The following is a 72,089-nucleotide window of genomic DNA, read 5'->3' as shown; positions in this document are numbered from 1 at the left end:
TCCAATCACCTCTTAAAGGCCCCACCATTCAAATACCATATTGGGGATTAAGTTCCAACATGAGCTTGTTGCACATTCAAACCATAGCAGAGGGGGAAGGAGAGAGAGGAAAGCTGTTGATATGATTTGCCCTTGTTCTGCTCTAAAACTAAATTGTGTGCTTTACTTTCACAAGATAATCAGAGCAGGCACTGTTCATAAAAATAAGGGGATCAAGACCTGGAATGTTATGTAACCTGTCAGAGTCTATACCACGCATTAAGGGGCAGAGTCAGGATTTGATTCCAAGCATTCTGACTTCAAGGCACGTGCTCTGTCTCCCACACCACGGAAAGCAGAGAGTGGTGGATTTGCTTTGTTACCAATTTCCCATGTAGCCATGTCAGACATCACTGTCAATTATATGTGTTTTTTGCCACTGAGACCAAGTAGGACCTCAAAATCTTTCTCAACACCGTGTTCCTGGAACATGCCACCTTCTTATCAGATCTAGCATTTAAAATCTGACCTGCTTGCAATTCTGTCCATGATTAACCTGTTCCAGAACTCAATGGAGTTTACTTCCAATGGCTATTCCATTTGAAAACCCTGGGACCCTGGCTATACTTACTGGGGGAAAGAAGAAAAAAAAAGAAACTACAGTGTCAAACAGTGCTTGATTCTCTAAACCTAGACTGTGAAAAGACAGGAGTTATGTGGGAAGGGGGTAAAATGTATTGGCAGGGGAAACTGCCAATGATAATAAGAAAATAAAAATGATAGCACTTGCTATTATTTACTGAGTGTTTACTACAAGCCTAAGACTGAAGTAGGTGCAATATATGGGTTACTTCAGTCGCCCCTTACAATTACTTTATGCGGTTTATCGATGAGGAAACTGAGACACAGAGAAGCTAAGTACCTTGCCCCAGGTCACACACCTGGAAAGAGTTAGAACCAGAATTCCAAGCCAGGTGCCAGAGCTGAACTCTTAAGCTATGAACCACACCACAGGCAGATTTTAAAGGAACTGGCACTTTTAGGTACCTCAGATACAGTTAAGGAACTCCCTCGTGGTCATTTCCCCTCCACCCCTAGTCATAAGAGGGCAGGGAGTTATGGGATGGGGGTGGAGATGCTAGTCCCGGCACCCCCATGGTTTATTCAGAAGTTAGTCACTCTTTTGTTTCAGCTCTGGCCACTCCCTGCCCTGCTGTCGTGTAACTGGGCTCAGTGGAGAGGAAGTTGGCACATGCAGGAAATGAGTGGGCAGTGGATCTCTGGGGACCCCAGGAACAGTGATTACAGGCTCTTGCCCTTCCTTCCTTCTGCCTCTACGGGGGTGTGGAGGGAAGAGTGAATGGCCATTGAGCATCCCCTCCGTAGGGGCTGTACGGGGCCATCTCCCCGTAGGTGAATTCTCCCATCAGCTCTGTGAAATGGTCCATCTACTATCCCCAGTTCTAATGTGAGCAAGCTGAGATTTGGGGACAGTGGGGATGCATGCTTGTTTCTGTTTGAGTCTATGTTGAATATCCACAAGGACAACCTGAGCCTGAGCATTCATGAGGAAAACTCTACAAGGAACCGATCAACAGAGAACACAAGGGCCAATTTGTTTCAGTGGAATAACTCTGGAGCTTTGAGCCAATTTTGGAGGTAACTTTCTTGGGCCTCTGTTTTTTCATGTTTCCTGTTGGCTTGTAGCAAGGATAAATGTGACTGCATGTACATAAACCTCAGCATAAAGTCTTTTCTTCCACTTCCCACCATAATCGAGCTACTGTGAAATTTTAAAAATATATATGTATTTATTTCTCCTAGAATCATAGTATTTTATAAAGATATATTCAGGGCAGAAACTTGATTGGCATGGATGCCAATTTAGGATGATGGTAGCTTTATAGAATAGCATGGGGACCTGAGAGTGCATTTTTACTTGTCATGGATGATTTCCTGTATTGCCTAAGAGGGGTCAGCATAACAAGTGGTCTTCTCCCAGTGAGAACACACATGCTTCCGGATGGGCAATTATAAAAAGGATCATCTGTTTCCAAGGGGCTCATGTAGACCCTTGATACCCTGAGTGTGCTCAGGGGCCCACGGTTGTCATCATCAGCTAGGACTTTGTTAGAAATGCAGACTCTCAAACCCCATCCAAGACCTACTGAGTCAGAATCTGCATGTTAACAAGATCTCCAGGTGATCTGTATGCCCATGATAGTTTGAGACACGCCTATGCAGATGACTCTTTCTTTTTCTGATCCCTTAGCCTTGAGTGTTTCCATTCGAAATTATGTTATAGGCTTATCAGTGAGCTACCTGCCTGTGCAACATTACAGAGATGAGGTACTGACCACACTGCTTGCCAAAGGTTTGCAGAGGCAGAGGAACTTCCAACTTCCGTTGCCGTGACTCTCAATCTATTTTTTATTTTCTGCACTAGAAACTGTTGATCAGATGTTTCTTGGGCAGAAGGGGCTGTCACCAAGATGGAAGGAAAATATCTTCACTTTAAGAATGTATAGTAATCAGTTATTACTATTATTGTATTGTTGTTATTATTATTAATGACAGAGCACTTTTTACCTTTGGTGAAGAGAAACCGGTTTGCACTCAGGTTTTGAGCATCATCTAGACTCTTCCACGGGCCATCAAAAGCTACCAAAATAAAGAAGAGAATTGGCTTTTGATGTGGGTGGGAGGCAGATAGACTGGGGAGAAAGACTAGAGGGCAGGGTACAAATGTCAGAAACCCAGCATAGGCAAGAGATAGGGAGGCGGGTGTTTGTCTGGGGAGATGCTGGGAGAGAGGGCTGAGATAAAGTCCTCTGGGAAGAGGGTGATTTGAGTGCCCCGCAGCTGTGCTGGGTTGGATTCCAGCCTTCTGATCTCTGGTCTTCATTATGAGCAGACACATGAGATTACCCATGCCCAGAGCCTTCACACAAAGGGGAGTATGAGTGCCTTCTCCAAGTGCCCTCTTGAGCTAGTGGGAACAATGCCAAATCCATGCCATGCATTCTCCCTTCAGTAGAGTCCTTCCATAGGACCTCAGCCTACAGCTCTATAGTGGGTAGAATTGTGTCCCTCAAAAAGACATGTTCAAGTCTTAACCTCCAGCACCTTATAAATATGACCTTATTAGGAAATTGGGTCTTTGGAGATGTAATCGAGTTCAGACGAAGTCATGCTGGTTTAGGGTGGATGACTAGTATCCTAGCAAGAAGAGGGAAATTTGGGCACAGAGACCCACAGAGAGAAGGCCATGTGACAATGGAGATAGAGACTGGAGTGATGTAGCTGTAAACCTCGGACTACTGAGGATTGCCGGCCATCATTAGAAGCCAGGAAGAGACAAGAAAGAGTCCTCCTCTATAGCTTTGAGAGAGACCATGGCTCTACCAACACCTTGACTTTGAACTTCTACCCTCTAAAACTGTGAGAAAACAGATTTCTGTTGGTTTATAGCATACTTTTGTGGTGGTTCATTATGCCAGCCGTAGGAAACTAATACAAGCTCCTAAGAACAAAGGCAACCCCTGAATACATAGCAAGGGGTGGCAAGGGACCCCATGTCTATATTTTAGGAGAGGGGTGGTGAATGGAGAACTATCCAGCACTTAGACAGGTACTCCCCTTCTGAGGCACCTATATGGCTGGTAGAAATATGTGACGCTGATCACAAAGCAGATATTTAATTTACCTAAATCTTGTGTTCAATCTCTCTGCCTCATCATTCTACATGTCTAATCTTGCATGTATCTCCCAAAGCTCATTGCAACTGATTACAAAAAAAAAAAGTCCCAGTCTCTAACTTTCTCTAAGGCTTTGGTCATCTGTAACTGGCTAGAGGAATGGCCTTTGGGGGCCCAAAGTCAGTTCTGGCTTTCTCAGCAATTTCCCCTGTTCATGATTTTGCAATTGCAGAGTGCTACAGCCTGCTGTGCATTTGCATAAGCCACTTCATCATTTTTTTTGGTTTTTTGGGTTCTGTAAGCCACCCAGCACCCACTGCACATGAGTCACACCCAGCAGCCCCCAGGGTTGAGGTGCCTCCCGCACGCAGGTCCTGCACCCTCCCAGCAGACCTACCTTCCCTCCCCTGAGCTGTGCTTCACTCACTGCTGGGCAAAACTCAGTCTTGCTGCAAATTCGGTGCCTGCCTGCATGTGTGTAATTGGGTTGGATTTACATTAAGAGGGTTCCCTGTGGTGAAAACCACACTGCTATTTCCAATCTGAAGCTGCATAAAACATTCAATTTTCTAAGTACCCGTCAGCTGTTAGCACTGTGAAAAACGTAGTCAGCCTGGATGGATGGGAGGCTTCCACTCAGTCCTGTAAATCCCCCGATTATTTGTGCTAACAGAGAGAATAATATTATATGGTTGTGGATAATGAAGTGTTATTCATTTAAGTATCCACTCATTCATTCAGCAAACACATCTGAGAATCTGGTGTGCACCAGGCACTGTTCTGAGCATCCAATCAGATCACATCTCTCCTCAGTTAGAAATCCTTCAAACTGGCTTGTTGAATAATATAAAAAAGGAATCAGCAAGTTTTTTCTGGAAAGGACCAGATAGTGTGTATTTTAGGCTTTGTGGGCCTAGGAGGTGTCTTTAGTTACTACTCAACTCTGTCACTGTAGCTTGAGGGCAGCCATAGACAATATGTGTACAAATAGGTGTGGCTGTGTTCTAATAAAACTTTATTTATAAAAACAGGCACAGGCCAGACTTGGCCCATGAGCCACAGTTTGCTGAACCCTAATCTAAACACCTGACTGTGTCCTGCTGGGCCTTATGGCCCACTCTTTGTCTTCCTCCTCGTGTTTGCCACATACAGCTCTCTCTGCCACTCACTGCACCCCAGGTTCAACAAGATCCTTTCAGCTCCAAGGACCACTCAGCTCTCATCTGCCTCGGGACCTTTGCACATTCTATTCTCTCTGTCTGAAGACATGCTCTTTTCTCAGCTTCTGCAAAGATGGTTCTTTATTCTTCCTACCATCCTTTGTGTTTTCTGTGATGCCCTCCCTGAACTGAGCCTCTTTTGAAAGTTTTTCCCACCCAACATGGCTTCCTTGAAAGAACATGTTACAGATATTAATTATCTTATTGATTATTTACATTTTGGTTTTGATTTTTGTCTCCTTTCCCCACTTGAATTTAAGCCCTGAGAAGGTAGATTTCTTGTCTGTCTTATTTTCTCCTTTCTCTTATTCCTTGGCATGGTGCTTAGTACATAGTAGTCTCTCAATTTTATTTGAGAAGCAAATATTTAAAATCACTCAATAAATCATTATTTAATCAGTAAGAGACAGTCTTGACCTCAGGGAGCTAGCATTCAAGTAGGGGAGTCAGGCAGACAAAAAATCACAATATGCAATGCGAGGGGGATTGTGACAGCTGTCTGTCTGAATGGTAGAGGGCTGAAGGAAGACAGTGACACAGTGCTGCCAGGGTAGCTGCACCGCGGGTAAAGAATAAAGCAAGGATCCAAAGGTTCAGACACACAGAACTGAGAGGTGAGAGTGTGGGGCGGGGCAGGTACACAATCAACTCCTCTCTGTGCAGACAGAAACAAGAAAAGAAGAAACAAGGTAACTGATACTTATAGAGAGTGAACTAGGTGTCCTCTACTCTTTCAGGTAATTTTGCATACTTTCCTCAAAATAGCCTTTAAACATAAGTAGTACTATTGTTTCTATTTTACAGATGTAGAAACTGAGGATCAGAGAGGGTAAGCGATCAGGCCAGGGTCACACACATAGTAAGTCAGGATTCATACCTAAGTTTTCTTTGGTCAACTTTATGCGACCTGAGATGTGGGGTAGGGACAAGATATTTATTAGCCTGCAGTGTTCTTTCCTTCAGGGAGATGTTTCCTTCTCCCCAAATCTTGCCCTAGATTTAATTGTCTTCCATTTTCATCTTTTTAACTGGTTGATGAAACCCTTTGGGAAGCTGTTTGCCTCTTCTAGAAGGCCCCTTTCTCCAGCCCAGAAAGGCTAGCTCCTGCTACGCTGGCCCAAAGGAAGGAAGGAAAAGAATCTTCACTGAGCATCTCATCAGCTGAATATACATGGTTCCACTGAATCCTTGCAACAGCCACATCAGGATGAAACCTCCTGCCCCATTTTACAGAGGAGTTAACTGGGGCTCCAAAGGGTTAACTGCCTGTGGTCACCCAGCTACCGAGAGGTGAACTTCCTGTCCCCTGCCCTGCGTCTCCCCCTAGCCCCGGGGCCTCAGTAAGCCAGCTCTGCTCAGCGCCCTGAAGGCAGGCCCCGTTTTTAGCTGAATGGGGGACACAGGGCTCAGAGAAGGTGACCAGGGAGCCAGTTTCAGCTGGCCTCTCTGGATGAGGACAGCCCCTCCCAAGCTGAGATTGTCAGAGGGGAAATGAGAGCCCACCTGTCTAAGCAGGGACATCGAATTGCCTGAGGAGAAGCTATTAGATATATGAGGAAATTCTTAGTCGATTCTACTGGAGGAAAAAAAAAAAAAGTGCTTACTGTTTTTTTTTTTCCCCTCCCCAACTGAGTGTTCATATAAACCTTATGGGCAATGGAGAGGAGAGGAGGCTGCCTTTGAAAGCCAGCCGGTTTCCTTCTCCCCAGGGGATGGGGAGTGATTTGATTCTGCCGGCTAACGTTGTTCAAGGCAGACTTCATCTCCCCCAGCACTCATCAGAGCTGCTAATAGGCCCTTCAGAGCTCATAAAGAGATGGCCAAATCTGGGGCTGGGGGGACTCCAGCTCATTTATCTTCCGCAGGCCCCATCAGATCTGATTTTGTATGCTGACGGCTTGATGCTCAAGTGTGGTCTGGCCCACTCCTCAGACACCTGCTCGGTGTGGCTGGGCCTGAGGACCCCTAGGAGGGTCTGAGGTCCTCTGACCTGCCAGGGTCACACTGTTCTGATGTGGCAGACAGACACTTGCCTTCCAGTCTTATTGATCTGTGGAAGAGAAAATAAAAGCATTTAGGCTTGGAAGGGAATGATGAAGCTGACTAATGGGACTGTCAGTTACTACTTTGGGCACGCCACAAACTGCAGGTACTGCGAGTGTATGAATGTATACATACACACGATCCCTTTGCCCCTTGTAATGCCTACGTCAATCATTTTGTAAGCTTATGTATGGGGGAGAATGTGAAACAAACCTGAAGTCACAGATGCACATAGATACAACCTCCTCACTCTGCAAATACGCTTACCAAATCCACATTTGCACCTTTGAAAGAACTAATAAAATTGTAGACAAATCATTTTTAGCTAAAAGTGGGGCTCACCTTTTTCATAAATATCTCTTATTCACCTAATTAGAAGAGACAGTTTGCACAATTAACTAGGAGGTTTCCATCAAATGTATTTATACCTATGCATGCCTCAATTAAATGAAACAGTGAAAGTGATGATAATAATAATCACTAGCAGCTGAGTGCTTACAGTGTGCCAGGTCACAGAGATCAAATTTACTCCTTGTAAAAACCTTACAAGGCAGATACCATTCATGGCACCATTTTACAGATAAGGAAACTGAGGTCACAGAATGCTCTGGTTAGCTGTGGCTGCATAACAACCAACCACACAACTTAATAGCATAAAACAATATCCATTTTAGTAAGCTCATGGATTTTGCAGATCAGAAACTTGGAAAGGGCACTGCAGAGCAGTCGTTTCCTTCTGTGATGTCTGAGGCCTTAGCTGCGATTTGATAAGTGGCTGGGGTAGACTGAACAGCTGGGATTTGGTTTGGAGAATTCACCTGTAAGATGGTTCCTTTGCTTTTGTGCCTGGCACCTGGGCTGGGCTGGTTGAAGAATAGGCTCAGCTGGAGCTGTAGACTGGAGCACCTGAGCATAGTGGCTTCAGGAGAGTCAACCTTCTCACATGGTGGCCCAGGACTCCAAGAGTAAGTGCTCCTACAGAACCGGGCAGAAGTCACATGGCCTTTTATGATCTAGCCTTAGAAGTCACATAATGCCACTTCTACCGAACTCTATGGGTACAACCAGTCACACTCAGATTTGAGGGCAAGGAATATAGTCTCCACTTCTCAGTGGGAGAAGAGGCAAAGATTTGAGATCATGTTTTAAAACTGCATCAGAGAGGTTCAGTAACTCTCTAAGATATCAGAGCTAGTGAGAAGAGCACAGGGATTTGGAGCTGGGTAATCTGACTCCAGAGTTCACTTTTAGTGACTGGATGATACTTCAAGAAACACATTGCTAAATGTGTAGTAGATGCTAAATTTATGTGAGTCAAATATGATATCAGTCTGTAGGGCAGACACAGAAATGGACAAGGATTATTCTTTACGGAGTGGCCAAGAAGGTGGTAAGAATCTGGGACCTGACTGTGAAAGGAAAGTGTCAGGAGTCTTTGCTGTCAGGAGTGTTTTCACTATCAGAATTAAAGCCAAGACACCTTCAGACCATAGAGGAACTAAAGAGTTTTCTCTTTATATAAGTTTTTGCCTTTACTCTGTGGAAAAGTTCTTGCCCTCATAGTTGAAAATACTTACAGTGGCCAGGAACCAGCCAATTGGCTTAACGAGGTTTGTGTCCGTCTTCACTAATGCTGGGGGTATCCATGAGAACTGAGGCTGGAGTTTGCCAAGAACTCATGTGATGCTACAGAGCCTTTGTCTGCAGGTGCTCACTGTGGAACCAGCCTTAGGGATTGTCAAGGGAATAAAGAGTGTCCATTTGGGATGGCTGGGCTGCACTCAGTTTCAGACTTTACAATCTGCCTACAAAATTGAAGGGTCTTTGGTGGTGATAGCCTCCTGCAATTCTTTTTATGGGAAATAAAGTTATAGAGAGTGACTGCTGAGGATGGAGAATGGGTAAAGGACAAAAGAGATGTATAGACAGATTTATGGGAATTGGTTGTGCACAATTAAGGTTCTTAATCCAAGTTTTGAACAAAGTTCTCTGGCTTTGCCTTGGATCGGCAGCTAGACCAATGGAGCAACAACTGACCAGACCTGTTCTGGCTGGCCAGGGTGGGGCAGGGAGGCTTTTCACTCCACCTGAAGAGAAAGATTTATTCGCTGGCCCTGCAGTTGGCATTCCTGGAGGCTGGAGGGTTGTGCCAGGGAGGAGCACCTTGGTGGTCTCCCCCTGCAGGGCCTGGGACCTAATGTAAGTAGGCTTCAGTTTTATGAGTAGGAACAGGAATGGGAGACACACAAGACCAGGCATTTGAGCCAGGCCCTGACGTGAATGGACAGGGAGAAGGTAAGGAGTGGAAGGCGGAATTTCCTGTTGGTTCCACTGGTGGTGTGAGGGTTTGTCAGGCTGGCTAGAGGAAGAGGACAAAGTGACACTCTGTCGCCCCCAACCCTGAGCCATTTGTGGTGAGTCCTAGTTCGCTATGAGATCACCATCATCTCTCATCTCCACCCCAACCCTTCTGTTGCTCATCTGAAACCACGTTGATTAAGCAAAGGCCCCCGAAGATCTCCCAGCTCTTCCTTCTAAACCTTAGTGTGCCATATTCAACTGGAAAATCTTCTTCCCTTCCCCTGCCTTCCTCACCCTGGTACAGATGAAGTTGCCGTGCTACAGAAGTTGCCGTGAATTAAACCTAGGCACACCAAGCCCTTGAGGACAAGGTGGTTAGGACTGCGGGTCACAGCCTGTCATGGGCAGCCTCTCATGGTACTCAGCATGCTCCCCTCAACTGTTTCCAGCTCACATCCTCACTGATGCCATTACCATCCCAGCATCTGTGACATCCTAACACACCCGGGCAGTGACTTCAGTTCTATGCATAAAGATGGGGCATGAAGACTTCTTATAAGGGCCGTTTTCTTTCTTTTTTCATTTATTCATTCATGCATTTACTCACTCACGCACTTACTCATTTATTCATCTATTACTCTATCTAACCTTACAATGTACTAGGTGGCAGATATTGTGTCAGGATCTGGGCGTATGACTATGAAGGAGAAAGTCAATGCCTGTGCCCCATGAAGCTTATCATCTGGTAGGAAAAATAGGCCAAAAAGTAGATAGCATAAAATGAATTATAAAAATAACCACTGTGACAATTGAATAGGACTTTAAAGTAGAAAAAATAAGTGTGTGGAGGATCAGAATCTACTAAGATAGGATGTCAGTGAAGGTCTATCTGTGGAGGAGATTTTCTAAAACTGAGACCTACCTAAGAGATAGCAGAGAGCTAACCAAAAGAACTGGGTAGAAGGACATTCCAGAAGACACACTAACATGGATGTGGGCCTTGAGGGGAGAAATATATGAGCAAGTTTGTAGCTAGATCCTAGTGAGAGAGGAAAAAGGTGGCATCAGAGGAGGTTGTGAAAGTACAAAGGACATAGGTCATGTAGGGCATTATGGGCCACACTGAGGAACTTGAATTACACTGGAGGCAATAAGGGAAACTATGGGAGAATTTTCAGTATGGGGTGACATAATTTTCACTAAAAAAAAGTCACTCGAATTGCTCTATGACAATTAGATTGCAGCAGGGAAAGGGTGGATGAAAGAGACCTACATGGAGTCTGTTCCGTTTGTTCTGGTGAGAGGTTGTGTGGGCCTGGCCAGGGGCTTGCTGATGGAGATGGAGACACACGGCAACTTTGACATGCATTGTGGAAGTAGAAATGGCAGGACTTTCTGAAGGACTGCACAGGAAGAACCTCTCTCCTTTGCCAAGACCCAAGGGTCCACCTCGTTCAGTTCCCAGGCTTCAGAACAATAAGTTAGAAACATGTTGCTCCAATGTGATCTGATGGATAAACAGAAAATGACTGGAAAAAAACCTCAAACTTAAATACTCACCAACTCACTGATGAGCAAACGACTGCCTCCCTGGAAAATGCACATGTATACTTAGGAAAAATTTTGGCATACAATTTCAAGGGACTTTTGGATTCCTAAAGACCCTCCATGGACAGCCTCCCACCCCCAACTCCATCCCCAGTGGACTAAGAGGTTCATATGTCTCTGGATCCAAGACTTAAAAATCTATGAACTGGAGATTTACATTGACTCTCTTTATTCTAGAAATCTACAACATTGAGAGTGGACAATGGCCAGACTTCTTTCGGGTGGGATTATACATAATTAATCTCTAGTTTAAGTTCTCCAGGGACTGGTATTGTATACATCTCCTTCAGAGGCCCCTGCAGTGCTCTGCCATGGTTATAATGCAGTCAAATCCCGTTTCCATTAGTTCATTCCCCTGGGAAAGGGATGGGCCAGTCAAACTAAAGCCTTGTGGGAGGCACACGGGAATCTGAACACATGTCTGCTAGGGTGGTGGTAATCTGGATCATTCTTTTCTAATTGTGAGCTTTCTGTTTTGCTGGCATAACATTGCTTGAGCAATACATTTAAAAAAGAACCTGAAAGAGATTGGAGGTCAGAAATTATCTCTATTTCCAGCGTGAACAAATAAACACACTGCAACAAAACAAAATGTTCAAAAACAATCAGTAAATCTTTTATTTTTCACCAATAGATTCATTTTTTTTCCTGTGGGTGTAATCTTCTCTTGCATCTCTTTCTCATGTGTCTTTCAAACGCAGAAAGCAAAACTACAACTTCCAATTCATGTTAGATGTATGCAGCTAACACTTTAATCACCAGAACTTCCCTCTCTTTCCAGGACTTGTGAAGGCCGTTTCCTGACTCTGTGCCTTGCATATGCTGTTCCCTCTGCCTAGAATGCCCTTCCCACTTTGTGTCCCCAGGAAACATGTACTTGTTTTGCCAGGTGCATCTGAGAGGTCATTTTCTCTACTCCAGTATCCTCTTGCCCATACCTCCGCCATACCATGGGTCACATTTTATTTTTAATTATTTGTTTTCATGTCTGCTTCTTCCTCTGGATACTTGATGGCAGGAATGGTGAATTATTTATCTTTTAATTCCAGAACACAGCCAAAATATGGCACATAGTCTAAACCCAGTAAATGCATGCTGAATATATGGAATAATTCTTGTAAGGAACTCTGTGGTGCTGAGGTGCAGAGTGGGTAATCCTGGCTCCAGCATAAGACTGTCAGTAACAATTCCAGTGTCATGTTGCTGCTGCAAGGAAAAGTTCTGGAGCAGAGTCCACTGTCGCTCTCAGTCTACTTCTCCCCAGTGACTTCATTCCCAGGCCACATCTATTCTGCCTACCTGTGTGATTTTGATATTCAAGGCTGAGACTGTCTCTTGCGGACCTTTCATCCCAAGACCTAAACTTATCTCTGTTCCTTTCCTCTCCACAGTACAGAAATGAATTTGGTCTCAATTCTCATAGGTAGGTATACTTGTTGAGTGCTTATACCTCTATCAGGCACTGTGTTAACTTCTTCACATCAGTTAATTCATTTTGTTTCTACAAGAGCTCTATTCATCTATTCCTTTATATACTTATTTTAGAAATGTTAATTGAACATCTATTACATGTAGTCACTATGACAAGTGCTACGATATGACTGTGCACAAGATGGGCAAAGCTCTGGCTTCTTAGAACTTCAAGTCTACATGGAAGACAGAAAATGATCTGGCAACCGGTTGTAAATTAAGAAGATAATTTCAGATCGTGACATACGTTATAAATAAAGCAAAGATAGCACTGTGACAGAGGTGTCTGAGACAGGGGAAGGAGGAGGCTGGAGGGTGGTGCAGCCCAGACTGCTAGACACATGTCACTTACACTTACATTTCATTGACCCAGAATTAGTCACATGATCACTTCTAATGTCAAATAGGCTAGAAAGTACATTTCCTGGGTGACCCGGAGGAGGGATAGGAAAAAGGATTTGGTAAACACTTATACAGCATCATTTCTGACATTTGAGCTGAAACCATAAAGATAAGGTGGAAGAGTTTTCAAGATAGAAAGAGTCCCAAATGGAAAGTCTATCAACTGGGGAGAACCAGCTTGGCTCATTTGATAACTAAAAGGAAGTCATTATGTCTGGCACATAATCAGCAAGGAAGAGAATACTATGAGATGAATTAGGAGAGACTGGAAAGAGCCAGGCCACTTAGGATTTGATTCTGAGAGCTGTGAAAAGCCACCAAAAGGTTTTTAGCCAGGGAGTATCATGACCATTTTTAGTTCACTCTAACTGCAGTGTGGAGAAGAGTCTGTAGGGGGCAGTAGGAGCAGAGAACCCAATCATTAGGTTGTTAACAGATGCAGTGAAAGAGATGATGGTGGCTCAGAAGAGGTGGTCAAAGACTTTATCCTCATTTTGTCAGTCATGAAGATAGCAAAATGGATGCTTCAAGCTGAAAGCTGCTGAAGTCTGTCAGGGCTTGGAAGGATGGAAAAGCCATAGGAAACATAGAGTAAGTGGAGACTCCAGAGATCATGTTAGTGTCCTGGTTTCCTGCCTGGGAAGTGGGCTTCTATGAACTACGTTAAACAATCTGGGCTTTGCTGGAGGGTTTTGACACTCTAATTAAAAAGGTACAGACTTTTAATTCAAGTAGAAATGGGTCTACATTCTCGCTTCACCATGTACAAGTTGTATGGATTGGGGAAAGACATCTATCCTAGTTTTGGTTCCTCACTTGTAAAATACCAACTGTATTAGTCAGCTTGGCTGCAGTAAGAAACACTCCCAAGATCTCACTGACTTAAGCAAACTTTCATTTGTTACTCAACTGTGGGTCAGCTGCTATGGTTCTGTCCCATATGTGTTCTCATCCCAGGACCCAGGTTATGAGCATGCCATGTGCCATGCTGTCCTTGGGTCAGAAGGAAAGAGCAAGAGAGAAGGCAGAGACCTGTGCCTCTTAGAGTTTCTGCTCAGACATGGCAAGCAGCACATCTAGTCTCATGCCATTGGCTCAAGTAAGTCACGTGGCAGGAAAGTATATTCTGCCTGCAGAAGAGTACCACAAGTCACACAGCAATGGGCAGAAGTGTACAATAATCTTACAGGAAAGAGAGTAAATAGTTTAGAACAATAAGATAATCTGCCACATCTATTCTGCAGAGTTCCTAAAAGAATTAAGTGGATGATACACACAAAACATCTAACAGTGTCTGACACAATAAACACTTATTTAAAGTCAATTCTTATTAAGTAGCTCATTTTTTATATTCATGAGGGGTCCTCAAAGAGTTCACAGAAAGATTTGCATTATCTTTCAATTTCATTTTTCCATGAACTCTGTGAAGTACCCTCTTATATTTGCAAACATAGGATTAAAACATGCAACTCTTGCCTTCTACCTTCCTTTTTCCTTTCAACAACCACCTTTCCCACTCACTTATGAGTGCTGACCAACTCAGTCATGCTGCTTAGCAATTTTGTGATTATCTGAGATCACTTGTCCTCTATGAGCCTCAGTTTCTTCTTCTCTAAAATGGGGAGAAATCCTGTATCACTGGATTGACGTAAAGACTAAACCTCCTTGCCCAAGGAATTCGGAACATTTGGCTTCTCTTTCCTCAATAGATTTGTCCTAGTCTCTGGCAAGTTCTTAGAATTAAAGTGTATTGCGAATGTCCTAATTTCAGGCAAGAAGAGCTCATCTTCATTTCAGATACTTGAAACTTTCTGCAGTAATGATTTCCATTCCCTTTACTAAAAGATTTGGGGATCTTCCCTAACTGAAATGCATAGGTTGTCTTGAGTTTCTTTGAATATTCCATGGTATCCCAAGCTTCCATGCCCTGGAATGCCTTCATTTTTCTCAAAGGAAACATTCCCAGTTTCTTCTTACTAACCCTAGCCCCCCACCATGAGAATTAGGTACCTGACTGATCTTGACTAGTGCTTTTATCTTGGGTTTACCTACCACACCTGGTAGTGTCAGTTAGTGGACTAGGGTGCTGACTCTTGTGCGTGACGACTTGGTTCAAACTCCAGCCTTACTGAACCAAGTAGGAACTAGTTTGCTATGAGTGAGATGCTAAATAAAGCCCAGGTCATCCTGAGACATCAGGAAAACTACCTGGTGTCAGGCAAGGAAGTAGCACAATCACATTTGCATTTTAGAACGGTTTTTCTTATGGCTGTGAGGAGAATGTGCTGAAAGAGAGCAAGGCTAGGGAATACCATGATTGTTCGGACAAGAGATGGTGCCCGTGTTGTTCTCGAAACAGTCCTGGTAAATGCATACCCTGTTCCCTAGCTATCTTTTGTCTGTTCGCCGACTGCTGGGTTCGTGCAGCGTCAGGGTCTTCTGTAGATTCACTCTCATCCAGTGCAGTGCTACTCATGAGAACAAGTGTTTATGGAATTTCATAAGAATTTGATATCCACGTACACTCATTCTTTTCTAGTAACTTATTTTTATTCTATTCTACAAAAGTCTCGGTAGGGGATGGATTGGAATGAAAACAAATAAAGAAACCGTGGTGACATAAAAGCAGCCCTTCGTCAGAGATGGTTCAGAGAGCATGGCTGTAACCACAGAGTGGGGGCCCTCTCTTTTCCTTTGCTGGGGTAGAAGGATTTTAGCCATTTCCCTGGATTTTGGTAAAATTAGATTATACCCAAGTTGAATTCCAGATACCTCTAGATTTTTATTGTGAGGGTGTTTTCTGGGTCAACACCAAATTTTCCTCTGATTACAAAATTGTCAATTTTTTGTCTGGATGGGGAGAGACTTTTGAAATGTTTAATCCCACATTCCCACGTACATCTCTTTCTCTCTTTTTAAAAAATTCATAGACTTTATTTTTGTGCAGCAGTTTTAGGTTTACAGAAAACTCGAGTGGAAAGTACAGACAGTTTTCATATTCTCCCTTCCCCTGGCATGCACGGTTCCTCCTATTATTAATATCTTGCATTAGTGTGATGACCTTGATGACCCAATATTAGTAAAGCATTATTAACTAAAGCCCATAGTTTACATGAGGGTTCGCTCTTGGTGCTGTGCATTCTATGGGTTTTGACAAGCATACGATAATGACATGTATCTACCATTAAAGCATCATATAGAAGAGTTTCACCACCCTAAAAATCCTCTGTGCTCCACCTATTCATCCTTCGCTCCCTCTCTCTGAACCCCTGGCAACCACTAATACTGTCTCCATCGTTTTGCTTTTTCCAGAACGTCATATAGTTGGAATTGGACAGTAGGTATCATTTTTGATGTCTGTTTTTTGTACCCCTTTTCCCCAAGTCTTCATGTCCGTTCCATATCACTATACACACACCCACACATACACATACACACACACACTCAAACACACATTCTCTTGCACACACATGCACACACACGCATGCACACACACACACACTCAGTCCCTCCAAAACTGAATAGAAAAGTTGAGGAAAACCCCTCCCTAACTTGGCTTGCAAAGCCATTAAGCATGAAAGGGCACTTGGGGGGTCATCTTCTATCTCTGCCCGCCTTCCTACCAGGAAGTAAACACTGACTTTTCACCCTACCCGGCAGAGCCAGGCCTCTCCTCCCAGCCTGGTCTGCTCTCTTCTTGTTTTCCTAAAAGCAAGGGCCTCTTTGCCTGTGTCGTGTCTGAGCAGTAATTACCTCATGTCTGTTCTGCTGCCTTCAAATTATTTTTCCCACCTTCAGAGCAATTGCCTCCCACTTCTTGTCTCTACTGTGATCCTCTACAGGGCACAGGGGACCTGTCTCTTGACTCTCATATTTTTGCTTTTGATGTTAAAAAGTCCCCTTGAACTTGCATTTTACAGACACCAGCAAAGCCCAAGTGTCTTCACATAACCTGACACTTCCCGGGGGCAGGGTGTTTGCAATTACAGCCTGAGCTGGCTGCGGGATCAGAGAGTTGCCGAGGCCTGGCAAGGCCAGCCAGGCCTGGCCTGCAGAGCATCTTTGATGAGCGATGGGGTTATTATCATGAATGTTATGCAGGGATGCCAGGAAAGTCCTGTGGCAGGAGCACATTTCTCCCCTCATCTTGTTGCTGCTGTAGACAGACAGACATATACATACATATATGCATGTACTAGGGCACAGCCTGGCTAGGGAGAGGGGTAAATGGAATTAGATAGATTCTCAAGCATTCTGAAACAATCTTTCCACCATGCCTCGGTCTTAAAAGTCTCCTCTGTCTTGCAGACAGGCTGTCCTCTCTCAGGGGATATGTAGCTTAATACCTAATTGGTGGGCTGATCTCTTTTTCTAGCTTTTTGATTTCCACATTCCTCCTTCCCATTTATCTTTTTTTGTTGTTGTTCGCGTTGAAGCTTAGGGATTCTCTCTTTGGGGTTGTTTTCTTCCAGTTTTGTCTGTTGCAGGGAAAATATAAAATACGCAGGAGGTATGGTGATCCCAGCCGCTTGTGCGGGTAGAGTGCTTCTCTCGTCCTCCACTGTGTGTATGTGTTCTGTGCTGCAGAAAGTTGAAAACTGTCCACTTAGGCCTGTTTGGAAAATCAATGTCCCTGTGGGTGGGCCCAGCCTTCCCTGAAGGAGGGAGGCACACCCAGTGTTCATTGTCTGGGAAGGAGGCCATGCTCAGCCAGAGAATTCAATCTTAGAAGGCTTGGCAAGGGGCCTCCTAGTCTCTCCACTTTGGTTTCAGACTTTGAGGAGACTTGGTGTCTTGAGGTGGTGCAGGATTTTAGGGCTTCAAGATGGCCTCCTTAGTGGGAAGGTGGGATGGGAGCTGGGCACAGGCTCTCAGGCCATATGCCATAAGCTGAAGGTGGGAGCCTCTCTCGTCTTGCGCATGAATGTGTCCGCTTATTTCTTGCCTGTCCATTCCCTTCAGCTGATCTTCCCCCTTTAGAAAAGCCTCCTGGGAGCCTTAGAAACCTGTCTCAAAACCACTGGTGAATCTGGGGAAGAGTCTTGCCTTGTCATTTCATGAGAGCTGTAAACAGGCCATAATGCCTCCCAAGATCAGCTGGAGCAGCAGGGAATGTTTTAGAGTTCATGTTTTGAATACATGACTCATATTTTAAAATAGCCACCATATGCCCTTCATTATTTTCTGACTCTCCAAACATGTTTACGAAGTGAAATTTCTCTTGCTCCCGTTTTACAGATGAGAAAACTGAACATTTGAGACTGTATTCCAACTTTCTATTTCCTGCTATCCTTGGAAGATCTGCACTGCATATTTAAAAAGATAAACATTTTTGTTATGTTTTTACAATCTGCAAAGCACCTTCACATAATTGGTATAGCTAGAAGGTTGAGTTCTGTGAATTCTGTGGATAAAGGAAGATGGTAGTTTTTTTTTTTTTTTTTTTTTTGTGGTTTTGTTTTTTGTTTTGGGGGGATTTTTTGGTTTGCTTGTTTGTTTTTAAAATTTTAAGGGCAGGACACTGTAGTCCACAGGGCTATCTATGTACACTGCTGGAAACCACATGCCAATAGATAGGCGAGACAGAACTCAAAATTATTTTAAGTCCAGGATTTATTCCTCTGGTGCTTTATTTGGGTTCAGTTAAGAATCTGGTCATGTATGGGTATGCCCAGGATTGGGATCATAGTCCAGAAGCACAGATTGGAATAAGGAAGGACCCCTCTACTTTGCCCCAAGTCCCACTGGGCCACAGTCCTGCTAGATCAAGGATTTCCATGTGTTTGCCCGGCGCATCTCTATCCTGTTCTGGAAGTGACCATGAGGACTCCTATGCATGGGCCAACTGTCTCAGTGTATCAATTAACAGGCTTTGACAAAAATCCCAGAAAATGTGGAGAACTAAAACAATTATATAAATACCTTGGTCCTAAACCTGCTTTTGCCAGGGCACAGAAAATGGAGAAAAGCATTTGATTTTTTATTTTTTCTACTTAAAAGATTATGGTGATTTTTCTCTTCCTTGTTTCAGCCACCATAGGCTACTGACAGACGGTAACACACCGTACCCTGACAACTCCTGAATGCCAGAAGGAGGGAAGGAGTTTTTAAATATGAGAACCTTGACTACATTTGAGAGAAGGAATTACCTGCTAAGTAAGGTCTCAGAAAGAAATTCTCTTGTAGGTTGTATGAGGACAGTCTGAGGAAACAAGCCATAGCTTTTTGTAATTGTAACAATATTCCAAGACAAATGTGTCTCAGGGGCTGGGATTTTATCTCGCGTCTGTCACACACACAGGGTGTGATGTGGAGGAATGTACTTCCCCTCCCTGAGCCACAGTTCTTCATCTATAAAGCAGGGAGTTTTAAGATCCCCACTCTGTGCCTTGAATGGGGTCAGGCTGGGAATTCAGAAGCACAGGCTTATTGGGGAAGGGAGGCAGCCAGGATGGGACAGGGCTTGTGTTAGATAAAGAGAAAGGGACATGGTGACCATGAATTGAACCAGTCCAGAAAGAAAATCTAAGGGGGTCCAATCCTGGGACAGCAGGAGTCTCCCAGGAGTAGCAGTCAAGCTGGGTCAGGCTCTGGGCATGCCGCCTGGCTGGGGAACGGCATCAACGTGTGGGAAGAGGTTCTTAAGGCCAGACAGGTGTCAGGTCTCAAGCCAAGCGGGCTGGAGGTCAGGATGGTGCTTCAGTTCTAAAAATGGTGTCTGATTCAAAGCCCAGTCACCCAAGACCACATGAGCATGGCTGGGGGGCCAGAGACAAGACCTACTCTGGGTGCAGGGATCCCTGGTATATGACAGCAGGAGCAATTCTATGCTCAATTCCCTTCTCAGGGCAAATACAGGACAGAGTCTAGGCTGGAGTGGTGGAGAAGCTGGAAGAGACACCTTTAGAGCTGAAAAATGGTATGTGCATTTTAATGGAAAGAAAAATAATAATAGCCAACACATAGGGAGTGCTTTCTCTGTACCACCCTATTCTAAGTGCCTCACATGTGTGAACTCTTTGACAGGTTAGTTTTAGAGCTTTTGCTTATTAATCACTATGGTAACCGAAAAAATTTTAATTAATTAATTAATAATTTTTTGCTAAGGTCCAAACATGACAATATCCATTCATCCTTTTTACTGTGACCACCACCAAAGAAGAATCCAAGCAAAAACATAGAGAGTGGAAAGGGGCAAGTGGAAACCTGTGCTGATTAAGGATCTCAGGAAGTATGGGTCTTTTAAGTGATCCCATCTACGTGTATTTCATTGTTAACCCTTTTTTTTTTTTCTGGCAGGACCAAGGGATAAGATACCCTCGCTTGCTTTTCCAGTCATCCCTTCATTTTTCTACTAAGGATCCCATGCCCCTAAGCTGGAGGTGTCTCCAGGCACCATTTTTTAACCTCTCCTAAAAATGTCTCTTAGGCTCTTCCAGGCTTTGACTTAGGGTGGCTGTGGAGAAACTAATAGGGTTAAAAAGTTAAAAAGCTACAAGAATTCTTGAGAAAAGTGTTTGAATTGTCTATGGCTATTCCACCCTGAATATGCCCGATCTCGTCTGATCTCAGAAGCTAAGCAGGGTTGAGCCTCGTTAGTACTTGGATGGGAGAAAAACATTTGAATCACATTTAACACATGTTTGGAAATGTAAGAGGGGAAAAGCACACTTTCTTATCACTCCCATTCTTTCTGATCCTGGCCCTTGGGAATCAGGTGTACGAGCTCAGCATAGCTTTCTGACTCTGCTGATACTGATCTGCATAATCTCTCTGACGTCACTTTTCCTTCTCTCCATCTACACTAAAAGTGCCCTAGTTCTTGTCTTCAATATCCGCTTCATAAACAAGGTGACTAAAGGATCTCTCTGCCTCCCTGAGCTGCCCCCTTCAATCTCCCTTCAGTCTATCAGCAGCAGCACCGTCCTGCTCAAAACCACCAAATGCTTCCCATCGCCTACAGATTAATATCCAGAACCCACATCCCATGTCCAAATCCCCTAAGATCTGCCCTTCAAAACCTCCCCTATCTTAGCTTTCATGCACACTTTTTATAACTTACAGGCCCAGCAGACCTGGTCATGTTCTCAACTTCCCCAACTTCATCTTTTCTTTCTGTCAGAAATAGCCTTTCCTCACCTCCTTAAATTTTTAGAAGTAGAACCATTGGCTTGAAGGGAATGTTTCCATTTAATGTTTTAAACCATTTAAGGCTTTAATCCACACTGCCAAAAGATTTTACCGATTATTCCCATAAGCAGTATAAGAGAGTAATCATCTCATCATATCTATACCAGCACTGGGTATTACAGTTTTTAAAACAAACATTTTCTTTATGGATTCTCCCCTTGCTTTTATTATTAGGGCACCTCTATCCTGAGATGAAACAAATGCATTATTATGTTTTTGCCAAGTTTTTAAAAACATTTCTTCTTTAACATTTGCACTTTTAGTCAATTTAAATCAAATTAGGTAAATTATGTGAAGTAAGGAGGGGGGATATTTCTTACTATAACCCCCAAATATTTAACCAATCATTCATGCCATATTTATTTAAAAATTCTACTCCATACTCTGAATAATTAATAATTGTATATTTACTTTGCATTTGGGTTAATTACTGTAGCTGTATACAGTAGTGTGCTTTGAGGTCTGATAGGGCAGGTCTTATTATTTTGTTTATTTTTACATTTCAAGGCCATTCTCATGCATTTATTTTGCCTGAATGAATTAGAGACGTACCATCAAGTTTTCAACACAGATCCAAAAGGAATTTTTTAATTTTTGTTTTTCACTAAAACTTGGGAGCTTCACGTATTTTGTTCTCCTCCTCTTTCCTTTTCTCCTCCTCCCCCTCCTCCTCCTATCTCTTCTTGCTTTTCTTCTTCTTTCTTTCTGTCATCCTTTTCCTCTTTTTATCTTCTCTTCTCCTCGCCTTCCTTTCTTTCTTTTCATCTTCCTTCATCTTCTTCATTTCTTCATCTTTGCCTTGTATGTACTGATCACTATTTAAATAGTAAATTTTTCAAACTTACAAAAAAATAAAAAATAAACAAATTGAATAAATGTTGACATATTGCCTTTTGTGTATGCTTTAGATATTTTAAAATGGAGATCAAAAATATTATAGAAGCAGGCATACTCCTCCACCCAAATTTCTCTTCACCCTCAAAAGTAACCAACATTAGGAGATCGATGTGGATTTTGTTTGCACATTTTTTAACCTCTAATTTTACAACATACTTATTTACTCATAACAATATATAGTATTGTTTTGTATATTTAAGGCTTTTGTACAAAATGTGAAATACTGAATGTGTCCCTTTGCAACTTGATTTATTTTGGTTAATAGTGTGTAGCTTTGAGACAGGAGGTGCTCAGTCCCCCTGGGATCAGGTTTCAGTTCACTCCTCTGGGTCTCAAACTATTCCCGTAGGACCCTGAGCCCTGAGCTACAATGGCTTGTGGCACCTATTTTCAATATCAAAATGTAGAGACCACAGGAGGCAGACTTGTGTAATCTCAGTGGCTGAGCATACTCAGTAAAAAGGAGTTTATCCCTTAAATGACCTTCCACTGGAGGCCCTAGAGAACACGGAATATATTCAAATGTGGTAGAATTTGACCAATGAGCATGCTCTAAAAGAGACCAACTGAGCAAGTGCAAGGCTATGTTACAAAACCTGTTACATCACTGGGAACCACTCCCTTAGTTGAATATTCATTAGATGGCATGAATATGTATAGATAGCCATACTATAAAAGTAGAACCCAGGAAGAAGATAGGGTTGTTGCTCACTCTCTCTGAAGCCAACCCGCACTTCACCTTTGAGGTGTATATATCTTACTTTTTGTGTTAAACTTGCCTTTAGCAGGCTGCTGTTCACTCTGGAGCCAGCCTGAACTTTGTCTGTATTTCTTACTTCTGCATTAAACTTGCTGTGGCTGCCACTCAGTCTCTGGAGCTAGGCCTCACTTTCCCCGTGAGGTCTGTATTTCTTATTCTTTATATTAAGCTTATTTTTATTTTCTACCATGACTCTGCCCTTGAATTCTCTCCTGTGGCAAAGAGCCTGGTAGAGGATGGGGTGGGTTGAGGTTGGCCATTGGACCTCCCAAGACCCTCTCCTCCACAGAATCATGAAGATTCTGCATATTCTTTGTTTTATTTACCCATGGTTATTTAATATGTTTTCCTTGCTTTTATGCTAACTTCACTTGACTCAAATTTTGTTGATAGCTTGTGCAACCAAAATCCTAAATGAGATCAGTCCTCTGCTATCTTCCTTTTATGCTTCCCATGTTAGTTTGACATTCACCCCTGATTGAGAAACTTGAGTGCAGAAGAGGGAGGGACTAATATCAGTTTCATGCAGATATCAGAAGAATTTTGATTTCATCATATATGCCTGGCATCTGAGCTATGAGGGAACCTGTTCTGTCTGGAGAATGCTTCTGCTCACGGCTTCTCCTTCCCTGCATGGGAACTCCTGCAGGGGAGTCCTGCCTGTGATCTTCATTTAGAATTCTAGCGCCTGACCACTTCTTGGTTCTCATAAATCCCATCCCTTGAGGCTCGGACTACATTTGTTAGAGCAGAATTCTGGTCACAGTCCTACTCTGACTAAGGTACATGTACAGCATAACCCTTAAACCCCCAGACTATGCCTCACCTAGATTTTCCCAGATTGTATCTCCATAGATATCTCCAATCTCATCTTAAACTTGAATTGAATTGAGCCTGTCATATTCTAGCCTGGGGGTTGTCCCACCAGCTGTTTTGGGGGATGTAATGATTCATTTCTTTCCCACATATTACTTTGTGTTCCTACTACTTCCTTCTCCCACCTAGGTTCAGTTCTTTCCCTGCTTCTAACACCTTGGTCTAGGGAGATACATTATAAAACTCTACCAGGGATGACAAAAGTACTTCTTTGCACATGCTAACCATGAGTGATTGGTGGTGATTTTATTGAAAAAATACGTTGAGGATAATTTGGAGGCAATGTCCAGATTCAGATGGAAAGAGCTATCTGCCACTGGCAGGTGAAGTAAAAGTGATGTTGCATACTTACATTCTTGTCATGACTTGGCTTATGCCATCCATGATGAGAACTGATGTGTACAAAACCCTTGACTGTGAACATCCAATATGGGGAGTAAGCAAACAATCAAGTCCAAAAGGAAAATAAAACCTTTTGTAATCAAAGAAGGGGGGGGATTATTTAACTTTTTGCATATATGTACGTATCCATAATGGTATACTGTACTGTTTCCTATGTGTAAAAAAAATCACATGATAGTGAGTACAGAGGAGTGAAAAGGTGGAGGGTGGTTCTCAAAGTTATTTGATCTGGCAGGTTACATCTTCCCCAAATGGGTGCAACTATATATTCCATATCCCAGGCTCCCTGGAACATTTAAACTCTGTCCCTATCAAGACATGATGTCTGTGTCTATTCTCTTGAATCTAGGTGGTTCTCTCTATTGCTTCAAACAATGGAGTCCAGTAGAAGTGACATTATGTGATTTCTGAGGCTAGATCATAAGAATGCCATACATTCCCACGTTGTTCCTTGATGGATGGTTGCCTTTGGGACATGACAACCCTAGTGTGAGGAAGCCCTAGCAGCACTTGTGCAGGGGCTCACATGGAGAGGAACCAGTGCCGACTGATTCACAGCCCTGGCTGAGCTCCAGCCAATGGTCATCATCACCTTGCCAGCCATAAGAGTGAGCTATCTTGAAAGTGACTCCATCAGCACCAGGTCAAGCAGCCTCAACATGTTACCAAAGATCACCTTTTTTCCTATCATCTTCCTTCTGAGACTGGTTTAGAACTAGTTTGGAAGCTGGGTTTTGCTGGTCCTGAAGATTCAATACAAGAAAACATTGCTCAAGTTTTGGATGATTCAGCTTCTGTCATAATCTCCTATGGTGCTCTTTCCTCCAGGAATCCTTGCCCATTTGCTCAGGGACCTTACATGTCTTCTTATCCTGGCACCCAAGTATACTTATTGTGGGGTTGCTTACTGTCCTCTAGCCAGCCCAAAGCTTCGTCTCTTGCTTTCAAGTAATGTTTTCATGTTTCCTTGCTGATATTCCTTCAAAGGTAGAGGCTAGATCTCATCAAGTGATCAATAAAACAATCAGATATCACTAAGATGTTGTGTAACAGAATTTACATTTAAAACACAATCTTGTCAGTCAAGAAGAATACATTAAAACAAACACCTTGAAAGTTCGTGAGTAGTATACAGGCTTGCATTTATGTTAATATGGTCTATTTATCTTCCTTGGTGCAGGGAGAAATATCATGCATGGCAATGTGACTGTTTAAATGCTCATAAAATCCAAGCAAAAAAAACTATAAATGGTATCAAGGTCAAGGAAGGTGATGGTCCCTGTGCTTGTTCTAGGCTGGACCAAAGCTAAATGTATGTGTTCATTTCTCAGCACTGTAAGTTTATTGAAAGATCCTAAGAAACCGTGCTGAAAACGTAATGGGTTTTCGCTCCAAAGAGTGAGCTCTTGTCTATTTTACTGGAAGCTGAAATGTCCTCTGCTAAAAACTTTGTGTAGTTCCGAGGCACAAATGACCTTTAAGGTCCTTTGAAGCACCTGATTCTGTATCAAAATTTAATCCTGGCCCCAAGCAACAATTTTTCACGTAGCTACACAAGTAATCTTCCTGGGACCAAGTCTTCCAAGAACATAGTGATCTTCATGCCTCCAGTGTGATAGATATATATCCTCTTAATTAACAAGGGACCAGGTATCAATTTTCACAGGCAAAATATTCACGTGTGCAAAAATGTAACTTAATTACTTTCTTTATTACTAAAATTAGCTTAGCTCTTTAGCCCCCCATTTTTACTGGCTGGCAAATAATGTAATCTTGCTAACCCAAGGTAATTCATCATTTCTGTCTTAAAGTTTAGTTCATTTTAGGTAAATACTTCTTAAATTCATAATGTTCTTCCTGACCTTCTTTCTTCTTGCTTCTTCTGCAGTGATTATTATAGCTTCTTGATGGGTTTACTTTAACAGCTGTTGTTGTGAACTTTAAAAAAAATCATTTTCATTGGTGTATAATTTACAAATAGTAAAATTCATTCTTTTAGGTATATATTTTGTCAATTTCTACACAAATAGGCCCCCAGGATTTTGATTGGGTTGGTGTTGAATATATAGATCAATTTTGGGAGAATGGTTATTAAGAATATTGGGTCTTCCAATCCATGGACATGGTATATCTATCAATTTATTTAGATCTTTAATTTCTCTCAGCATTGCATTGTGGTTTTAGGTTTAGAGATCTTGCACATATTTTGTTGAATTTTCTATAAGGGATGTATGTTTTGAAATGATAATATAAATGGCATTATATTTTTAATTTTATTTTTCAATTATTCTTTTCTAATATATAGATTTAAATTGATTTTTAAATGTTGAACTTGTATCCTGCAATCTTATTAAATTCATGTGTTAGTGCTTGTAGGTACTTTAGGATATTCTGTGTGTATGATCATATTATCTGAAAATAAAGGCAGCTTTAATTCTTTAAAGTCTTTATGCCTTTTATTTAATTTCAATAGAAGTGGTGAGAACTATCACCGTTCCTTGTTCTGAAAATTAGAGGATAAGAATTCAGTCTTTCATCATTGATGTATAATTAGCTGTAGATTTTTCATAGGTAATCTTTATAACTTTAGGGCAACTTCCTTTTCCTCCTAGTTTTGTGAGAGTTTTTATCATAAAAAAGTATTGAATTTTGTCACAGGTATGACTATGTGTGTATGCTTAAACATAGTTATGTTTTTTGCTCCATATTTTGATCATACAGTACAGTGAATAATTTTCAAATGTTAAGCCAATTATGAATTCTTGAGATAATCCCCAACTTGTCATGATGTACTACCTCTTTACATGTAAATGTATCATAATGCGCTAAAGATGAAAGACTTTTGTGTCTTTTTTCATAAGTGGTATCGGTCTGAACTTTACTTTTCTTGTAATATCATTGTCTTGTTTGGGGATTAGGGTAAAACTTACATCATGAAATGATTTGGGAAATCTTTCTTTATACTCTCTTTTTGAAAAAGTTTGTGTAGACTTATTATTTGTTTCATAAGTTTTTGATGGAATTTACCAATGAAGTCTTCTTGGCTTGAAGTTTTCATTGTGAGAATGTTTTTAATTAATAATTTATTTTAAAATTTGATGAAGCTATTCAATTTTTTTAAAAAATTCTTCAGTCAGTTTTAGTAATCTGTGTCTTTCAAAGAATTTGCTCATTTCACCCAAATAGTCAAATTTATTAGCATAAATCTGTTTATTATATTACTTTACTATTACTTTTAAAAGTATCTTTAGTATGTATAGTTCTGTCCCTGCTTACATTCAATTATTGGAAATACATCTTTTAAAAAAACTTTATAAGTCCATCTAGTTTCCCAATATTATTGATATTTTTAAAGAAAGAGCTTTGGTTCCATTGATTTTGCTCTGTCTGATTTCTAGTTTACTGACTTCCTCTCTAGTATTTATTACTTCCTTTCTTCTACTTACTTTGTGCTTATCTTGCTCTTCTTTTATAGATGCTGAAGATGGAAGCTCAGGCATTCACCCTATATTTTTTTGTTTTTTAATACAGTATTTAATACTATATACATTTCCTGCCGTTTCCTGATTTAGCTGCTTTTCACAAATTTTTGATATTTGCTGATGTCATTATCATTCAGAATAAAATATTACCTAATATTTCTTGTGCTTGTGGGATTTATTCTTTTACTTCTGGGTTATATATGTATGTTGTTTAATTTCCAAATTGTGGAGATTTAAGAAATAAATGTATGTATGTCTATTCTTGCTTTCTAATTTTATTTTTTCAGAGACCATACTGTGAATAAATTTAGATCTTTTGAATTTATTGAAACTTGTTGTATAGCCCACAGTATAATCTAATTAACACCATATACTCTTTCATGTACACCTGCAATGAATGTGTATGTCTTCTCCTGTTGTTGAGTAGAGCATTCTATAGACATCACTTAGGTCAAGTTGGTGTATAATGTTATTCCAGTGATCTGTACCTTTACTACTTGTTCTAATAATTACTGAATGAGTAGTGTTGAAATCTCTGGCTATAACTATGGACTTGTCTTATTCTCTTTTCAGTTCTATCAGTTTTTGCTTCATGCATTGTTGGAGCTGTGTTATTAGGTGCATATACGTATTGGAAATGTTATGTCTTCTGCATGTATTCATCAGTTTTTCATTATGGAATACCTCATTTTAGCTCTGGTAATACGTATCCTGAAGCCTACATTGTGTACATTCCAGCCCATGCTTAGTGTTTGCATGCTATATAATTTTTCATCCTCATACTTTTAACCTCCCTATGAGCTTATATTTAAGGTGGGCTTTGCATAGTTAACCTATCTTTGAATGTTGCCTCTTTATACCCTCTAAGATGTATAAAAATTATACATCTGTCTTTTAATTGGAGTGTCAAGGTCAGTGAAATTTAATGTGGTTATTGATATGGTAGAGTTAAATCTACCATCTTGCTACATATTTTCTATTTTTCTTTTCCTGCCTCCTTTTGTGTTGATTATTGCATTAGTGCTCTATTATTTCCACTACCATCTCTTGCTTTTATGTTTAGCATTGCTTTAGGGAATGCAACATATATCTTTAACTTATCTCAGCTTATCTTTAAAGAATATCTTATCACCTCACAAATAATGTAAGAATCTCACAACCGTAAACTTCCATTCATTACTTCTCATCTTTTGTTGTCATTCAATTTTATTTATGCATATGTTAGAAATAGCATTATTTTTGCTTTACATATTTGTCTTTTAAAGAAGTAAAAAGTGAGGGAGAAAAGTGTGTAATATATGTTTACATATATAGCATTTCTAAAATTTTTTGTGCTTATTGTGTAGATCAAAGTTCTCATCTGGCATCACTTTCCTTCTGCCTGAAGAACATTCTTTAGTATTACCTATGGTACAGGTATCATAGCAATTAATTACTTGATATTTCTTAATACTTCTTTGATTCTTTAGTATTTATTGTAGTACAGATATGACAGTCATGAATTCTTTCAGCATTTGTTTATCTGAAACGTCATTTCAGCCTGATTTTTGAAATATGACTGTGTTAGTATGGAATTCTAGGTTGGCAGTTTTATTTTGCACTTTTCCCTGTGGAAGAGAACTTGAAGGGTTTAACCAGTGGAATTGATAAGTGCCATAATTGTATTTGTGTTTCAGGAATATCCTTTGGATAGTCTAATATCTTTTGGGCAGTGCTAATTGTTTGGCTTGGGAAAAGTCTAAAAGCAACAGGAAGAGTCAGGAGGCAGTTCAGACAAACCAGGGGAGGTGCAGTGAGGTTTCGAATGAGTCAGTGGAGGTGGGATGGTGATAAGAAGGCTGGTTTGGAAGATATATTGTGCCATCAGAACTGGGGGAATATAAATGAAATGGACAGCTCCCTGCACTTTGGTCATGGCACGTGAGTGAGGACAGGCCCCGCTAACTGAGGTGGGGGTTTGTGGGAGGAGGAACAGGGTTGTGGGGTCAGTGGTGCCCATCTCCATGGAGGCTTCAGCCCTATGTCTGAATGACCACCCTAGATGTCATGCCTGGCATTTAAGTTCTCCACTGGGATGAATGTCTTATCGGTTTGGGGCCCAGGTTCATTCCCAGCTCTGGCCACACTGCCCTGCCAGTGAAATAGAGACTTGTCTTTCTCCAAACCACTGAGCATAGACTTTCGCTTTAGACACCATATCCATGATATTGAGGGTCTCCCGTTCCAGGACTCTGTCTCTGATTCTGTGCTCCTTCTGATCTGGACCGGGCATGGATAATGCCCTTAAACTAAACTAACTTCAGGTCAGCACCACTGTACCTAGTGCTTGGCCGGTGACGACTAGTCAGGGGCATGTCTCATGGTGTCAGTCTCACCAGGCTCTTGTTCTGTCTGTCTCTCCTGTCCCACTGCTTCCAGCATGTCGTACAGCTGAGTTCACCCCAAGTTATGACATTATTTAGACTTTTCCTTTCAACTTGGAATATGAAACAAGGATAAATCATTCAACCTCCATCACTCATTTAACCCCTGTGTAAACTGTCTGTGGAATATAATGATAATTACCTTTTTCAGGGACTGAGTTGCGGGTAGCGTCAATTATGGTTTGCTCTGTGCTTTGAGATCTTACAATGAAAGGTTCGGGGTTATTACTGTTAACAAGATACCAGAGGGATATTTGCCAGCAGCGACTCCCTTTGAGTCAGCGTGTCTGTCATTAGTAATTTGGGGGCTTGGCACAGAGTCATGGGAATGTTTTAATGGCTTCTGTTCAATCCCAGAAATAGATTGTGAAGTCGCTGAAAGAGATGCTTTTTTTCTCCGTTCTCCTCTATTTCTGTACACGTGGTGACTCTCAGGGGAGATCTCAGGTTCTCTGGCAAGGGTCAAAGAAGTGGGCAATAGCGTCTTATGCTGTCCCAATAAACTCTGACATTAGATAGTGTCCAGGCCAATTCCACAGAAAGATTTAGAGATGGGTTACAGCACCAGATAGTAACTTGTGTCTAAGCTGCATTTCTGGAGTTACCTGGTGCGTTAGTCTGTTTCTGTTGCTTATAACAGAAATACCTGAAAGTGGGTAATTTATAAAGAAATAATACTTAAATTGCTTACAGTTTCAGTGGCTGGGAAGTGCAAAGTCTAGGGAACACATCTGGTGAGGGCCTTGGTGGTGGTGGCTTTACAGCAATGCAGAGTATTACATGGCAAATGTGGCAGGAGAAGAGACAGAAAGCTTCTCATGTGTGCTCCTTTTAAAGCCATCAGAACCATGTCCATGACCACCATTGAACCATCATTGGATTAATCCATTCACTAGGGCATGGTCCTTACAGTCTAATCACCTCTTCAAGGCCCCACCTTTTAGTTACCGTAATAGGATTTCCCACCCTCTTAACACTGTCACAGTGGGGATTGAGTCTCAGGGAACTTTGGGGGACATCTAATCCACTGCACCTGGAGATCTTGTTAATTCAGTGAGGTGTGGGAGTGATAGAAAGGAGTCTCCTTGTCTAAGAAATATTTGGGAAACATTTTTTAATTTGAACAAGTTATTTTATTTTTAAGCCAACTCCTGAAAATGCTTTTCAGTGCTGCCTTTGAGTCAAGAGAAAAATGTTTTCTGTCCAGGAGGCCTGGATTTGTTTCTAGGACATGGCAAAGAATATGTGTATCTAACCAGGCTTGTGTTTGGCCTCATTGAAAGAGTAAATGTAACAGCTTAATTCTCAATCTATTAATAAACTGTTCTTTCAAAAGCTCCAGTCTTTCCTTCTCCATTGGTTTTTCTCCTTCACTTTTTGCTCCATTCTTTGCTTTATATTTAATCGAGTTTTTTTCCTCTGCTTGTCAAAGCAACATGATAGACTGGAGAAAACAGTAGATATGTTAAAATGAGAAATAGCTTTGACCCTTACTGATGATGGTGACCTTGGGCAAGTCATTTAATCCCTACAAGTTTTATTTTGTCCTCTGAAAGGTGCGGTGATAATGCAGGGGCCTGGCAAGATGGCTGGGATGATCTAGTCAATATAGACATAGTTATTTCAGTGTTGTGGACACAAAGAGTCACATAAACCTGTGAAAGTATTGAATATAAGGCAATGTGGTGGGGTGGGGACTATGGCAAACTGAAGCATTTATGCCCCATCCACAGGGAAGCAGCCACTATTCTGCTAGAGGGTGTGTTTGCCCTTCCCTCCTTCCTTCCTTCCTTCCTTCCTTCCTTCCTTCCTTCCTTCCTTCCTTCCTTCCTTCCTTCCTTCTTTCCTCCCTCCCTTGCTTCCTTTTTTGAAAACAAATAGGAAACTTAGAAATTTACATAAAATCTCCTGATTTTTAAGTGTTAGAACTAATTAATTTTCTTTTGAAAAAAAGTGTAGAACAATTGAAACATGTTTGTGGGCTGGGTTTGGCTAACAAATTACCAGTTTGGCAATTATGATTATTTTATCTTTTATTTACAAATTTCAGCTTTCTTCCTCTTTTTCTTTATCCTCTAATACCTTTCTTTTTCTTTCTTTCTTTCTCTTTTATTGTCTACCTGCTTTTCCCCCTGACATCAACAGTGTCTTTTTTACATTATCCCAAAGTAACAGATTCTTTTCTTGGGACATAGTTTCACAAACCACAATTTCCTCATTTTTCCATCAGGTCCACTCAAATTCCCTTCTTTTTTCTTATAACCAACATTACAAAGACACCACCATGCCCACTGAGTTTTGAAACAGTTAAATCCACACTTCCATTCCCAAGAGGAAATGTAGAGAATAACCCTTTCTACTTTTACTTAAAAAACAAAATAAAAGCCAGCCTGGCTGTTAATACAATTACCAGGAATGTTAACTCATCCGTCACACTTGGGACTATAACTGTGGTTGAGTTCGCCAATCTTTGGCCCCATAAATAGTGCCAAACCTGAGCCTGGTAAGGAGCTGGCCAGGAGGCATGACAATGTGACTCCATTGCCTTTCCAGAAAAATATGCTACAGAAGCCCCAACCACTGACTTTTTAATAATAACTGTACCGTAAAAGGTATGTTCTTTGCCGAAAAAGAGCATGATTCTTCCTAGTCACGATGCTTTGCCTTCTTTTAAATCTTTTCTTGAGAGAAATGTGACTACTTCATTCAGGACAAGAAAACTCCTCTTTGGAAATGGTGTACTAATAGTCTGTACGTATGCTGCAATATCCTACGCACCCCGGCAAATGACAGAAATAATTAGTTGTTAGGGGCACTCTTTCCATTGAGTCTAGATGTAGCCAAAATATCTTTATGTGCATAATAGCTGTTCCCAGTTATTTGGGATTGTGATGTGTGTTAACATCCAATATGCCAAAAAGTGAAAATAACCCACATATGTGTTAAATGGTGAGTAGGTAAACAAAATATGGTACATCCATATAATGGAAAATTATTTGCTAATAAAAAGAGATGGAATGTGAACGTACATAACAACCTGTATAAATATCAAAACATTATGCTATGTGAAAGAAACTGGATACATGAGACCATATATCGTATGAGTCCACATATATGAAATGTTCATAAAGGGCAAATCTATACAGACAAAAAGTAAATTAGTAGTTTCCTGGGCAAGGGGTGGGAACCAACTGCAAATGGTCTTGAGGTTTGTTTCCAGGGTGATGGAAAGGTTCCGAAATTATGTGATGGTGATCATTGTGCAACTTTTTGCAAAAAGTTATCGAACTCTACACTTACAATAAATGAATTTGACATTATGTAAATAATACCTCAATAAGGTTGTTTAAAAACACACATAGTAGGCTTGCCTGTTTGTCAAGATGTTTGACTATCTGTAGTCAGGGAGCCAGGGAGGACAAATTCCTCCAGAATCTTCCTGCTGTGTGATATTAAGAGAGGACTTTTCTTTCTCTGTCTGCAGTTTCTTCATCTGAGTTGAGGTGTTTGAGCTGATGCTCTCTCTTTTAATCACCAACAGTACTCAAGAAGAAGCAAAGTGAGAATCATTACTGCTGTTATTTTGCTATAGTTGCCTACCAGGCTGTCAACTTTTGGGGATGAAAAGAGATTAGGGGCTCATCCCTTGAGATTGTCTGGTTCAAAGCCCTATGTGGAGCATTAAACAGTGCCTGACTATTGGTATATGGAGATTAGAAATATGAACATTTACAGGCTCCCAAATATAGTATCAGTGGTATTATATAAGAATTTGTTATCATGGAATATTGATATATGACAATATTTGATGATGTATGACAGTGTGACATTTCTGCCTTATCCATGGTGCATGTGTATTGTATGTGTGTATGTGTGCATGGGTGTGCACCCTTGTTTTGGGTATGTGAGTGTGTTGTGTCGGATGAGGATGGGCTTTGGAGTCACACAAACCTGAATTTCTTTCCTGGTTTTGGTATTATACAGAAAGCTGCCTCACTTTTTTTAAATGACCCTTTCACATTCCATTCCATGCAAGTACTCACGTCTGTTTTGCTATCCTCCATCCATGGTCATAGTCATTGCTTCCTGCTGGTTGTGTATGTAACCCTACATGTGTAAATTTGTGTACAAACAGAAGTAATTTGGTAAAGTAGGTTTTTCAACAGAAATTTATTGAGCAAAGTATCTGTCAGGCAGGGGCAGGGGACTGAATGCTATGAGTACAGCAGGGACAAGATATGATTGCTTCCTGCCTCCATAGAGTTTGCAATCCAACCCACCACTGCATTTCACATGTAGACTCTATCTTGTCCCCACCCCTGCCCTGCCTGTTGATGTAACAGTGATTACCCCCGGTTTATAGATAAGAAGCCTATGGCTCAAAGAAGTATATAAATATAACACAGGCCACCCAGACCATTTGTTGCATAGCTACAAAATAGCCTCACATCTGACTCCAAAACTCCCACACTACCCATTACTATGTGAATGATCAGTATTTACTCAGTTCCAATCCACCCCAGGAAGATGCCTCTAATTTACCTGTCTAGTATTGGACCTAAAGCATTAGCTACCCAGGCGAAGTCAACAGACACAGGGAGGTTAGTTCCTGCTGTTGGTAAAACTGTGACACTGAAGCCCAAGAGGAGGAGCAGAGAGACCCCTGGCCCCCACTATCCACTGGTGGCTCTGCCTGGAGTCTGGAGTGAGGCATGCCAGGTATTGAATCCCAGGTCTGCCACTTTACATCTGATTAGCCCCAGTCAAGTTGCTTGCTCTCTGTCAGACTCATGTTTCCTCCTCTGTAACGTGGAAAATACCAATACCCTCTGTCGTGGGTGGTTATGAGGTTTCCATCAGCTCATGTGTGTAAAATGCTTTGCATAGTTCCTGACATAGAGGGAGATCTTAATAAGCGACAGTTACTGTTACTGCTTTTATTTTCATTTTCTTTTCTTGCACTAAATCTGATTGTCCTCTGAGTCCCTGGCTTGTTCTGCCAACTCTGAGGCAAGCACCTGCTTTTCACTACCTCTGCTGTCCTCAGGAACCCTTGGGCCATTCTGGGTTTGACCCTAGTTCCCGTCATAGGAGAATGTGAACATGATATGGTGCAGATATAGTCCAGGGTGCAGGGAGGCTGCTAATTAGAAATGGAGGGGTGCACAGCTAATGGTTTTCTGAGTAGACATTTACACTCACAGTTGGGAACTGGGTGTGATTTCTTCTTGGAATGACTCCTTGGAGATTTGTGGCCTGTTCTGATCTTGTTATCTAGTTTCCAGTGTGTCTTCTGTCCTCTGGAAGCCCAGCTTTGGAACTTGGCTCCCTGGCACAGTGGTTGCTGCCAGGCTAGACAAGTACAGATGCTACTTGTCAGGTTTGGACCAAGTTGCCCGGCCGGACATTCAGCACTGGGCCAGGCCATCTCTTTACCAAGCTGGGCTCTCAGCCACAACTGGAAAGATGCCAGTGGGAAGGAGGCAGGCCCTTGCGGAGCTGGTGTAGATAATCACGGCCGGCCGGGATCCCAAGATGGCCTGTAGCTATGAGGGCAAGATTAGCGACACCAGCCCCTCCCAGGCAGCAGGTTCAGACAGGAGGAGGGGAGGCTGCCTGTGCCTGGGGTCAGAGGGGGCACTGGCAGACGGCAGAGTAGGCCCTCCCAGGCCTGGGCTCCTAGGGCCTGCCTGCTCTGGCACAGCTGTAGGGGAACCTGTTGGGTTAGATCTTGTGTGTTTTCCTTTAAGGCTAGGTCTGATAGTCAAGGGAGGAAAGTGGGGTGAGGGGAGGGAACTCTTTAATGGTTCTGACATGTACTTGAGAAGCTGCCAAAGGGTGGTTTATGTTTCTTCAACAGAGATGTGTTATGATAGCAAGGCTGCTTCTGTGGCAGTGATAGCTGAGCCCTGCCTGAGGCTGGGACTCCCTGACACATTGCTTTGCCAAGTCAGGAGGTGGCCTGGTGAAGGGAATGGATGGCCAGATTTGGGCGACCAAAGATGTAGCTGCACCTGGACTCAGAGTATATGACTTTGGGGTAGACAGATCATCTCCCTGAACCCCAATTTCTTCATCAGCTAAATTGGAAAAAGGCTCTACCCCTCAGATCTCTCTAGCTATAAGTTCGTTAGCTACATACTTATGCTGCACTGGTTTAGGCATTTTGCAAAGATCATCTCACTTAATCCTGTAACGAGTGCATGATGCAGGTGTTATTATCATCCCTGTTGTACAGATAAGGCACTGAAAGACCAAATGATTTGGTCAAGGTCTCCTAGCAAAAGCTGACTGAGCTGGGATTGGACCCCAAGCAGGTGTCTCCAACATCTCTAACCACTATGCTGTGCTCCCCAGAACTTGCATGGAACTTGCAATCTCTCCTTGTCAGCACTTCACTCATTTTAGAACATCACATTTGTTGATGTGATTATTTAATGAATGCCCATTTCCTTTCGATTCTGAGCAATCCATCTTGGATTTTGCTCCTCACTCTATCCCCAGCACCTCACTCTGGACCCAATAAAGACTTCCCTGCAGTACATGCATAAGAGGCTATGGGAGGGTCAAGAGATAAAGAACTTGAAATAACAGATGGCTCCCTATGCAATCACCTAGCACTGCTCTGAGCTCACAATAGGCACTTGGGAAATGTTTATGTTCAGGGCAGATATGCTACAGGGCTGAGTTTACCCCAGTGACTTCATTCTGAGGGAGGCCCTGGTATGGCATGCTCAGTCATGACTGTAGTCACCTCCACACAGCAGCCATTGGAAGAATCTGTTTGACTCATCTACAAGAGGAAGAAGGGTAGGGACCACATTTTTCAGACAGGCCTCCCAGATCTTCCCTGGCAAGGGTGATCTCGAACAGCATCTCCGCAAAGCACCTCCTGCTGAACCTTCAAAGCTGGTCCAGACCATCATTCTGCCTTGGGGAGGAGGGTTTCCATCACTCTGTTCAGCAGCCTAACCCATCCTCATCTTCAGCTTCAGGTCTAAAGTGGAAAATCTCTGATGTGCCAGGTGGTTCAATGTCCATGAGAAGGGGCAAGCAAAGAACCTGCTTCTGGGCTGAACGTTCTCCCATCTCTTCTTGGCAGCCTTTGTGTTTGCAGAGCTTGATGGGATGAGAGGAGTTGAGGGCCAGCCTCAAATTATGGTCCCTAGCTGGACACTCTCTGGAGCCTGTTCAGGTCCTTTTCCCACCCCTAATGCCAGCAGCAAAGGAACAATGTACAAGTGTACTGTGTCCATGCAAAGTTACACTGAGCATCACATCTCCAAGGCCGATGAACCCCATGCTTGTGGGAAATCTGATGTCTTTTCAAAAAGTTTGCTAAAGCTGGCCATAGTGTTTGCCCCTTCCAACATACTCACCCTGAGCCTCTTAGCTCATGTTCCTGAGCACATTGAACTCTACCTCTGGGCATGGCTAAGATTGCACAGGGTTTGGCTGGTAGGATGCAAACATGCTACCAGTCTCTCAGACAGACAGACAGGCTAAATGAAAGCATAGGTCTAATTGACCTTAAAGTTGGAATGGATAATTTGTTTAGATAACGCCAGAAAGAAACATCGGCCAAGATATTATATTTTGATGTATCCAATTCCTATTAGTAAAGAGAATATTGTAGAAGTATTGCCCAAAGTGGGACACAGACAATCAAAAATTCTATGCAAATTTATGGAGTGCTTATTATATACCAGACTCTGATCTGGGGCTAAGGAGGTCCTTTGTTGGAAATTAGGTGCCCCTCAATTCTCTATATGGACTTAATAAAGCTAGTGAAAGAACATGACAGTACAAGAATGGATTTTTTACTTTCTTAGTGAATGCCTTAGTTACCTACTTGAAAGTTCACCAGGCCAGCCTGGCTATTTAAGATAGAAAGTTATCTTACTACGTGAGCAAAAACTCTTGACACTTTTGGCTGAAGTCTTTATTTTCAAGGAAGTATCCTCATTTACTGAAGACAATTTCTTGGCTCAAGCAAAACATCTCAACAGTCACCTGCATTCCTTGACAGGACTGTTGCTCCTGAATATTGCCACACCTGGGGTGTGTGCTGGGGCCCTTGGTTTGAAGCATGAATATCTTTATCCATTCAGGGTGAGGTGGTGGCAGCTTCTGCTATACTCCCCACAGGTGGCTTGGCTCTTAATCAAATTTTCTTTGATTCAGGTGGGAAGTCTTCTTCAGGAATTAGTGACGACTGCTCAGAAGTGTATGTCTTATTGATGTGGGCATCAGGAGTCTCAGAAGATCTGGCGCTAACCTGATACCATGAGGCTGTGATCTTGTCAATAAAAAGGTATATAAATCGATGTGATTGAATTTATAACTTTGTAAGACTTTTTATACACACATTATTCCAAAATTAAAATATATATATATTGTTAGATAATGTTGATTTAGGAAATAGTATCATTAAGGGAGCAAAAGAGAAGTCAACTGTTTTAGAAATGTTAGAAATTTTGCAGTGTGGATGAATTATGCTGCCTTGATCTGTCTCATCTCTTAATGGCTACAGAATAGGGATGTTTAGGCATGTGTGTGTATGTTCCCACACACGTACAAATTTCCTCTTCTTTCTCTTGGTCTCCTTGGACAGCCCTCTATTTTCTCTTGCAAAGTGGTTCTGGGTATATATCTAACTCTCTGACTTTTGATCCATTTGGAGTTTTAGACTCAATCTGCCTAGGCCCAAATGTTTAACAGGATTCTTGTGTTTTAACTTTTGGGTAACTGACCCTGGATTAATAGAATCCAGGAGGTGGTCTGACCCAGGCCAAGAAGCCTCTGCCCTTACCTGCTCTGTCCCAGTTCCTCTCCCCACCTGAGCTGTCACTTTAGTCCCTGACCTTCAGCTGCAAGCTCTGTTCAAGAAGTCCTTAACTATAAACAGGGGCCACTAGAGGACGTGCTTCCCTCCCTTGGTGTGATCAACTTCAAGGCCTGATGAGGGTGTGCAGTGTGTGCCAATGATTGCTTCAGTTGCTTTTTTCAATTCAGACTGAAGGGAGGTGCATCATCACTAGCGAAAGGCCCTGGGCTCAGCAGTGGCTCATGCCCATGCCTGTCAAGGGTGTGGCAGGGGAAGCCTCATCTAGAAGCCTAAATCTTCAGGTCAGACTATCAGAAATGCTCTACAGAGGGAACAGAAGGAGGGAAGCAATCATGGGGAGAAGAAGATGGGGTAGGTCCAGATCCTGGAGCCCTGAGCCATGCACAAGCCCTCTGCAGAGATGTTTATGTGCCAAATAGCATTTCGGTCAGGATTCTTGAATTTCAGGTTGATTTTGAAAACAATTTGTAGTCCCAGTTAATGGAGAGATTACTTGGATAGCACATATAATATTATATAATATTCATGATAATAACCATTGTGTTGATTAACACTAACCATGTGCCTAGCTGTGTGCTACACACTTTACTAGACTGACTTATTTAATACTTCCATCAACCCAGTGTAATAGATTATATTCCCATTTTACAGATGGCATAGCTAAAGTACGGATAAGTGAAATAATTTGCTCAGGGTTCCAAAGTGAGGAAGTGATAAAACCAGCATTTAAACCCTGACAGCTTGATTTTAGATCCTGTGCTCAACCATAATACTACAGTTCCCATGATGGTATAAACCAGGGGGTTGGTATTTTCTGTGTAAAGGGCCAGACAGTAAATACTTTAGGCTTTACAGCCATATAGTCTCTGTGGCAACTACTCAACTCTGCTGCTGCAGCATATAAGCCTTCATTGACAATATGTAATTTAATGGCATGGCCATGTTCTAATAAAGCTTTATTTATAAAAACAAGCCATGGTCTGGATTTGGCCCAGAGGCAGTCATTTGCTGACATTTGGCATAAACCAAAGAGGTGATTAAAGTTTCAGATTCAACAAACATTTACTAGAACACTTATTATGTGTCAGGTACTTCAATTAATTTATTTTTATTGAGTCCTTCAAAAGCCGTGAAGTAGAAAAGGAATTCCCACTATACAAATGAGAAAACCTAGACGCAGTGAAGTTAACTTTCCTAGAGACATACAGCTAGTAAATGGCAAAAGGGAATTGAACATAACTTGTCATAACGCAAGTTCCTTTGTCATTTTTCTCTGTAGGCTTTCCAAGTAGACTGAAGCCCCATAAATAATCAGGTCTCCAGAAGCTATACTGCTGCCTTTTTCTTTTTCAGAGAAGTGTGTATGTGTCATAATTTGGCCAGGACTAGCTGCAAGGCATGTTGGGACCTCAGGAGCATGAGGTGTCTGGAAGAGGAAGAGGCACTGGGACGAAAACTGAGGGAACTTGCCCAGCTGGGAAATTGGCCATTGGTAAAGGGAGGAGTCTCAGTTGTTCAAGTGGATGTGGGAAATTCTGAGAGATCCCTGCTTAGTCTCATCTCTCTAATGGGGCATTGAGGGAGGGGCTGTGGGCATAGGAATCAGGAATCTCCAGGCCATCGTCATGGTTGGTGACATCCTGGTTTGGAGTAGGATGCTGGTTGGAGGCCCTTGGGAGGAGGCATTGGAAGGAGTTGTCCACCATTAGAGTGGACTGGTGCTTGAGAGTAAGTTCTAGGCATGGGAAGCAGTCAGGGTAGGGAAGAGAAATCCTAAATGAAACTCAGACCTATAACCCATGTGGAAGCACTGCCTCCGCCTATACATCTCAGTTTAAAGACCATCTCCTTACACAGGCCGTGGCTGAACGTTGCAGTGGATACCCCCTGCTCTTCTTTATCACTGGGCTGTGTTTTTCTTTGCGCTACCACTCGAGTCCTTTGTGCTCACCATTCCCTCTTCCAGGAATGCTCTTCTCTTGGATATCCTCATGTCTTACTCTCTCACTTCTTTAAGGTTCTCTTTTAAAAGACTCTTACTCAGGGAGGCATTCCTTGACCATCCCATTCAAAATTCCAAACCCTCTCCCTTTCCCAATATTTTGCTACCCCTTTTCCTGCTTTACGTGTTTTTTCCTTAGCATTTAAGGAGAAAACTAATCTACAATTTCTCTTACCTTTTTATATTATTTCTTTACTGCTCTCCAGAAGGTTTAGAAAGTCAGGAAATGTATACATCTTTGTTTGTTACTGGATCCACCTTGTTTAGAACAGTGCCCAAGACATTGTTGGCACTTAATAAATATCCTTTGAACAAGTAAATTAATTTATCACTAATTTTAATTATGTACTTCATCACTTATTGTCTGTCTCTCCTACCAGACTGTAAGTTCTGTGAGAGTGAATACCAATATCTGTGTTTTCATTACTGCATCCTCAACACATAGACTATAGTTGCTCAATAAGTACTTGAATGAAAGATTAGTGAGAATCAGGAGCAGATGTGGCTCCTAAATGGCAGAGGAAGCCCCCTAATTTGTATATCTCATTATCCTAGCCCTTCTCAAGTTGAATTGTGTTTATCATAACTATTTGCAAAAAAAGCTTATCTTTCCTACTAGTCGAACAATTGTTTAAATGGCATATGTTGTGTCTCATTCATGTCTGAACTCAAGATCCTTAACACCAATGGTCACTGAGTAGGTGATGGTTAATTATCTGCCAAATGAATAAAGGCACACTGCAGCAGCAAAAGCAAGGCCTAAAATGCAAAACTCATCTGAGAGCCCATGCCCTGGTGAGGCTGAGCTTGCCTTGTTTAGGACTGCCAGGGAAGGCAAAGCTGCTTTTGCAAGTACTAAGTCTCAGATATAATACCTGGGAAGGGCTGGGAAGACTAGACACAGAGGACACTGGGAGACATTTCAGAGTCCCAGAAGATGGAGTTCTTCCAGGCGAGGCTAGTCCTGGCTGGGGTAGCAAGGGCAGCCTAACAAGAGGAGGCAGGAAGGTAAAGTGAGATGAATTGGGATTATGGAAAGACCAGCCAAGAATCCAAGTCCAACTGAGCTGGTAATGTTCAGTCAGTGAGGAACGAGAGACCACTGGAGACTTGTCCCTGTGGCGGTAAGGAAGAAACTAGGAGTCAAAGTGCTCTTCACATCTTGGAGCAGATGGTAGCTATGATGTTAACTCCTTTCCCACTTCTTTCATAAAGCATAGGTCCTAATTTATTTTTCCTAATGCTCTCAAAACTATAAAACAGGTTGGGTTCTATATATGGGTTGCTTACACAGAGCTGCTAAATTTCAATCCATCTGTGGGGTGGTAGATCCAGGATGATTCCTGGAGTAAGCATTAGTGATCAGGGATGCCTTTGGGTGGTTATTTATCCTAAATGCATAAATGTATCAAATGGGTAAATGGATGCATAAATGAATGAATGAGATGTTACATGGAGATTTTACAGTACATAAACAAGTATTTTCTATTTTTAGCCTATGTATACTTCCTGCAAAGGCATATTGGGCTGAGGAAGTTGCGATCAAATCTCCTTCTCATATGAATATGTTTGTAGTGATGCTCTTTATTATTTCTATAGTTGCTTTATGATGCATTTTGATACCATGTTACTTGGTGTCTAAAGATACTTGAGCATTTGCTCTGCATTTTATTTGTGCCTGTTGTCATTACAGAATGAATTAGGTCTTTGTATCTATCTCTATCTCTATCTATATCATCTATATCTATATATAATTAACGGGGGAAAAAATCCATGACAAACAGGGGGTCGGTGAAGCAAAGACACAAAACACAGGGAACAATGAGGACACTATTCTAGCTTTCACAGACAAAATATAACATGGAAGTGAAAAGAAAGAAAGATGGTATTCATCGAGTGTTTTCTGTTGGCTACTGGGTACTTAGAACCTGTTTTCTTAATTAATACCCACAACATTGTCTGAGGTGGGTATCAGCATCTCATTTTATTTATATTTATTGTATATTTTTTGTACTGTACTGATGATATTTTACTGTTTTAAGATGGGAGATGTTCCAGGCTGCAAAGGGGGACTAGATAAAATGGGAGGTAATGAGGGAAGAAGAAAGGTGTGTCAAGATTATGAAAAGTCTAGAGACTAGGGTGCAACCTTAGTGGACAGTCTCTGGCAATATCGCTTAGATACGCTTAGACATAAGGCAACCCCAGACCCCTTGCTTTGGTCAACGCTGGCACAGAAGACTGGGTGGGTGATAACTGAATCCACAGGGGTAAAACTCTGACCTGCAGCTAAGAGTGATCTGGAAGGGTTGGGTGCTGACACCGGAGGAAGAATAGAATGTGCAATTTAGGGAATTATCTGGTATCAAAAAGACAAAGATCAAAAGCTAGAAAATCAGTTGGGGGTTACTGAAAAAGTTCAGAAAAAAAACATTAGGACCTTAATTTAAAAGAAACAGCAGAAATGGAAGAGAAATGGGAGCATATGAAAGGCATTTAGAAGGAAGGATTAGTATGGTTTAATTGCTGATTGGATATCTGAGACAAAAGAAAAAGAATATATTTGGAAGAAAAGAAAAAACCAGTGGGTAAGCATTGTATCAGGCTTTTTACACTCATTTTCTCACTTTGTCTTCATAACAACCATGTGAGATACATGTCATGACCCCTGTTTGTAGATGAGAAAACTAAAGTTTAGAGAGGCTAAGTGCCTGGCACACAGAGAGTTAGGGTGGAAGTTCCAAGTCCAGTTACTTCTAGTTTCAAAATCTAACCTCTTTACACAAAGTGACATGAGAACTGTAGGCACCGCCTATATCTGGGCAGCATAAGTGAGCATTCTGTGGCTGCGGGATTGGATGGACTATGTTAAACAAATACCTGGCTTCTTAAAAATAAAACAAAAAACACAAAACAAAACAAAACAAAAAAACAAAGCAGAGTGCTGAGTCACTCCCCCAGCAGCCCGAGGGAGGTAATGGTAAACTGCTGGAACAGACACCACTGGGCTCCACTAGAAAAGCCAGAGAAGCCAGAAAGCACTGGCTGTGGACAGGAGAAGACCTAAAGCAGGGAAGTTATCAAAGAGGACAGAGTATGGCCAGACAGACTGGATAGAGCCAAACAGAGCAGGAGCCTGTTGTTCTGAAAGAACAAAAACATTAAATTCTAGCAATTCAAGAGCTCCTTGAGCTATGCAGGTACTCAATAAACAGTAAAGTACCCTAAAATCCCAACGCCTTGACTCTCCATCACATTAAAATAAGTTTGAGTGGAGGCCATAGAAGTTGTGGGGAGCCCATGAAAAAATCCCACAGGTAGGGGTGAAGCTGCATGATGAAGTGTCCCGTTTGTACTTAGAGGTTTTTTTTTTCTTAGTCTTTTCTCCTGTAGGTACTGCTGGCTCACTTATCTTGAAAGGCTGAGTAACTAGGGTCTTTTTACTGATGAATGACCACTTGCCTTTTGATATACAACCATTGAGTTAATTTTCCCTTACTGAAGTTGCTGCACTTCTGAGTTGTAGTACCTGCTAAGCTACCCCTACTGATGACCCTCGGATCATCTGGGTAGCTCCTGAGGCCCAGGCCCTGGCCAGGGGAGGCCTTACATAGCTCTGGCCTGGAAACCTCAGCTGGTGATAGAATATCATCCTACTGACCTAAGAATGGGAAGTCAAGAGGGGGAGTGGATTGGGAGCATGGGTGAGGCAAACTCTCTTGCTGCACAAGCTACAACCACTGGCACCTACTTCACTCTATGACCCTAGCTAGAGGCCCAAGGACAAGTTGGATTTGGGGCATTTAGCTTCTAGTGAGAAGGAGATAAGGGAAGTGTTGTGCAATCCTACTGACTTAGATGGGTGGAGATGAATAAACAATTAGATGTGAAGGTATTAATTTGCAAATGAATGGTCCAATTGAGGGAGCAGGATCCCTTTGCAAATGAAAGTGATACAGAATAAGTAAAGCAGAGTTTCAAGGAGCACAGCAGGAATCATCCCTGTTTTTGGCGAGAATGTAAAATGTGTAATTGTCCTGCCAAGGATTAGAGAGTCTTTGAGCACAGACAAGGGTCAGACAGACTTGGGTTGGAACTGCAGCTCTTCAGTTCAAAGCTGCGTGAGATCAGGTAACATATGTAATCTCTCTGAAACTCATCTATAAATAGGGATAAAACATATAAGATGAGGCTGAAACTGGATTAATGCCCATAAAGTATGTGATATGGTACCTGGTACAGAGTAAATTCTCAGTGAGTATCAGTTTCCTTTCCCTTCCTTCCAAGGAGCAATGTGAATAATGAAGATATACCATGGTAGCCAAATCCTCTGCTTAGAGCTGGGTTGGAAAAATCCCATATTTGTAACAATTTAAGTCAACAGGAAGTATTAAGTGCTGGCCACATTAATGGCGAAACCAAAGCACAGCATAATAACATAGCCCGTTCAAGGTCACAGAGTTGTTAGGTGGGACTCAAATTCAGTTTCCCCAAAGCTGCTTTGGTGGTTGGCTCTGGGTTCCTCTTTCTCTAGCTGATCTTGTTAAGGTCGGAAGTCTATGTTTTTAATAAAAACCAAAATGCTTTCATTCAGTGAACGTCCTTCATATCTCAGCAGTCATTAGGAGCACAATGGGTCCTCCTCTGCCTTAACAAGATCAAGAGAGAAACAGCAGTAGCAGCTGCCGTCCTCCCCATCTCCCTCAGCTCCACAGCCTGGCGTCTCTTTCTCTCCGGAAATTCTGTGGGCCTGGATCCATTCTTGGAGAACCCAGCCCAGGAAGCTGCACTGGGGCTTGCATGTGTGTACAGTGTATCCAGCCCTCTCACAGACTCCATGACAAGGTGCGTGGTCTCAGGCTGAGTATTGAACTTTGTTCTTGGATAGATAGAGGCTGCCTTTGGTCCTCTAGTTGCCATCTTCCCAGCTCAGGTGACTTCTCCTTCTCAAGAGGGGTCTGGCGTAGTGGAATACTTGAATTCACAGTCATAGCTCTGGTAGTTGAGCAGGTGCTTTTTGAGTTCACTCAGTGAGGAAGGTAAGGAACCTCTGCAAAGACAGGAGCAGAAGGAGGGAAACCCGTCCTCCTCCCAACCCCATCTGTTTTATTACATGGAGACATGGAACAAAAATCCCTGTGTTACTTGGATTCTGGTCTCTTTCCTACTACTTAGTAATCGACAGGGTCAAGTGTCCGTTGGCAAAAGGGCAAAGTTTAGTGAGCTTCTCTTTGTCTATTAGAAGTTCTGACATTTGATGGCCCTGAAATAGGACTCATGTGGACACAGAACCCACTTTGGATCAGCAAGACCTGGATTTAAACTCCAACTCCTTTACTCACTGGTTTGTGGACCTTGGAAAATTACTCTTTGAGTCTCTATTTTATCAAAGGACATTGTATGATGAATGTAAATGCTTAATATATAGTACTGATGTATAGTACATGCTCAATAAATGTCAGTTTGAAAAATTTCACACATATCTCAATAAGCACAGATATAAAAGAATATATATGCCCTGCCCTACATGACTAGGAAGAAGAGCCCCTTGAAAATATACCCCAGAACCATTTACTGTTGTTTCAGACCAAACACAACATATTGTAAATTCCCTGGACTCCCTCTGAGGCAGCCTCAAACAGAAGACAGGGCTGTAGAAAGCCAAGGAATTGGGAAAAAAGACAGCATTTCTGGTCCTGAGGTCTGTTAAGCAATAGAAAAACACCCTTCAGGGGATGACTGCTGACAGAAAGCCCTTCCTGTTCCAAACTGGAGGCAAAGACTGGAGCAGAGGGAGGAAGCAAGCCAGCAGCAGTTTTGCTTGGGACCAGCTGGCTCATCTGACCAAGGTGGGGACCCAGGGCTGAGCTTTCCTTTTGCCACGCCTTGCATTCTGTGAGGGAAGCCGTCAGAATGGGAGGTCACCATATTGGCCAAAGGCTTGTCCCATGGGGCTTGGAAAGTGACAAAAGTGTCCCAGAATTCCTTTTCAGGGTGGTCTCTGACGGGAACAGAGAATCCAGGAAAAGTTGTGATGATAGAACACTAAAACAGAAACACATTTTTGGGGTTGAGATTTCCAATTTGGGGTCCAAAGTCCCAGGCAACACTTGAAGCCTTAGAACAAAAAATATGCTCAGCCTTTCCCTTTGGGGTTCGGATTGCATCTGTTTCCTCCCTGTTACTGCTTTCTTTACTAAACACAAAAGAAAGTTAAGCTCTGCACTCCTGGATGAAGCTGAAGAGAGAGGGATCCATTTATTTAGAGCACAGGAGATGGTTTTCAGAAGATCTGCAGGAAAATGCCCTTTGCCTGTAGGCCCGTGGTGCCCAGGCTGGGCTAAGCTGATTAAAGCTCCATTCAGAATTGCAATAACCAAAAAGATATGTTGGGGCCACTGATGGGCTGCAAGATTAGCCATTAAACTGATCATTCTCTCTGGAATTGTGGCTGCTGTATTTTTGGAAACTGGGCACTTAAAAAAAAAGTTTCTATTTTCTCATGGCTCTGTGTGTGAACCTCATTAATTTCCCAAAGTCTCAGCAGAAGAACAATTGCTCTAATTCCATCTGGCAAGGTTCTAAAGCATGAGAATTTCTCATATAATATAAAATATATGGAAAATGAATAGACACACTTGTATATGACCTCTGTAATAGATGACCCAGTATATATAATAGGCTACACCCCATATGCAAACAGGCACATATGTGTATATAAATATTTTTTTCCTTGCCTTCTTGCCCTTATCCTGAAATTCTTAGCAATTTGGCCTGTCCCTGCTTATTAATGATGTTTCCAGAGCAGAGCTCATTGGTGCATTTTCAGCAATGGTCTGATTAATAGGTGGGCACGGGGGAGCTCTTTGGAAGCCAAGGCATTGCTGGCTTGTTGACCTTGATGCTCGGGGGATAGTCTTGCTTCAAACTATGGAATCTCAGTTAGCATCATAAATTGTGGAGCCACTAGTTTTATTGCCCTTCTGCCTCCTGCTGGGAATGTTGTTTCTCTTTAATAACGGGCTGAGCAGCAGCAATGAGCACTTCCCCTCCTCCTCCTCCCTCCATGACTTGCCTTTTACATTCTTTTCCCCCGCCTCCAGTTGCCACCTCCCAGCCCTGATCACTAAATCAGACACACACACACACACACACACACACACACACACACACACACGTACTAGACACACACACATGCGTCACGCAGCACTCACATGCACACTCAAGCATGCACACACACACACACAGGCATGCATGCACATGTGCTCACAGGATCACACACATTTACATGCAATATACACACCTGTGTATATATGTATACAAACCTGTCATCCTCTTTTTAGCTTCAGGCCTTAGTAAGAACACACCCTTTCCTTGGCACAGCTAAATCAGGCAGGGATTTTCAAAAGGCCCTTTTCTAAACATCAAAGAAAAACAGAAAGTAATCAATCTGAGAAAATATGAAGATAAAAATAGTCTTGTTTTCAAAATAGAGAATTTTAGAATCTCAGTGGAAATAGAGAAGAGCTGGCCTGCCTTCTAAGTACTGTTCTCAGAAGAAGAAAGATAATTCTCCTTGCTTCCTCATTTCCCCACCCCCGTGGCCTGCAGGAGACATCCCACTCCATGAGCCTCAGGGACTTATCTTCATACACAAACTTGTCTGGAGCTGGATCCAAGGGAAGATTCACTTTCCAGTCCACCACCAGCCCCTCCCATTTCTAGATCGCCCACTCCCACATTGAGGCTGCTCCAGCTCATGCTTCGGATCTCTGCTTCGTTGTCCCTGTTTTAGGGAAGTCCTCTGGGGTCTCCCTGTCTATCAAACCCTTCTCTTTACATTCAAGAGTACTATGTTTCTTTTTCCTTCCACAGTAGCCATGACAGTTGTAAATTTGTGTTTATTTGTGGGAGCATTTGGTTAATGTCTGTCTCCATAGCTGGAATGTAAACTCTTTCAGTGTAGGGATCCCACATTTGATTGTATTCATCCTTAAATCTGCAGCATCAATCCCATTACCAGAAATGTAGTTCACATTAAATAAATATTTACTGATTGAATAAACACCCTTGCTGTATTGCATTGCACACACAAGAGAGGTGACTTCCCAGATCTATTCTGGTTCAAAAGTCTAGTACACAATGTGTTTCCATATTGTAGTAGATGCAGTTGGTGCCCTGCTCAGATCCCCTTTACTGAGCTGATGGGTCCATGTCTCAGCAGTATTGGATGCCAGTGACTCACAGCTGGTCACTTCTCCGGAGAATTACTGTGGGATCAGGAGCTGGTTCATCCAGAAATTCCCGGGAAGCTACATTCTCCCCAGTAGGTGGTCAGTAGCCAATGGCCAACTAATAAGGCGGTAGAAAAGTATGGACCCCTTGCCTCAAAGTGGGAACTCTTTGTGATTCCATTCAAGGGTCCAAAGCTATCTACAGGATGGGGCTGGGATTAGATTTCAGCTGAACCCACACCTTTGTTGGCTTTTCCCTTGCCCTATAGGGCTTCCCTCACTCCCTTACAGGTTTTACCTGAGTGCATTCCCTTAATAACATTTGCATGTGAATCTCATTTTAGGAACTGCTTCTAGGGGACCTAAACCAAGACTCATTCAATATTCTTAACCAATGGGATACTAGTAAACTGACTCTCTGGAAGAAAACAAACAAACAAACAACAACCCCAATTTGTAGCATTTACCAATTTCCATGGTGAAAATATCTCCGGCTATGGCTGCTTTCAAGTCATCAATGTGCTGTCACTGAACACAAAGTTGGAAAGAGATACCACAGCTGGCTCATGGGAGGCAGTACGAGCCATGTCCAACATATCATAGCTTATAATATACGTAAATTCAAAGGTGTACACATGATGTTCACATTACTAGTAGTTCCATTTTGGTGTAATGTGCTAGGCATTTTGCTGAATACTTTGTATTTATTTCTGTTCTCACAACAACTTCAGGAAGTTTTCAGTATTGTTACCCACATTTGGCAGATGTAGAGTCTAGGGCTCACAGAGTTACATGATTTATCTAAGGTCACACTGCTAATAAATGATGAAGCTGAGATTCAGTTCTGACTTCAAAGTCTTAACGTATGACTAAATTTAGCGTCACCTACTAAAAAGGCCATAACTGCTCTCTTCCTGTGTATAAGATTTTGTATTTGGAATAGTAACATTTTCTGCATAGTAGTCTGCGTTTCTTAGCAGATTTGATTATTTCAATATTATAAACTATGCATGACAAAACAAGATTATTTTAAAGATGAGGATGTTGATTCTCATGATGATTTGTGCAAAGTTTGTGAGGGACAGAGATAGAGCTGCATGAAGATCAGGGCTTCTCTTAGTCAGGTGTCTTCCTGGGAGGCTTTGCTCTTTCCTCTCCAGAACCTCAACTCTCAGTGGCAACCACACTATTTTCTGGATGTGAAACCTATCCAACTCTTATCCAGAGAAGGCCAGCATAAAAGGCATTGTATGGAACGTCATTCATCCATTCTTCAGCAAATTGGGCACCTACTGTGCTTGAATCTAGGTTAGAAGTAAACTCCAGTAAAAAATTTATGAACAGGGCTTCTAAAGAATTGGAGTTTAAACCAATTCAGTTTAGCTTAACAGGATTATCAAGTACCTGCACCACCTTCAGGAAACTCCCACCGAGTTTCTGAGACTTTGTTTTGGAGTAACAGTTGCAAAGCACTAAGTGTAGAACTTAACACGTAACAGGCAATTGATATGTCTAACCAGGTCTTTTCTCCTTCCTTGGTCCAAGACTGGTAGCAGATCCTGCTGGAAAATGCCAGTGCATTTATGTTATGGTGGAATGGTGCACCTGGGATAGACAGGCCTGGAGGTTTTGGGTTCACCCCTTCAGGCCATCTTGTGGGGATGGAAACCTTGCCAGGGTTTGGGGAAGCCTGCCCAACTATTGTGTGATTTGACTTAAAATCAGATTTGAATAATCTATATAGCTCTAGAAGGAAATCTAGAGATAATCTTCATGTGCACAAATTGAGTTTAGGAATCAAGAATAATGGAGTCTACTCCCAGAACCATTGCTGGCACTGAGCTACAGACAAGACACCTGATGGGTGGGTTTACTTTCAGTTCTCAGCATAGGCTGTGGAATCAGGCAGAGCTAGGCTTGATTTTGGCTCTGTGGCCATGTCCTTGGCCAAATTATTTGACCTCTCTCAACCAAGTTTCCTCATTTGAAAACCGAAGGTAAAAATTATGCTTTTTTACTGCCTTCTTGAGAAAATATAATGTGATTATTCATAATTAGCCATCTGGTCAGCAATCGGCACTTTAAATGAGTTCATCGGTAGATGTTATTGGTATTATTATTACTATTATTATCACTTTTAAAATGGGCTAATGCTGTCTGCCCTCTCTGCCTCTTAGAGTGGCCACGTTGATGGTTATATACTTGAGCATCTAAATCAAATTCTAGAAGTTATGAGATGATGTGCTTTCTTCCTCTTCTGTTGGAGACAACCTTAGACAAAAGTCAATTCTCTCCCAGGCTGGAACTGTGGATGAGTTAGGTGTTTGTTAAGTGGAATAGGGAGCAACTTATGGATCACACTGTTCATTTAGCGCCTGTAAGTCAACAGGCGTTGATCGCGAGGGGTCTGATGAGTCTCCTGAAACACGTATCTGTTGAGGGTTTGGTGTATGTAAGGGATATGGAGATGTCTAAGGGATAGATCCTTCTTCAAGGAGCTCACCATTAACAGTTCTCACCATCTGATAGTCTGGTGAAAGCTACCCGTCCTCTCCTCTCAGGGGCAGAGAGAACTCTACAGGTTTCTACATACACTATTTTACTTACAATTTTAGGTTAAACTTAGACATAGACTTCGTTATTAAGAAATTTTAATTTGGTTGGCATTTATTGAATAACTGCTGGGTGCCTGGAGTTGTGCTAGTTCCAGGGGTGGATACAGAAAAAGTTCTCAACACTTGCTGAGACTCAGCTTGTTATCAACACAGCTCTCAAAACACTTGTGCTATGTTAAGGTGGTTAATCATGAACTCGATAGACTGCAAACCAGAGTTGATTAGGACTGCACAGAAGGGGCCCACTGAAGGGCTATGGGTTATCTCTATGGGGAGAAAAGGCTCCTGGCTGAGCTTGGCTGGAGGTGGTGAGAAGATTTATTAGTCAACCGAGACCCCCAAGGATACCCTGTTCTTCCTGCCCATCTGGGCCTATTCTGGGTGGAGTTACCATCTCGTGAACATACTTGACTTCATATTAGCTGTCAGTCTGAAATATCCAGATCACCCTGAGCCCAACCTTCCTCCTCATTCAGCTTGCCCTGGATGTATCAGACAGATGGGAAAGTAGCTGGACTTTAAAGAAATCCTTCAATGAGCCAAACACCCTAGCAGACAAGTACACACTCATACATATATATTTAATGTAATGGGCATTATTATATCTGCTCTACTGATTAGAAAACGAAGAAAACTTATAGTCACATAGAAGGAAGGCAGTGTGTTTGACTCCATATTCTCAGCTTTTTCCATTACCCTGGTTAAAAGCTGGAAATGTAGGAAAAACATCTCAGTGTAGATACAGGTTGAAGAAGATCAATGTCTCTGCCCTCAAATAACTCACAGGCAAGTAGAGAGGTTCTTAACCTTTTATGTGGAAGAACAATGGTGTGGAGAAATTGTGTAACTTTGAGAATCTCCCCAGACAAATAGGAGAATCTTGCATACAGTTTCAGGGAAATATCCCAATCCTCAGCAGAGACTCAGGGCTTAGATGCCCTGGAAATAGACACTTAGTAATTCCAAGGTGCCCATGCCCTATAAAGGAAATGATGCCAAGCACTGTACTAGAATCCACATGAAAAAAGTAAGTGCTGGTTGTGCAATTCGCCCTTTCCATGCTGACTGTTGCCTCAGAGCTTAGAAGAGAGATGTGCAGGACGTCAATCAGTCAAAAGGTCTCAGGCCATTCCATTAGATGCAGGGCTGACTGTTCAGCAACTAATTGCACAGCAGAACAACTACTGCTAATGGCTATGGATCCATTTGTGTAATCAAAGTGAGTCCTCATGGGCTTTTTTGGGTAAATTGGAGATGGGGTATAATTCCCTTTGCAGAACAGGTCTGTATGGAAAGTTTGCCAGCAAAAAAGCCGATGGATTGCCTAGTGTCTTCTTATTTACTTTCAACCTAAATAGGAAAGTTAGAATTGGCAGAATTGCTAAGAGATAACTTTCTCCCCTCTCCTCTGAGGAGAATTCTCTGCCACTTGAACAAGAGATTGACAAAAGTCCATACTTTGCTTACTCTTTCAGAGACTTTAATTAAAATTACATAATTATTTCAAAGCTTTTTGAAGAAGGCTTGTTTTTCTTTTGAATGCATCATTTTATTCTATCTTTAATAGGGCTATATTTTATTCTCCCCTTCCCCCAAACTACAGAACTCTTAAATTACTGGACATTCCACTCACATGATATGTCTATTTTCTGCCTCAAGTCTAGGTTTCTCAGAACAATGTTTCAATTAGGAAGCAATGATGCTGCAGATGATTATTCAACTACAGATCATTGATATAGTCTTCATTACTCTGAGGAGAAATCATCAAGGAAAGTTGAAAAGTCCATTTTCCTCTCCTGAACTTTTTGGTCTAGAGCTAGGAATTGGTTATGGCCTAAGCTAAATGAACTAGACATTAAATCCTGATTCATAATACTCAACCGGGAGCCAAAAGAGTCTTAGTTGAGAGGAATGGAGCAAAAATAAAAATGCCAAACAGTATAAAATAGGAAATCATTCAGGTCCCTCTTTGTTTTAGCTTATTTTCTGCTCCCCCCGCCCCCAAAATAAAAGATCTGGTTGGTTTTTTTTTTTTTTTTTTTTTTTTTTACATAAAAACAACTACAGATAGATCTACCATACGACCCAGCAATCCCACTGCTGGGTATATATCCAAAGGAACGGAAATCACCATCTCGAAGGGATACCTGCTCTCCCATGTTCATCGCAGCTCTGTTTACAATAGCCAAGAGTTAGAACCAATCTAAGTGTCTATCAACAGATTACTGGACAAGGAAAATGTGGTATATATACACAATGGAATACTACTCAGCCATAAAAAAGAATGAAATGCTGACATTTGCAGCAACATGGATGAGTCTGGAGAAATTAGGTTAAGTGAAATAAGCCAGGCACAGAAAGAGAAATACCACATGTTCTCACTCATATCTGGGTGCTAAGAAGGAAAGGAAGGAAAGGAAGGAAAGGAAGAAGGGAGGAAGGGAGGGAAGGAGGACCTAGGAAGGACCACAAGAATATGTTGAGCTTTCAGAAGGAGAGAACAAACCTAAGGTTACTAGAGATGGGGGGAGGGAGGAAGGGGGTTTGGGAAGTGATAGGTCCTGCAAGGGGCATAAAGAAAAATCACGATTTGTAACAATGAATATGCTAATAATAAATAAATAAACTTTCAAAAAAATAAGATTGACTAAAGTATCTTAGGGACTGCTAGGGTTCTAGTTTTTGATCTCTGTGTTGGTTACAGTTATGCATTTGTATTATACTTTTCTATATGTATATTATAACTGTATATGTGTCTACATATACTTTATGTTTATATATTTCTGTATATAGTAAAGTGTTTTTAAAAAGAATGAAAAGACTATTCTTTAGAAAAGAATATTAAAATGCTTTAAAAATATTTTTTTAAAAAAATATTCTAAAACCTGAACTTTTAGGAGGAAAAATAATAAAGTCATCTAACATAAATTAAAATATTCAAAATCACAGTCAGCCAAATGTCTGCTATATTAGTTTAAAGATTCTGTGAAACAGGACCAAGACAGCTCAACTCAACCAAATACACTGAATTGAGAGTTTCAGAGGGATCTTCTAACTCCCTTCCAGGGCATCTGATAGCAGCCCCCCCCCCCCCCCGGCTGTCTCTGGGTGCCTTGCATGAATCCAGCCCCTGACCTTCTCTGGGTCCCCACTTCATAGCTTGTGGCTCCTCAGGCAGAGTCCTGGCTGCCATTAGCTATGAGGTCAGATATGGTCAGTCCTTACCTGAGCAACCTCACAGGCCCACCAGGCTATGGAGCGTGAATAGAGTCTGTAGCCAGATTCTTGGTGTCATTTGTGCCTAGGTGTTGGTGTGCAGCTGGGAAATCCCCCCATCTCCTATGCTTGTTATGGGCCCCGTTAGTTCACACATGCTTTGGCTGGTTTACTGAGCAGCCCTCCAGTGTCCTGTTGGAGACTGCCCCTGCCCACCTCTTGCACATCTCTATCGGAAAAGGGGCTGGTCCTAGCTCCTCCTATCCCCCTGCTCTGACTGCTGAGATTCCACATTTTACCTCCTTTGTGTACATATTGGATTTTAAACATGAGGTGTCAGCTAGACATCTGGCACAGTGGTTTTTGTGCCTGACATCCGCAGCTTCAGTTCCCTGTTTTATCCTGCCCAAGGCTCCCATTCATGTGCCTCCTTCAGCTTGGCCTCAGCCACCCTGTTTCCATTTTGTTCCTTCTTCCCCTCCCTGTTGGCTCCTGCTGTTTGGTGTCTGAGTTATGACCTCCTATGTCCCAATGCTTTAGGGAAGCTGTTAACTTCAGAAATGGGAAGGTCTGACTTAAAGACAGGAGGAAGGGAAGCAGAGTCAGAGCCAAGACCCTAAGTCAGCAGCAGGAGCAGCAGTATGTGAACACACAAGAGACGGTGGCACGTGTGAGCACTGAGCCTGGACAGAGACAATGCAGCAGCTGCCGGGAAAGGAGCACAGCCCAGGCTACCACCAGGCAACCCTTGTGCCCAGTCTGGTTGCACTGCCTTGTAGGGGCAGCAAGAGAGGTTGAGGTGTAATGACACATACAGATCTGTTTATCTGTCTTTGTCCCCAATACCTGGTTTAGTCCCTTACCTATTCTTTCTTTATTCATTTCCAAAAGAATTTAAAGATGTTAATTCTCCCAATGTCATGGATCATGTGGCTCTAAAATGCCCCTCCAAAACCCTGTATAGAGCATAATTTCTGAAAATATATCTCAGAAGACACAATTCTCCAAGGCCAGGGTCAGGGAGAGAATAGCAAGTGTGTTGGAGGATGTCAATAAATCTGCAGGACCTCAGACACGTTATTCAGCCTCTCTGCTGAACCCATCTCCTCCTTGTCTGTAAATGCAGATAATGATCGTGGCCCTGCCTGATCCTTGGTGGTGAGGCCAAGATAAGATGAGAGAGAGCTCTTAGTAAACTACACAGTGAGGAGTTATTATGAGCAGAATGTGCACAAATTTCAGGAAATGAGATTCTGCTGGACAGCAAGAGCCTCGTGATATAGGAAGTGTCTCAAAGTCCGGCCTTTTAAATTGCTATCAAAACATGCATGTAACAAAACCTTTGTTGCACTGTTGGCTGCTGGGATGCATGTCTGCTTTCCTGGGCTGTAACTGCATAGTCCTGTTTATTCCACCCTTCTCGAGATTCTCTCTGTTGCTTGCAGAATCCTGGCTCTCTCGCTTTTCTGTTCTCTTTTTTCTGTTCCTCAGTATCCATCATTGTAACTTTCCTCTATTTGTGTCTTAAAAATTTACAGTTATGAAGAATCCCCTCTCCAACCTGCTATTGGTTCTTACTTTACTTGTTTAATCTGGGTGATCTCACCCTCCCCAATCCAACTCCTGATAACCCCCAAATCCATTGACAAACCCCATTCTCTCCCCCAACTTCCAAACCTGTGTATCTTCTTGTTGACTCCTCCTGTTTCCCTCATATGCCCCTAACTAACCTCATGAACTTCCCCACAAAATTTCTCTTCCCCCTAATCTTCTGTATCCGACCATTATTTGTATCTCGCCCAAGTCAGAATGACTGGCTAAGATGTTAAGCATCCTCGAGGACAGCAACCACACCTGTCTCCTTTCATTACAGAATCCCCAGTGCCTTGTACATGATGGGGGCTCAGCAGATCTTGTGTTTTTGTTTTTTAATGTGTAAAAGACTCATATCTTCTTCTTTATTATTATATAATAATAAAATAACAATAATCATACAAATTTGATAGCTAGAACTTGACATAGTGCTTAGCATGAGTGTTTGCAGGGTGTAAGGTACCACATCAAACACTTTATATAATTACATAATGTAATACCCACATGCACACACACGTCTCTATATGCATGTATATTTATATGTGGTGTATATAAGGGAGGCAAAACTTTACCTCTGCTCTCTTAGGGTCTCCAACTGAGCCTGAGAATTAATTTGGCATAAGACAGATTAACAGAAGAAAAGCATATAAATTTATTTAATGTAATTTTTATGTGACACAGGAGCCCTTATAAGGAAATGAAGACCCCAAAAAACTGGCAAAACCTGAATGCTTTTATACTAGTTTAAACAAAAAGAGGCAATATGAAAAAGTAACTAAAATGTATGGGGAGGCCAAAAAAAGATAAAAATTGTTTTAACAAGGTCTGCTGTACAGCCTTCTCTTGGTCTCTACTCCCATCCACGATGATAGGAACATTTCTTTTCTCCTGGTATAGAGAGGGCAGTTCTCACATGCTAACTTCATCTCTTGTTTTTAAGAAAAAGAAAGGGATCAGAGTGTCCTTATTGCATCTGCTGTTTTTCAACTCTCTTTAACTTGAAATAGTCAATATGCCAGATATATATACACCCACACATACACACATATACATACAAATATCTGTATATATGTATAATTTGTATTAGCCTGAGATGTATAATTTACCCATTTTATAAACAAATAAACTAGATTTTCTCAAACTCATACAGATAACAAATGGTAGAAGAGCATTTGCATTCCATTTCCAAGTGACTTACAAATAAAAAATGTCTTTGTGTCAGAGGCTACTATTTTCCCTACTTTGTAGACAGGGAGACTGCTGTGGAATGAGTTGCATGTCTTGCTCAAGGTCACAGCTGGTGAGCCACAGAACAGGATCTCAGCCCAGAGACTGTGCTATGCTGCCCCTCATGTGCAACAGTCCACCTGGTAGCTGCTGTGTTCTGATGCCTCAATATCTACTGCAACGCAAGTCCTTCCTTCTTGAGCTCTGTGTCCTCTGTCTGGTATCAAGCATTGATATGTGGTTGAATAAATGGATAAAAGAGTGAATAAATGAGTGAAAAAAAGTAAATGAATACATGAATATCCATGTTTGCTTTAACTCCTTTGGTAGGCCTGCTTTTTCCCACATTTTTTTTCTTAAAAGCTATTTTTTTTTTCATACCTAATGTTTTAAGTAGTTTAGTATTGCTTTCCAAAGACAATTGTCATTATTCCTTTAGGTCTTTTCATCCATGATCATTTTTCCTTTAAACAGCTGATCGAAGAGGATATGTTTCCTTCGTACAGGTCATTTTTGTCTAGTAGTGACGCCAAATGTTTTATCTCATGGAAATGCATCTTCAATTCTATAATGGAAGTCAATGGGAGTTAATAAATGGAATGGAAAAAGCACATTGCTGCCAACTGCTTAAATGTGCATATGTTCCATCCTGAGAATCCCACCTGTCCTCACAGCATGCCTCATGGGGAATCCTACCAGCAGCTGGATGCACATTATTTGAGACATTGGCTGTGTGACTGTTTGATCGGGGGTGTCATGCTCATAGGGATGCTGGGGTGCTTAGGGTATATATCACAGACCCCAGTTCTGTAAGGAGGTTGCTTGTACTTTTGGAATGAAGACACTCAGTCTTTCTCAAACTCACCACAAAACATTTGTGAGGCTGGATTCACTTCTTATTTTTTTCTGTCCAAGCCTATTCATGGCCACTGCCATGCTCTAGGTCTAATTTATTGAACAGATGTTTATGAACTTCTATAGTGCCTAGTTCTGTGCTGGATAAGAGGCACAGTGGCACTGCAGGTAGAAGCCCATGCTAGAGCCAGAATCCCTGGGGTTTTGGTTATAACACTGAGATTTTAAGAAAGTTATTAAGTCCTTCCAGGTTCCCATATTGTCATCTGTAAAGAGTGAGTAATAATTGTGCCTTCTTCATGAGGTTATTGGCAGAATTAAGTGAAATAAAGTTATTAAAGCATCAAGGTCAGTCCTGACAAAGGGTAGATGCTCACTGGGTATTATTACTGGTGAAGGTGATGACAATGATGATGGTGATGATGGTGGTGGTGATGATGCTGCATTGTGGAAGATGCAGAGCTGACTTAGAGGCAGTATCATTTTTTAAGACACTCAACAGCCAGGTGGGGAGATAGATAGCCTTCATTCAGTCGCTCACAAGGAAGGTATAAATAACAGGTACAGAAGTTCAGCTGGCAGAAAGCACCCTTGACTAAGGTTATCAGGAAAGGATTCTTAGAAGTGTTAGTATCTAAGTCGGGCCCCCCAAATATGTAGGCTTTGGAGATGCAAGGATAGACTGTTGAGGAAACAAAATCAAATGCAGTGTTTGGAAACAAAATCAAATGCAGCAATAACTCCTTCTGAAAAGCTGAGATATTTTCAGGATGTCTTTGCTGTATGTTCTGCCATGAAAAATTGTGATGAGAATTTTACATTTATAAAGCACATTTATTTTTAGAGGCTCCAGTGATACTATTAAAATCTAAAACCTTCAATTTTAATATTGGTCTTTCTTAAAAGTGATTTTTGTCTTTTCTTCCAAGGAGCTCCATAACTCATATCAGAGTTAGTGAGATGTCTGGACTAACTGTGAAATCCAAAATTATTTGGGTATTAAAAATTAAAAAAAATAGTTTTAAGACATCTTTCAAACTGTCAGAGAATCCTTGGAATACTGTCCACTTTGGAAGCAAACAGCTGAGTATCCTATAAAACAGGTCAAGCAGCTGTAGACAGTATCCACTGAGAATTTTGCAAGATACAGCAAAAGACACTTCTCAGTGCCCAATGATGACACTGTGAGCCCTGAATCATCAGTCTGTACCAACAGCGTACTATGTACTATGACATGCTAATCATGCCATGTTCTTGCATGTGACACTTTCTTTACGGGAGCCTTGTCAAATCCTACCTCACCATCAGTAAGAAGATAAATCTGATGGCTTTGGATACACAAGGGTCTACAAATTTTAACACCATTAACTGTGCAGAAGTACCTAATTCTAGCAACCTGAGACAAGGGGAAACACAGTGGCTACCCCATCTGAAGTAGCCTCCCTCCTAAAAATCTCTCATTGCTACTCATGCATGCTATATCTCATTACCTCTTTTGTGTATTAATTGCCTTTTCCTTACTGAAAGTATTTAGTTGGGTAGTTGATTGTTTAATATCTCTCTCCTCCACATTACTGTAGCTTCTAGTATCCTTAGTACCTTGTAGAGTGTTTGATGCATAGTAGACTGCTTAAAAAAAAAAACTGAATAAATGAATGGATGAATAAATGAGTGATTGCTACAGTTATTTCTCTGGTTGAGGTCTCATTAACTTTCATCTGGTCTACTACATTACTATTATTTATCATGACTTCTAACTTTTAAAAAACTTTTGTAAAAACTTTTGTATTGAAGCATATTCAGAAAGGTGCGCATATCATAGATGCACTTTTTCTAGTCTGATAAATTTTTACACACTGAACACACACATAAAATCCTTTTCTAGATTAAAAATAGAGCACTACCAGCCTCCTGGGAGCTGTCTGGTTGCTCCCTTCTAGATATAGAGTGACACCTGCTCAAAGGTAATCATTATACAACAGCAAACCTTGGTCTTGTCTGTTTTAGTCCTTTACATACATAGACTCATTCAGCATGTACCCTTTTGAGTTTGTCTTCTTCCACTTAATATCATGAGATTTATCTGTATTGTTTTGTATAGGCATAGAGTGTTCAACTGTAGAGTAAACTATTGCATGAACATGCAGAAATTTAATTATCCACTGTCTACTATTTTATTTGGGTAGTTTCCAGTTTGGAACTATCATGAGTAGCTCTGCTATAAACAGTCTTGTACATGACTTTGGGTGCACACACATACACATAGCTGTTGGGCATATATCTGGGAATGGAATTACTGCTAGGTAATAGGATCTGCACACGTTCAGCTTAATGAATACCACCAAAAAGTTTTACAAAGTGGTTATACTAATTGACAATTCTAGAAATTATAGTGTATGAGAATTTTGGTTACTCCAAAATTATTCTTGCAAACACTTATTTTCTATCTTTTTCATTTTACTGTGGTAGCTTTTTAGCTGCTCTTTCTACCTACAGTCTCACATGCCTATTACATGGAACACATTTCTTCCAGCCTCCAGAGGGATTAGATAAAGTCAATATCTGGTATCAACTCTTTAATACTCACCAAGACTAAGCACAATTGCGAGCTCAAATCCATTCGGACTATGTGAGAAAGGATTCAGTGTAAGGTAATATGGCATGGTGGGTCCTGTGGCTAAATAGGTAATACACGCCTCACATTCAATGCAAATTTGAAAAATACAGACTTGGCTAGATTAGGCCTGCCTGGTGGCCATGTGTTTAAAACCCTGAATTTCTAGGAAAACTCCTTAATGCAGGTTTCAGTCTCTTCTGATCCCTGCCTTTTCCCATTTGACTTGCTGCAGTCACTCTTTCCTACAATTTTCCACCCTGCCATGAAGCAGTCATACATGGCCACACCTCCAGTGCTTCGAACATTCTGTTCTTATGGTTTGGTCACTCTTTCACTTCTTTGCCTGCTGGGGACATTCAGAGCTTGCTCGGATGACCCAGTGGAGGCTTCCTAATCCTATAGGAACAGATCACTCCATCCCAGTCCATTTCCCATGGAGCCTTTTTTCTGGACTCTCTTATCTACTTATCACTTGGTTCTGAAATCATTTGTTTACTTGCCTGATTTACAAGTTAGAACTTGAGCACTAGGATTTAAATGACAGGGACTGGATTTAAGTCATTATGGTATTCAAGGGCCTGGGATATAGTAGATGCTTAATAAATGTTTGCTGAATGAATGGATGAGTGAATGAGTGCAATCCTGGACTTTGGGTAGATGAGTATTATGCTAGGAAAGTGCCATTCATTGTGTTGGATGACATCAAATGTGGAAAAAGTATGTAAAATTCAAAATGCTTCTTTGGAGACCTGAGAAAGAGAGTATGATAGATAGGACTGGATTAAGAAGAGAAAGTAAGAACGAATGCTAGAATGCTTGAATAATAGGGCTTTCTAAACTGGGAGTACTAGCAGTAACAATGCTATTTCTAGGCCTTGTTATAGTGCTTGAATATATTATATGCTTAATTCTCATCATAATTCTACCAGAAGTATTCTCCATTTTACAGATGATGAAATTGAGCAGAGAGAGGTTAAGTAAACTGTTTAAGGAAGGCAAAGTTGTTGAAACAAGATCTGAATCCAAAAAGTCTAGTTTGTTTCAGTCTCAACCATTTTGCATGAATTACCTCTCAATTATTTGTATTTCTCTCAAAAACCCAGGAACATAAGCAGAACAAGTACTGACCCTGTTTTCTTGGTGAGAAGGCCAATGTTCACCAACATATGTAACTTATCCATGATAATACAGTGATTTAATGAAGGAACTGGGAGTCTCCAAATCTAGCATTTTTTTTTTTTTTCACTTTTTCAAAACATAGGTGGGTGTTGAAGGGAGGGGAGAGGCAGCTCCAGAAATAAATCTTACATCTTCTTCTTTGTTCACAACAGAGGCAGCAAGACTGGTCATGCTCAGCATCTAGAACAGGGCAAAAACAAGCTAGGAGGCCCGGGTCTGGAGCTGGGTCTCATCTCCCCTTCAAGGATCCCCAGCATTTCCCAGGGCCCGACCACTGCAGGCATCGTGCCAAACAGAGCCAGAAGTTTAGTCTACTGGATGCCTCTTGGGAATACTTGTCTGCGGAACACATTTTAAGGCAAATCCAAACCATTTTGCTGGAGGCTACCCCAGTAGACACGAAGGTCATGCTATGGTTCCCAGCTGTCCTGGTGCCTATTCAGAGTTTCACCATGTCACTCCCATACACATACACACACTTGAGAAATGATGACTTACAGCCATTACCCTTTGAAAAAAACACCCTTTGGAGTTGAGGCATTTGTTAATCGTCTGAAACTTATTTGAGTAGTAACTCAATTGTTTCTAGCAAAAAAATCTAGTATTGCCATAAGGGGATATACAACTTCACCATACTTTTTTTTACAACAGGGAGAATTTTCTTTGATTATCAACAAGGTTTAACATAGTCTGTCATCTTTGCTTACTGGTTCTAGTTCATATTTAGTAAATAGTCTTTCCTTTTGTGTTCTTTGCCTTTTTATCTATTAGAGTATTAAGTTTCTCGTATTGATTTGTCTAAGTTATTAGCCAAATAAATGCAAAACTATTCCATATGCCACATTGCTTCATGTATATTATTGCTGTACATAACATTCTAAATTTTAAAATTTATATAGTTGAGATATAGAGAAATATTTAATCTGTACAATTACCTTTACAATTTTCCAATTTCTTGTCACTTACCTCAAGATTTTAACAAATTAGCAACTTTACGCTATTCTAGTTTCTTATATTGACATTTCAGTCTATCTGAAATGTATTCTGATATGTGGTATGACAGGAAAAAAGAGTGTTTATTTTAACTAAGTCACCTTAGCAATATTTGTGAAATAATTCTTCCCAATGACTGGCAATGCTTTATTTATTATATGTTAAACCTTGGTATATACTGGGAGCAATTATTTTTGGCTACAACCTAGTCCTCTCCTTATTAGTCTTCCTTCTCAAATTTTCTTTTGTAGTGTGATTTATTTATCTTTACATACAGATGTTAGAATTTTCCTGAAGACAAAAATCCTTCTGTACTATTACTGGAAGGATATAATGCATAAATAATAATTTTATTCTTTATTGCCATCATATACACCTCTGGTCTATGTCTTTTTCCATCAACAACAACTTCCACAACAATATTATCCAATACTAGTAAACATGGTTCTTTTGTTACTGATTAAGCAGCTATACCTCTAAGTCAACCATGAAATATAATCATGGCTATAACTTAGAAAAATGCACACTCTATTTTTAATGTATAGTTTTCTTAATTATAAGAAATAATGTATGTTTATGAGAAAAATTTAAAAAATAAAAAATGTAAAATATACTTTTTATTTTCATCATTGTCACAACTATCCAATGTGTTGTATGTGATAAAAAGCCTCCTTTATCATAGTAAAAAGCATATTCCACTTTTATACTTTAATATTTTGATTAATTATCTTGGAATTTCAACAAAGGACTTTGACTTTTTTTTACATATTAAAAATAAAAGTAATAATAATTCAAATAGATGGCTAAAAGAGACATTCAGAGGTATAACTTAAAGATGTAAAAGATTGCTAACCTCGAGTGATCAAAAACTATAAGCATTAAATTATTTTTTTAATATAACAATACATATTTAGATATGATACTGCTCTATGCTGATGAGGATGTAGTGAGACGGACATTCATATGTGCTTTTGTGGAAATGTAAGTTGGCTTTATAATTATGAAGAGTAATTTTAAAATATTTGGTAAGAGTCTTAAATATGGTTGCAACTTTGAACCAGAAAATCTATTCTGGGTCTTTATTTTAAAAAATGTATCCAATAGATGTATTGTCTGTAATAAACAAAAATAAGAAAATGTAAATACTTAACAACAAAAGGGTACTTAAGTATTCCATTGAGGAATATTATGAACCTAATAAAATAATGTTAAAGGAAATTTTTAATGATATAAAACATGACTGATGTTATTAAGTTAATTTTAAAAAAGCAACATAGTTAAGTTGTATTTAAAGTATAATCCTAGTGATGTAAAAAAATGTGAAAAGACATCTTCCTTCCCAAATAAATAAAAATTTTGGAGGAATATTTATTGAAATAACAGAAGATTTTATATTTTGTGTTTGGTTTGCTGATGAGGTTTATTTATTTTCTTATATTTCGTTGTATATATTAGTTATCAGTTTGTGCCTCTCAGTTACACATCCAACCTTTTTTGCCCTGCTTTATGACACTGAATACCTTTCCCTTGCCAGCTGGCACAGTGATAAATTTTGTCAGTAGAGGGTGCTGGAGAGACACTGGACTAGGAAGGGGCTTTTCATCCTGGTCTGGTACTGTCTTGCTTCTCTGGCTGGAGCTGGGCTGTGGGAGTCTACCAGTGAGACAGCCAGTGGCATGCACCTCCAGAGAGTTTCAGCCACACTACCCCCCATGGCAGGCATGACCTTTTCCATGGGTGGCTTCCCCCAATGCCACAAGGGTGCATCCCTCAGAGAACTTCTCCACCACTCAGTGGGTCAAAGCAGCACCACCGCCAACCAGATCTGGATCTCAACTCTGGGAAGGATGGTGTCTTCCACATTTGTTCCTTCCCTGGTCTTCTGCCATAGTCCTAGAGCTAGTGACTGCTTTCCTATCCTACTACTCCTGTGTTCTTTGGAACTCTACTCCTTAGAGGGTGATTCCACATGATAGTTAATAATTCTTTGTATTAAACTTTTCCTGTTCAAATTGCTGTATAGTTTTTGTCTCCTGTTTGGACTCTAACTGATATTTTTTTTCCCACATTTCCTACAATTCCCATCATATTTTGAAAATTAATTAATGCTTACTTGTCCTTTATAAAATCTATCTACCTATCTTTCTATCTACATACATGTATGCATGTGTGTACATATATAACACATATAAATTGTGTATAAAATATTGGTCACCTTAATAAAGGGACATAGCCATAATATATTTTTTGATTTTGATGGGAATTGTAGAACCTGTATAAAATATAATGGGGCATAGTGACATATATATGTGGAAAATATTATCTGTATATCTATATATTTCTATATAGATATCTGTGAGTGTGTACATGTGTCCTCTAATATAGAACTCTTTTTTATTGTGTGTGATAGAACATTCTTTTTATGATAACAAATAATAAAAATAATCTTTTTCATAAACTAATCAGTACTTTAATTTTCGTATAGCACGCTCATGTCTATAATGTTAAATAATAGTTTTCTTTTGGAAGACTAATTTATCAAGTTTTCCCATGAGGATTTTATTCATTTTATTGAATTATGTGGTTTTCTGTTAGTCTATATGTCCTTTGAAAATAATTATGCTGTCGAGCTTATCATATGGAAATATTAAAGTGGTCACCAGTAAAATCATCTGGGTTCAAAGATGTTTGGGGAAATAATTTTTCTCCTTTGGTTACTGACACTATTCTGCATGAAAATGATGATGGAGCTGCACTCTGGACCCAAGGTCATAAAGAATTGTGAGGAAACTCTTCAATGAAACTCTTTAATTCAGTGAAAGGTAGTGTAAATCCACCTTTCTTCTTTTGTTAAAACAACATGCACTCTCCTCTTCTCTTTCCTGCCCACTCTTGGGTTGGTTCAGATCAATAATCTTTTAATACCACTGTGAAGGAGTCATGTGAGAAGCTACATCATACAAAGTCTGAACTTATCCTCAAGCGGTTTGCAGTACAACTGAAGAAAAAGAAGTTATTTTGCGTTCAACACCAGCCAGGCACATGGTATATATTGTCAATCTGGTTTCTCATTTCACCCACACAAGTCATGAGAAGTATGTATTATTGTTCTCATTTTGCAGAAGAGAAAGCGGTCTCCCAGGTAAAAGAACTCATCCAATATCATGCAATTAGCAAATGGTAGAGATGAGCTATAAACACAGGTCTATTGACTCCAAATCTCTTATTTTCTCCCCCAAACATCATGCTTCATGAACACATAGGTATCAAGCAAATCTCCTGTTTAGGTTACTGATAAAGGGCATATGAAGCCAGAGGAACACAGGGCAGGCTGGGAAGGCTGCACGGAGAAGGCAAGGTGGTGACCCCTCTGCCTTCCCAGAGCATGACCTCCTTTTGCACTAATTTGACAACTTGTCATGTGTTGCTTTGTGACACTTCTTGTGTTTGTGTTGGGCAGTCATTTCTACCTTACAGTGTGAATTAACTGAATTAACTGCTCATATCTTGTCTTTTCTCCTCAGTGGGTTGTCAGTACCCAAGAACTAGAGTGCAAGTCTCTGGAATCCAGGCCCAACACTCTCTCCATCAGAGTAAATTCCCCCAAGAGACACAGTCTAAAGTGATTGGGTTCCAAATATTTGGGGTCATTTTATGGCCATAAGATTCTGGTATAATACCATTTTACATTTATACTATAATTCCTTTTTGTGTTGAGAAAGATTGAATTGAGTCTTGACTCTGTCACTAGTTTACAACATGATCTTGGGCTAGTCACTTCTCTTTGAGGGGCATCAGTTTTTGTATTTGTAAGTGATGAATTTTATGTTCATGATCTATAAGCTCCTTTCCAGTAGCAGCCTGTATTTTCTGGTAAGTTCCTTGATCTAGGGGCATGAAGAAATAGAAATAGGAGAGTTGGGAGGGTTTCCTCTTTGCAGGTCATAAAGGTTGAAATTCTCTATAGAGAATTTCAAAACAATAATAAAATTAACTAAAATCCCTCCTGCTTTTTCAAGTCTACACAATGTTCGTGATAAAACTTATCCTTATTGGGGCAGAGAGACCCTCCCTGTCTCCTTTTGGTAGGTCATTGTCTTGTCCACACTGCACATTGCCATTGCAGGAGGTAGACATTGCTGTGCCCTGTTGTGTGGACGACACAGCTAAGGCTTGGCTTTAGATTCCTAATTCCTGATCCAAGGGTGTCTCCAAATCATATCCTTTGTGAGCTGGCCATTCCTAATGATGACAACAGACCTTGCCAGGAGGAACGGGAAAATCTCTTGGCCTAGAAGACAGCATTTCCTGGCTCTATCAATAGAAAAGTCTAGCAGTACCATCCAGTTTTATAATTTTAAAAAGACACTTGAGAATAGCCCCAGTTCAAACTCTCTCTTGTTTCCATTTGTTAAAAATATCAAATAGCTACCTATGCTTTTAGAGACAACCTGGGCACAAATTCCAAACCTAGCACATATACATCATGTAACCCTGGGCAACCTCTATAGAATGGAGATAATGTTACTTTGACCAAAGTGCTGCTGGAAAGAGTGGATAGATAATTTTCATGAAATCTCTAGTTCAGTGTCTGGCCCACAATAACAAATGTCACTTTTCTGTTTCTGATGCCATGGTTAAAATTAACAGCCAGCTCAGCGCAAGGATTAAAGCAAACAGAGGGTGAAGGATTCTTCTTGCTCCAGAGTTCAGAGAGTGGGAGAGTTACAGAGTGCCTTGGCCTCGGCAGTCCTGTGCCTCCATAATTCAGCCCACGTGGAAGGCTTGGTGTATGGATGCATGCTGTGCCGAACGTGTGAGTTGGGAGTGCGACTCGGGAGGCCAGCTACAATTTTAGCTCCAGCTTGGAATTTCCTGGTTTCGGGGGGTCTGGAGTCCGAACCTTCTCTGGTGCTGGTGCTGCTTTTGCTGCCAGAACAAGGCAGTAGACACAGTTTATTTCCACTCGACCGCCCAGGGTGAGGCAGGAGCCCTCCTCCTGGGTCCTCTGGCACTTTGTGCTGGCCAAGGCTGCCTGGGCAAGCTCCAGCAGCTCTTTCCTGTGTAAATGCAAGTGGGATCAAACAATCGCATGGCTCAGTCAGCCCTGGTTGGAGAATTGTTTGTTTCTGTCTGGGGAGGAGGAGGCAGTGTTCACACTGTACCTAAGGGAAGGCTAATCATCCTGCCCCTGGGTCCTGAAATCCATTTAAAGAAGTGTGGCTTCCTTGTACCTCAATTCATATCTGAATAGAAACGACCTCATGGCTTCTGAATGGCTTATGGTCCTAAGGTTGCAAGAAATAGAATCCACATCAGGCTAATGGAAGCAAATAAAAAGATCTATATATCTTTTGAAGTATATTGTGGATAGTTCACAGAAGTGAAGGAAAAGCTGAACCATCAGGCTTTGAGAAGGACAGAAACCATGACAGTTTGAGGGATCTCAGCAGCAGGAACTCATGGAAAGTCTTAAGGAATGCCTCCAGAAATACTCAGTTCCAACACTTTATGATCTTTTATACTCGGATCAAGGTTAAAATTCCCCCAAAGAGGGAGTCCAATTGGCCAGAGTAGAGGGCCCTTGACTGACAGCCCCCTCAACTTTACATGTCCTGAGATGGACTTGATTGGTTGTTCCAATGATCAAACCTTGGAACTAACTCACAAGAATGAAACTTTATAAAGAATAGATCTATAAACCAGAAAGCATTAAATCAATTTACAGTCACTTCTACCTTTAGGGTTGAAAGATTACTTCTGTTTATTATAAAGAATTTTCTCTCTCCCTCCTTTCCTGATGTCAGTGTGCAGGGAAGACTGAGTTAGACATTAACAAGTTGTTCAGAGAACTTGAGAATCAGCTATCTTGAGGGGTGATTTTATGCATACTGGGGAATAATTATGACCATCTTGCTTCTTTGTTCCATTATTTTTAAGGTCCATTCAGATTACTTCTCATTGATGGCTCATCCATTCAGCAGACATGATATGATAGTTGGATATCTAAATTTCCAGCCTTGAGGGCTTACCAAGGCTACTCCGATGGGACTCACAGTTTAATATTTTCCCCCTAGGAGAGTGGCTCTGTCTCTCCCTATAAATAGAAAATGTCTTTAACACAGTTATTATTTCCACAGCTAATGTTGTGCATAGAGACATCTATGTGGTTGTTGAGAGCCTTCAGGGAGGGTTGTAGAAACTATTTGTGGCAGATACTTTACTAACAGAGAGTAGAGAACAATATATTATAGCAAAAAAGGAAAGTACATTATTGTTACAATATTTCACCGAGTTGTCTTAGTAAATCACACCCCACACCCTATCCCATGTCGAAACAAAAATAAAAACAAAGTGAAAAGATCCTTTACCAGACCATTATTCTTGAATGCATGTCAAATACAGTTAAGAATGGATGTCCTTCAAAAAGATATTGTTTGGAGTAGTACATGTATTTTGAAATTCTACTTGGTTGTGTGAGCCAGTTGGATCCTTACATACCACAGCCTGAAGGATTTTGCTTATTCAGACTGAGACTGCTCCAAGAATTGCAAGACTATCACAGACGCATTGATAATATGTAAAAGAGACATTTGGGCAGGTTGTTAAGTTAAACAGGAAACATAAGGCCTTAGGCTATGTCTGGTTTTGCATGATGCCAGGAGAGTAGATATTTCCAAATACAGACAAATTGTGTGACACTTTAAATCACGTTGAATTAAACACCCCCTATGTAAATCAGAGTTCAGACTTCCAGCAATCTCAAACATCTGGGATAGTGCACAGATAAATCTTTTAGTAAACAGAGAGATGGACAGACACACAGGTGGATACAGATAGAAGCACACCAAGTGAACAAGTGTCCACAAGTCAGCAGCAGGACAGTTACCTCGAGCAGGGTGGCATATCTGTATAAGAGGAAGAAAGTAAAAGAAGATGGGAAGACCAGATATGAGAATACTGTAGTAGATAACTGCATCCTAGGAATAAAATTCATCTCTCTATTTCTCAAGAGTTCTCAAGAGGTTAACTTGAGGAAAACTGTGATGGTTGCTTGAATTCTGGACACCCACTGCCCTGTGTCCAGCCTTATTGGTCTTAATGTTGTTTCATTCTGTCATCTGAGGCCCAAGGCATTTGATCACAATCACGGTTGCCAGTTCAAGGAGGTCTCTGTTATGCTGTGATATAGAATAATTTGGAATAAACTAAATCCTTCTCATATGCTGTGGTTGGAATGTTTGTGTCCCTCCCCAATTCATGTTGAAACTTAATCCACAATGCAACAGTGTTAACAGTTGGGATCCTTAGAAGGTAATTAGCCCATGAGGGTTACACCTTCATGAATGGATTAGTGCTTATAAAAGTGTTCAAGGGGGTGAGTTTGTCCCTTCCATCCCTTCTGCCACACGAGGACACAGCATTCATCCCCTCCGGAGGATGTAGCAACAAGGCATGATCTTGGAAGCAGACAGCAACCCTCCCCAGACACCAAACTGCAGACACCTTGATCTTGGACTTCTCAGTCCCCAGAACTGGGAAAAACAAGTTTCTGTTTATAATTTGCCCAGTCTCAGGTATTTTGTTATGGCAGTACAAATAGACGAAGACTCTCATCTTTTGAAAAACTTCAATGTGTTTTAGAATGTCTTACACTGAGGGGGCATGAGCCAGCCCATGCTAGTCATTTGGGGATGTGTAGTGGCAAATTTAATCCTTAGTTGTGTGGGAAAATATACTATCTGACTCGCACATATGAGGCCCAGAGCATATCTAACTGTTCCAGGGGAAGAATTCAGACGAGAAGGCCAAGCTTCCTTAAATGCAGAGAAAAATAGCAAAAGATGTAAGTGACCACAAAGGTAAATCTTTGGGGGAAGGGACAATAAAATGGTACTCTGATGAGAGCCCCGTATTGTTTTCTGGGGAGGCTGTGTTGCTAATTGCTTACTAGAAATGTTATTCTTGACAAAAATGTGGCAAAAAGAAAAATGCTGCAGCAATGTCCTTGGATGTAGGTATAAATGGCTGACAATGAAACTGCTCCTGTGTCCCTTAGCATAACCCACAGATTGTCCAGTGGGGCATCAACACAAGCCTGATAGAAGCACCATAGATAAGGGGAGTAATCAGAATAATTTTGGAGGGTGAGTCAAGAGTATAATGGAGACTGTAAAGTTTGAAAAGAAAAGTAAAAGTAAAAATGGGAGAAAATGTAAAATTGCTGTGGGACATTTGAGAGAAAGTAGAATTTGAGATAATTGGCTAAAGGAGAGTGAATCAGAAATATAGCTATAGCTTTTATGGGGAGCTTAGAGTTTGGGGCTTGGTTACAACTCTCATTCTATTATTTAGAGGTAAGGAGCCAGGAATTAGTTATAGGAAGATAGGAGTCTTAGTATACATAAATAACAGCTGCAGAAGGAAGGAATGAGGGGTACATGTTCAAGCAGTAAACTTCTTGGTTCTGCTGTGTTCAAGTGTTAAGTTATCAGGGATGGGTTGAGGCTCTGAATCTTCCGTGTGTGGATGACAGAGGCTACCATCTTAGCTCTCTTCTTTAATTCCAAGTGGTCACTGAGCTATTAAAGGGTAACTGCTAGTTACACCCTTGCTGAGAATAGAATCTGGGCTGATAGAGAAGCAGCTGCCTCTGTTGATAAACTAAGTTTAGTTTTGCAGTTAGTAGTATGGAAGAATGGACTTGCCCCATTACGGTTGCCATGAATTTACTTACTGGTTAGAGAACATGCATTATTGCTTGGGTGTCCAAGCCAAGTTTTTCTGTAGTGTCCTGTTGCTGTTTTGAAATCATAAGAAATGGCCTTTTTATAGACACAGAATTAGTAGAGCAAACATTTCACAGTATCACTTGGCTCAAGCTCTAAAACTGGTGAACGATGCTTCTTCTTACCCCATTTTCTCATGATACACAGATGAGACAGGTGAATGTTAACTA

The sequence above is a fragment of the Cynocephalus volans genome, chromosome 1 (genome assembly GCF_027409185.1).
Source record: "Cynocephalus volans isolate mCynVol1 chromosome 1, mCynVol1.pri, whole genome shotgun sequence".
Lineage (NCBI taxonomy): Eukaryota > Metazoa > Chordata > Mammalia > Dermoptera > Cynocephalidae > Cynocephalus > Cynocephalus volans.
The sequence above is the reverse complement of the archived record's forward strand: the minus strand, read 5'-3'. Positions refer to the sequence as shown.